General features: G+C 46.2%; 3 protein-coding genes across 5 annotated transcripts; all 3 read left to right on the plus strand.

Annotated features, from left to right (window-relative positions):
* Positions 1-16,574: 16,574 nt before the first annotated feature.
* Positions 16,575-20,745, plus strand: LOC146206283 (mite allergen Lep d 7-like). The gene is made up of 3 exons (XM_084590897.1): positions 16,575-16,782; positions 19,253-19,297; positions 19,927-20,745. Exons 1-3 carry the CDS (start codon positions 16,725-16,727, stop codon positions 20,541-20,543), a joined length of 720 nt encoding a protein of 239 aa, XP_084447023.1. The 5' UTR covers positions 16,575-16,724; the 3' UTR covers positions 20,544-20,745.
* Positions 20,746-42,313: 21,568 nt separating this feature from the next.
* LOC146206284 (uncharacterized) lies at positions 42,314-51,924 on the plus strand. 3 transcript variants are annotated; one of them, XM_084587010.1, is made up of 3 exons: positions 42,314-42,410; positions 42,501-42,564; positions 50,898-51,924. In XM_084587010.1, exons 2-3 carry the CDS (start codon positions 42,531-42,533, stop codon positions 51,488-51,490), a joined length of 627 nt encoding a protein of 208 aa, XP_084443136.1. In that variant the 5' UTR covers positions 42,314-42,410; positions 42,501-42,530; the 3' UTR covers positions 51,491-51,924. The 3 variants fall into 3 exon arrangements, with proteins under 3 accessions (XP_084443136.1, XP_084443137.1, XP_084443138.1); XM_084587011.1 differs by having other exon boundaries at positions 42,328-42,415; XM_084587012.1 differs by having other exon boundaries at positions 42,332-42,419.
* Positions 51,925-65,451: 13,527 nt separating this feature from the next.
* LOC146206285 (uncharacterized) lies at positions 65,452-68,112 on the plus strand. The gene is made up of 3 exons (XM_084587013.1): positions 65,452-65,464; positions 65,708-65,753; positions 67,261-68,112. The coding sequence occupies exons 2-3, from the start codon at positions 65,720-65,722 to the stop codon at positions 67,845-67,847; spliced, it is 621 nt and encodes a 206-aa protein (XP_084443139.1). The 5' UTR covers positions 65,452-65,464; positions 65,708-65,719; the 3' UTR covers positions 67,848-68,112.
* Positions 68,113-71,892: the final 3,780 nt, after the last annotated feature.

Consider the following 71,892-nt stretch of genomic DNA (forward strand, 5'->3'; position numbering starts at 1 on the left):
TTTTGGAATTAGAGATATGGCGTCAAAATCAGACATCAGGGCACAACGGGCGTAAAATGCGAAAAGGCGGCTTTGGTTACCACAAGTCACAATAAAGTGAATGAAAATATATTTAACTTTGCAATGTCGAGGACTCATAAAGCAATTTATTTACATTTGGGCGGATATTCCTGTAGCACTTGTTGCAAACGCATTGTTTCCGCTCGCTCATGTCGACAGGCGATTGTCATAGCCCATAATATTAAACACAACAACAGGCTTGTCCAGACTTGCATGTCTTTTCTGGAAGGTTATAGTGACAATGTCTTTCATAACTGCATAGTGTCCTTTTCTTGTATCAGCTTCAAAAAGCGTGTTAACGATGCTTAGCGTGGAGCGTAATACATCGAAGTGTCCATATACGGCACGAAGTACAATGCACCTGTCTGACACCTCTTTTCAAAACGAATGTTCGCACAGAAATAGTTACTAAGGGAAAAAATAGTCTGCAGTTCGTTATTTTGACGAAATTATCTCTTAGATCTATACACAGGCGGTAACGAATTCAGTTTTGTCCATAGCCCAATGCAACTCTGCTGTCGGCTGCCAAAAAAAAAAAAAAAGCATTTCCGAGCGCATTGTATTTACGTTATGAAGAAAAAGTAGCAAAACATGCTGTATTGTTCCCAGGATCCTTGGTCAGTGCCCCACTATGGGTGTGTTCCACGTGTACAGAGGCGAGAAGAAGAATCGTGGACGCGCCATGCTTGCTGCTGTCCGCGCGCCAAACGTGCTTCCTGGCGCTCCCTAACGGTGTCCAGAGCAAAAGAAGAGCGGACAAAAATAAAAGCTGAAGTTCAGGGTGAATTTATTCTCATTGTTATTTTCTCCGGTTGCTTTTCGCCAACATTATCACTGCATGGCAAGATTGCAACATTTGTGTTTTGTGCTAGGAGGAACTTCAATTTTTCATTCCTTCCAAAAGCTAGTATATAATTTTCTCCAAATGTCGCAAGCATTAATTGAAGCCAGCACTTCAACAGCCTGATTATTATAGGTACATCTGCAAAACATCAAGTGGAAGCCTATGGAATGCATATTGCAACCACGCGTAGCGACAGGGACGAAGAGAAGAAGGCACAGGACAGGAGGAAGGTCCTGTGCCTTCCTTTCTTGGTCCCTGTCGCTACGAGCGGTTGCAATATGCATTCCATAGTCAACCACCAACTAGCCCGCCTTCGCCTATTGCAAGCGGAAGCCCCTCTAGAAAGATTTCCTAGTGTCACTCAATAGCGCCCACTGACAACCGTCGAGCTGTGGTGTGAAAATCGCACATGTCAAAACGTGGCGCAGCGAGGCCTCTACATTTTCAAGCATATTTGACAGCCGAATGTAAGCTCAGAATGGTATTTAATAAAAGATCTCATAATATCAGCGTAAAAGAAATAATGGTAAACGAGAGAGTAGAACTTTTTTATTTACGCCAGCGGAGAAACTCCAGCCCTCCATCGCTTGGGACGGATGGTGAGGGGCCTCGCTTTAGACCGCAGGCCTGTAGACGTTATTGGCCGGCGGCGCTAGGCCAGTTGGATGGCGGCTAGCTGGAGCCCAGGGTCCCAGCAGTGCAGCATGAGATATCAATTTACCCATTTTCTGCGCTGTTATTTCTTTAGTCATGGGTTCTCCGTCTTTTTCCTCCTCACATCGTACATCTTAGCACAAATGCGAGAATGGTAATACCAATAGAAACGGGGATCCCGAGGGAACTGCTCCGGTAACTATCAGCAGTATTTCTTCCGTTCTTGATGCGGTAACAGAAATTTTGTGTTGCGGTGTTAACTGGGGCCACCGGTGCCGAAAGGGTTAAAGCTTCTCTCGACTCCGTCATTTCAAAGTGAAGCTTACAGGACGGCTGTTTCTGTCACTGTTTTTCGTTCATTTCGTCACGAGGGGTTCTATGGGAGCAGAAAAAGGACACTACCGACAAAATAAAAAAATACATAAAACTAGTTTGGGCCGCAGCAGCCGTAACAGCACTTTATGTAGGTTACAGTATACAAACGCTCGCAGGAAACTAAACATGCACTAGTAAAACAGCAAGAATTAGGTATCCTAATTGAGCTTTGTCTCTGTTGCCAAGAAGAGTTTCAAGCTTTGTTGCAGGTATATGAAGACTGCTCGGGGTGACGTAACGTAGATTCGGGGTAGCTGGTTGGGGGTTTGGAGCAAGGAACAGATGTGGTCAATGCTTCCTCGCTTCTTCGAAACTCGGCAAGTTAGTCGAGGGGTGTTGGCGCAGGTCTTCGCGGGCAGATGTGCGAGCTTGAGCGACGTTATGATGATAAGGGTTGCGCAAGTAGAATAGCAAGAATGACGCAACCGAAATGAGCGCTGTCGGTGCCTACATGTCCTAATGACGTTCCCGTCATGTTGCAATCATGTGCGCACAACTTGCGTAATGTTTTTGTTCACTTTTTAATTCCGCCGCTTCACGTGTGACGTCGAATCTTTTGGACCAATTCGGATTATCTCGACGCGCCGGCTTCGGCGGTAGTTTTACCGCTCTCGATTTAATGCCCCCTTTAAAATGTAAGGCAGTAGAGTTCGAAAATCCCCTTTCGAATATATATGAACCGTTTCGGACAACCAGAATTGTCTGGAAAGGAGAAATTCCGCTCAAATGAGCGACAGAGAAGAGATTATAGGGCTTCATAGTACCCCATACACAATCATCTTCGTTTACCAACGAATTACTGATCCAAGAGAAACACCCCGTTTACCACAGCTACGTCCTCATGAGCGGCAGTACAAGTTAATGATGACGCTGATGCCGGCTACTGTTTAACAAGCGGTGAGATAGAGTAACAGCGACATGCAGGAGGAAACACAGGATTGCTTACATTATGCCTCGCTCGGGATTATGCAATTCGACTGATGTGTTCACCAAGACGTACCGCGTGACGAACTACGGCGCTTAATGCGCTAAACACGCCCTAATAACGAGTTGCTTTGAAGCCACACTACTACCGCTTTAAGGTGTTTATACGACGACATCCTTAGCTTTTGTAAGAAAGCGCTGGGCGCTCACCCATCATTTCATCACTACTACGTAACGAAGCCCCATGAAATAATTATGCTTGTGTAAATTGTTTAGCGCTTTAAATGACCTTCTCAGACAAGGAATAACAGCTGAAACACGTCTGAAGTGACATTTTGAAGTGCTTTAAAATGTTCTATGTGGTCGAAATTCAAGCGCAGGAAATCACGTTGGACCTCAAAACATAGGTGTTTTGGCACGCAGAATATAATGAATTATTAATTGCTCTACATAAATCTTCATGTTTAATTTTTTGAAGTTTCGTGTTCCTGATATTTGGAAGATATGATAGCAAATCGCATGAAGGTGATTTTCATCCCATTGCTACAGATGTCGGTGTTGCTCTCGCATGCTGGTTTAATATTTCCTACCAAAGTGTTCTTGTCTTCCAATCTGTGGGCCTTTTTCGGCTGGCATATTGTCCGACTTCGTAACCTTAATTTTAATCAAGTTCTGCCCATGCGATCACTCTTATTTAGTGCAAGCTTGGTTGTCAAAGGAAAAACATCGCTTTACGTGCGTTTCAGATATGATATTGCCGCACGGTGGCGACAACGCCATTGACGATTGGCGAGCGCCGTGGCACTGATGTTACGCGTTTTCGGGGCAGACTTACTTGGCGCCCATTAAGGAAGGAAGAACCTAGCGGCGACCGCAACACGTATGCTCGGTGGTTATCTCAGGATCACCGCTGCTATCGACAGTGCTCAATTTAAACCTGATGAAAGAACTTTCAAGATAAAGCATGAAAAGCACATCTACCTTACCTTACCCTACCTTACCTAACCCTACCTTACACTACCTCACCCTACCCTACCTTACCTTACATTACCCTACCCTACCTACCTACCTACCCACCCACCCACACACATCTATCTATCTATCTATCTATCTATCTATCTATCTATCTATCTATCTATCTATCTATCTATCTATCTATCTATCTATCTATCTATCTATCTATCTATCTATCTATCTATCTATCTATCTATCTATCTATCTATCTATCTATCTATCTATCTATCTATCTATCTATCTATCTATCTATCTATCTATCTATCTATCTATCTATCTATCTATCTATCTATCTATCTATCTATCTATCTATCTATCTATCTATCTATCTATCTATCTATCTATCTATCTATCTATCTATCTATCTATCTATCTATCTATCTATCTATCTATCTATCTATCTATCTATCTATCTATCTATCTATCTATCTATCTATCTATCTATCTATCTATCTATCTATCTATCTATCTATCTATCTATCTATCTATCTATCTATCTATCTATCTATCTATCTATCTATCTATCTATCTATCTATCTATCTATCTATCTATCTATCTATCTATCTATCTATCTATCTATCTATCTATCTATCTATCTATCTATCTATCTATCTATCTATCTATCTATCTATCTATCTATCTATCTATCTATCTATCTATCTATCTATCTATCTATCTATCTATCTATCTATCTATCTATCTATCTATCTATCTATCTATCTATCTATCTATCTATCTATCTATCTATCTATCTATCTATCTATCTATCTATCTATCTATCTATCTATCTATCTATCTATCTATCTATCTATCTATCTATCTATCTATCTATCTATCTATCTATCTATCTATCTTGTGAAGACGAAGATGGACCACTTCGCTGGACGCTGATGAGGAAGAAGCAGTTGTGGAATTGCCATGGCGCAGATCGTGTTGTTCTTGATCGCCCCGCTTCCTCGCCGATTTCGACGCCGACCTCGCCGCCGTCCTCGACGTCCCTTTTCTACATTTGGTGGAGGTGCGGCATGATATCCTTCCCTCACGCTGGAGCTTCGCACCCGCACGCTCCCGGTAACTTGAATGGCTGAAGACGAACACCCACCGGACGCCCCGATGACCCCGCCGGTTGTCTGCTCTGGCTCCTTACGTCAGCTAGACCCTGCGCTCTTCAGCGGTACCGACGACACAGACTGTGATGACTGGCTTGAGTCGTACGAGCGAGTGAGTTCCTACAATAAGTGGGACGACGCCACAAAGTTAACAAACGTCATATTTTATTTGACCGGTGTTGCCAACTTGTGGTATCGCATCCACGAAACCGATATCACGACATGGGACTCCTTCAAATCTAATCTTACAACCGTGTTTGGTCGTCCTGCTGTACGCAAGCTCCGTGCCGAACAATGCCTGCACGATCGATTGCAGAGGTTTGACGAAACGTTCACAAGTTACTTGAAGGCGTGGTCCATCTGTGCAGTCGCGTCGACGCACAGATGTCCGAGAAAGCAAAGATAAAGCATATCCTGAAGGGCATCGAACATGACGCCTTTCCAATGCTAACGTCCCGGGATTTGACTACTGTTGCCCAAGTGGTCAACCTTTGCCAGAGTTACGATGAGTTGCGCAAGCAGCGCCTAATCCCTCGACCGCCTCCCGGGCCTGTGGAACCACTTTCTGGTCTCTCCTCTACATCTGGGAGCTCCACGCTGCTGCAGCAGCTTAAAGACTTTATCCGGGAGGAAGTTGTTCGCCAGATATCATTACTTCCTAAGAACTACGAGCTGTCTCAAAATTTGGCGCCCCATCGACAGGCCATCGCCGACCGCGTGACGGACGCTCTTCCCTCTCTCGCTCCGCCAGCGCCCATGCCTCAGCTCGCACCAGCCGTTGAGACCCTCGCATACGCCTACGTTCCTGTCGCTTCACCAATGACGCCTGCTCCTGTCGCACCGCTGACGTACGCTGCCGTCGCTGCCCGACCACGGCCACCTAGCTACCTTGTGGTGTACGCTACGCCTCCAGAGCCTGTACAGCAGTTTCTTCAGGCGCCGCAGCCTTTTATTCCACCTCGTCCGCAGCGCCGCAACTCATGGCGAACAAGTGACAACCGTCCCATCTGCTATTCCTGCGGGTTTGCTGGCCATATTGCCCGGTACTGCCGAAATTGCACTCCCGACGATTTTGTGCCGCGCCGAATGCCAGCTTCCTGGCAGCCGCCCCGAAACCAGTACGCAGCTGCCGATCCATCTGCAAGTTCCGTCTCCAATGACCATGCCATCTTTTCTCCTCGCCGCTCAACCTCGCCACGTCGTCGCTCCCTATCTCCTCTGCGTCGGCGTCCCAATCTTGCGCAAGAGGAAAACTGAATGCCGCAGTTCCTGAGGCGAGAACTGCGCAACGAGCGAACTGTCAAAGGTCTCACGTATCTCCCGAAAATCTGCTTGAAGTTTCTGTCGACGGCGTTGTAGTACTGGCTCTGGTCGACACCGGCGCTGCTATTTCTGTCATGGCTGCCAGTCTTTGCCGTTCATTGCACAAAGTGACGCCGCCAATTTAAGGATTATTACTATGCACGGCAAATGCCCAGCCTATAGACCAACACCGTGTTTACAAAGGTGGCCCTCGCGGCGTCGCAGCCGACTGGGCGAAAAATAGGGTTAGCGCCCATAGGAATACATGGAGCCGAAATATTTCTAAGTAGTTTTTTTAATTTCACGAGACACCTGTGATGTCCTTATTAGGTGCAGAGTAACCGCGAACATCTTAGAACAGATCGTGAAAGTATGAAATCTCATGACCGAGGCGAAGTATTTTTAAAACACCGCGAAACGTGTGGGGGTGCAAGTTGGGAGGGCGACCCATAAAAACACAAGTAAAGGCAACTTACCGCAACATTTTTCTCGTTTCGCAGAGCACCAGAAGTGGTGGCCGGTCGTTGAACATTGGCCAGCGCTTTGAAGAAGTATGCTGTGTCATTGCGGAGGCGGTCTACTTTTAAAACTCCCCGAATAATCTATATTGTGAATCCGGACACCCCCAAAATGCTCATGTAACAAAACACGTAGTTTTGTTTACAGTCTGATATGCTGCCGCACGGAGTAAATTAGCTTGATAATGCTGTTCCTCAAGTGATACATCCTAGACAGAATTGCAGTTGTCAAACGCCGTACGACAATACGGACCGAACGAGAGTCGCGCATTACAGCCTTACAGCAGACGACAGCGCAGCTGGCCACCGTGGCCGCCTCCACCTCCGGAACGTCTGCTAGCGACAGCGCCGGTGGTGCATTGCCGTCTGCAACTGTGCGCAGTCAGTTTATCATGCTGTGATTGGTCCCACAAGCCGTCAGACTTGCAGTACTTGCACGGGAATGTAGTGTGCCATGCAACATGATGTCGGGGTGTGATACAAGACGTTCACCAAAATATGAGAAGGGTTCAACGCCGCTGAACCGAGTAAAATGGTACGGTAAGTTGTGTTTACGTGTGGTTCTAAGGGTCGCCCTATCGACTCGCACCCGCATGCGTTTCGCGGCATTTTAAAAATACCTCGCCTCGTTAATGAGATTTCATACTTTCGTGATCTGTTCTAGGATGTTCATGGTTGCTCTGTACTGAATAACGAGATTATAGGTGCGCTGTAAAATTAGAAAATTGCTTCGAAAATTTCCTGGTCCATGTATTCCTATGGGCGTTAAGCCTAGTTTTCACCCCCAACCGGCCCAGCCTGGCGACAGAAGCGCCACCGCATTGCGCTTACGTCACAGATCGGTGTTTAGCTGTGTGCACAGCACGAGTCGTCATTCAGGAAGTTGTGTACGCAATAGAGTTCGTCGTTTTGCCTTCCTGCTCGCATGATCTTATCTTGGGCTGGGATTTTCTATCACGTCATAATGAGGTGATAAACTGTGCTCGTGCCAAACTGGAGATTTTTGCGCTAGACAAACCGTTGCCGAACGTTCCTTATCCCGAAGTCGTCGTTACCGAAGATACTGACCTTAATGCGTGCTCGTGCCCACCGCTTGTGCTTTTTCCCGCAGTACCGATGTACTTTTCACCCCATCACCTACCTTTCTAAACCGCAAAAGTATTCCCCTGCCTTATGCCGTATTTTCTATATCAGCTGGCTTCACCGCGCTCTGGATTTCTAATCCGTTCTCATTTCCCGTATCCCTGCGTCGCGGTGACTGCCTCGGCACCATACAGCTCATTGATTCTATTCTCACCGGTGACACAAAACTCGCTTCGCAGCCCGCTGACTTGGCTGCACTCACACCGCCTGTTCTTGCGCTGGACCAGTCTTGTGCCGACGTTTTTCTCCGCTCCATCGATGCCAGTCTTCCTGGGCGTCAACGCTCTGAACTCCACGCACTGCTTCATCAGTTCCGCTCTTCATTCGACTCTCATCAACCTGCTTTGATCGCACATCAACTGTCGCCTACCACATTGACACCGGCTCCCATGCTCCTCTGCGCCAGCGTCCCTATCGAGTGTCTGCCACCGAGCGCCGAGTTATTGAAGCCCAAGTTTATACTATGCTTCAGAATGGCGTGATTGAGCCGTCTAACAGTCTGTGGTCCTCTCCTGTTGTCCAAGAGAGGAAGAAAAATGGTTTTACACGCTTCTGCGTCGACTACCGTCGCCTGAACAAAGTCGCGAGAAAAGACGTCTACCCCCTTCCGCGTATAGATGATGCATTCGACTGCTTACAAGGGGCTGAACTCTTTTCTTGGCTCGATTTACGATCCGGCTACTGGCAGTTGCCCATGGCTGCGGAGGATCGCCCTAAAACCGCATTTGTCACCTCCGATGGCCTCTTTGAATTTACCGTCATGCCTTACGGTTTTGCCTTTCCTTCATACCTTTGGCGGGTGACACGTCCGAGCACCGATTTGTCGGTGGGTTGCACGAGGGATGTAACGAGACCACGCGACAATGAAATGTTGGGAGGATCATGTCAGCACGAGTTGCTCTTTTGAGGTAGAAGGGGGGGGGGGGGGGGGGATAGGAATCAACCTTTCAGGCCTCTTAATCGGGTGCCGGATGGGGCACGCACCTGCTATAGATCACGCTCGCACGTTGGCATGCCTTGGTTAAAGCGGAACTTTATATCCATGTTGGGGGGTCGCTTACGACTGGTAGCTGCATTTAAAATATTAGAGGCAAAAATAATAGATTGGTAATTAAGCGAGCAGTCGAAACTACATGTACGCGTAGGAGGAGGAACCGCAAGATGAACCATTAACGCTATCGCGTCGTACCCTTAAAGGCGGAGCTTAAGTGTCCCCCAATAATGTTTTTATGCCACAATTAGCGAGAAATTATTGGGTGCAGGGCTGTCTCGTTTCTTGCCGCACAAGACTGTGCTAAAATCACGAACTTGCTTTTTCTGTCCAAAAATATTATTGCGAGCTCAAACCAGTATTCTTAGCTACGAAAGCCGGAGCCCTCCGGATTTTTGTGCCAGCATTAAAACAACTATCTAAAAGCATTTCATAGTCTTGCGTTTTCGAACTCGTTAAAAACTATACGTTCAGATTAACCGTGGGCTTTGAAAACACATTACTTCCAGCCGACGAGCTATACGATTATCTCTACAACGGCTAGAGCTGGGCACAACCGAATTACGTTTATCCTCCTCTGTTCTATAAACCACTTTTTTGGACTCCATCTTTTTTGGACGGCCGCGCGAGATTCAAAAGTTCTTGCCTTCTGCGCGCGATTTGAATCTCCCGCGGCCGCCCCCACACATGGAGCCGAGTCCCACACTTGATTTTTTATTCCTTTAGTGACGTAGGGGAGCCATACAACTACCTAGAGCCGGTGGTATGGCTCGCCCACGTGCTATTGCATCGCGTTCTTTCATATATCATCAACAAGAACGCTCCTATATTAAAAAATGCATATTGATTATGAAGTGAAGGTTTACAAAGTATTCTAATAAATAAACATTTAGTTTATGCGCTTACATTGTACTACTTCAGATGCGCATTATTGTTAATGGAACAGCTTGATTTCTTTGCCTACGATTAAATGAAAGCGATTACGAAGAGCTGCTTCTGGTGCCGCCGGGGTGGCACCTGTTAGGGCGCTCGCTTACTGTGCCCAAGGATGCGGGATCGAATTTGCTGATCATGAGTTCACATCTTGCAATATCGGAGCGTTCTTGTAGAAAATTTATAGAAAAACGCGATGCAGTGAGCACGTGGGAGAGTAATACGACTTGCATTATCTTGTTATATTGCCCATCTCACGTCACTAAATGAGTAAAAAATCAAGGCAGGGACTCTGCGCCATCGTTTTTGGGTGGCCGCGCGAGATTTAAATCGTGCGCAGGAGGCAAGAACTTTTGAATCTCACATGACCGCCCAAAAAGATGGCGCTGAGCCCCTGTTTTGAATTTTTATTCGTTTATTGACGTGGAAGAGCAATATAATTAGATACAGCAAGTGGGATACCAAGAAACAAAAGTATAACCTTTCACAACACTCACATTCTAAGCGTTTCATACGGAGTGGAAATGTCGGTTCCATTTCGCCGTTTTCCAATGGCAAGCTCATATTCAGCTGTCATACGAGGCGCGCGTTTCAGCGACAAAAATATTTGCAAATAGCTAGAAGAGGAAAAAGGTAAAAAAAATCAGCCTGCCATGATATTTGAATTCACGTTACCCCTATGACACGGGCAGGAGCTGCTATCTCGGGCCGCTCCTTTCATTCGGGATGGTGATATCAGAATCAGCCTGCCAGAACCGTTTGCATTCTCGTTGCCCCTACGACACGCAAGCACGCCCATACGGCTTGGTTGAAGCGTGACTTTATATGTGGGCTGGTAGCTTACGATCTCGCGTCGTACCATTAAAGGATGAGCCTAAGTGTCCCCAATAATGTAGCACCTTACACTGATATGGCGTGATAGGGGAATAATGTGGCAGGCAAAAAAGAAGCTTCCTCTGTAGCTTTCGCAATTCAACTAGAGTTATCCAGAGCTAAACCAGAACCAATTTTTTGTTAGACTCTTTCCAGCTAGTAAGGCGATTATTTGCTTTATTAAAATACAGGTCGATTATTCTGGTGCACCTTTTAATCGCGAGGACATTGAAGGGTTTTAATATACATGTGTTATGCTCAGGTTGATGAGAATAGCCTGAGCTCCCGATACATAGCAAAATTTCGCTTCTGGAGTTCGTTATGCGCTCACAACGAATAACTAAGGCTTTCCAAAGGAAATCGATTAGATGAATTTTTTTGCTACACGTATTAAAAATATGCCTTTGCTGAAACGTTTGAGGGAGGCGCTGCGATCACCGCAGGTTGCAGCCGTGTTGCAACTCGGCTCTTCGATGATTTTTTTTAACTTTGTGCAGAAAATTTTTTTCTTCTGTGCGACACAAAGGATAATGTCCCAGTGAGTACCTGCGGTCATGCGGAGTCATTTTCGTACATATGAAGTCATTGTTTTTTTTTTCGGCTTTGACATCGTTTTCTGCGACAGACTGCTAACCCTAACAACGCCCAGACGCAGCTCAGCTGCTGCCCTGGCCGGGCTGTCAGGACGCACCATGCTGAAGCCGGTGTCGGTTCGCTCGCACCCGAGTGGCCCAAGTGCGGGAGCTGTGGGTTTATCAAAACGTGTAGGCTGAAAAAGTGCTGAACTCTTTACTTCGCTCGATTTAGGATCCGGCTACTGGCAAGTGCCCGTGGCTGCGGAGGATCGCCCTAAAACCGCATCATTTGTCACCCCCGATGGCCTCTTTGAATTTACCGTGATTCCTTTCGGTCTCTGTAATGCCCCTGCTACATTCGAGCGTATAATGGATATTATACTGCGTGGCCTGAAGTGGAAGACGTGCCGCTGTTACCTTGACGACATCGTGGTGTTCTCGCGGGACTTTGCGACCCACCTCTCTCGCCTGAAGCAGGTCTTGACATGTATTGCGAACGCCGGCCTGCAGCTCAACTTGAAGAAGTGTCGTTTCGCGTCTCGTGAGCTGACCATTTTAGGCCACGTTGTGCCCAAGGTGGGTATACGTCCTGATCCTGCTAAACCTCGAGCTGTGACCGAGTTTCCGAAGCCTACTACTATCAAGCAATTAAGAAGTTTTTTGGGCCTGTGCTCATACTTTCGGCGTTTTATACGGAAGTTTCGTCGCCTCGTTGACTCAGCTTCTCGGCAATACCTCATATATTTCGCTGTGGTCACAAGCATGCGACGACGCCTACAACACATTGAGCCGCCTCCTCACAGCCCCGCCCATCCTGCGCCATTTTGACCCTGAGGCGCCCACCGAAGTCCATGCAGTGGTGTCGGCATCGGCGCTGTGTTTGCTCCGCGCCCCTCCGGCTTCGGTGAACACGTAGTTGCGTATGCCAGCCGTACTCTAACAAAAGTCGAAGCGAACTACTCTGTAACGGATAAAGAGTGCTTGGCCATCGTGTGGGCCCTCACAAAGCTTCGCTCTTACCTTTACGGCCGTTCGTTTGATGTAGTCACGAACCATCTTACCCTCTGCTGGCTTTCATCGCGTACAACACTGCTACGCAATCCAGCACGGGTTTCTATCCGTTCTTTTTGCTTTACGGTCGGCATCCATCTGCTCCCCTTGATTCTGCCCTTCCCTACAACCCTGACACATCAGAATGTACCACAGTGACCGAAGCTGCACAGCACGCAGAAGAATGCCGCCAGATTGCACGGACATTCTCAACCGACTCTCACTGGCGCCAAAAATATCGCCATAACGCCATTCAGACGAATGCACCACACTTCGAGCCCTGCTCACTCGTGTGGCTAGGGTTCCATCCGGCAGCCCCGGCCTTTCAACAAAGCTGATCTCCAAGTATCATGGGCCCTACCGCGTCGTCGAGCGCACTTCACCAGTGAACTATGTTGTTGAGCCGCTTACGCCATCTTCCGTTTTGCGACTCCGTGGCCGTGAAACTGTTCATGTGCAGCGCCTTAAGCTGTTCTACGACCCCACTGTATCTTCGTCCCCTTAAGTCGCCAGGATGGTTCCTTTTTCCCTGGGGAGGGGGGGGCATTGTGAAGAAGAAGATGGACCACTTCGCTGGACGCTGATGAGAAAGAAGCAGTTGTGGAATTGCCATCGCGCAGATGGTGTTGTTCTTGATCGCCCCGCTTCCTCGCCGACCTCGACGCCGTCCTCGACGTCCCTTTTCTATCTATCTATCTATCTATCTATCTATCTATCTATCTATCTATCTATCTATCTATCTATCTATCTATCTATCTATCTATCTATCTATCTATCTATCTATCTATCTATCTATCTATCTATCTATCTATCTATCTATCTATCTATCTATCTATCTATCTATCTATCTATCTATCTATCTATCTATCTATCTATCTATCTATCTATCTATCTCTCTATCTATCTATCTATCTATCTATCTATCTATCTATCTATCTATCTATCTATCTATCTATCTATCTATCTATCTATCTATCTATCTATCTATCTATCTATCTATCTATCTATCTATCTATCTATCTATCTATCTATCTATCTATCTATCTATCTATCTATCTATCTATCTATCTATCTATCTATCTATCTATCTATCTATCTATCTATCTATCTATCTATCTATCTATCTATCTATCTATCTATCTATCTATCTATCTATCTATCTATCTATCTATCTATCTATCTATCTATCTATCTATCTATCTATCTATCTATCTATCTATCTATCTATCTATCTATCTATCTATCTATCTATCTATTTATCTATCTATCTATTTATCTATCTATCTATCTATTTATCTATCTATCTATCTATCTATCTATCTATCTATCTATCTATCTATCTATCTATCTATCTATCTATCTATCTATCTATCTATCTATCTATCTATCTATCTATCTATCTATCTATCTATCTATCTATCTATCTATCTATCTATCTATCTATCCATCCATCCATCCATCCATCCATCCATCCATCCATCCATCCATCCATCCATCCATCCATCCATCCATCCATCCATCCATCCATCCATCCATCCATCCATCCATCCATCCATCTATCTATCTATCTATCTATCTATCTATCTATCTATCTATCTATCTATCTATCTATCTATCTATCTATCTATCTATCTATCTATCTATCTATCTATCTATCTATCTATCTGTCTGTCTGTCTGTCTGTCTGTCTGTCTGTCTGTCTGTCTGTCTGTCTGTCTGTCTGTCTGTCTGTCTGTCTGTCTGTCTGTCTGTCTCTTGCATGCGAGGCGGATGTTCTACTGCTACGCCACTGCTGCACCCCAAATACATGTTACTAAGTTATACGCACCACAATGCGTCCACTAAGTGTACTTCTAACACGCTTGATACCAATGAGTTCATTGAAAGTGTTTTACTTTTTAGACAGGTGTATCGGGAGCTTAAAACTAATCACATTTGTGGGTGATCATTCTTGATGACTTGGTGAGCCTCGGGAAATTTTAATATAATCATGCACTCTTGTGTGGCGCTAGTGCATTGTACATAGTATCAAGGGGTTTTAGTACATAGTGATCGGTATTTGTGTATATTGTCTAACCAGGTAATACAAAAAAAAAAGAAAAAACCTTCGTGGGCAATGCGCTTGTGGCTCGCCTGAGTTGCTTCTATTTATTTTAAATACCCCCATAGTCAGAGGAATCTCCTCCCCAATCTTGGCTCCATTTGGTCCCTTCCCCAATTCGTTATCTTTATTATTGCGAAAGCATTACTAGGCTATGTCGACAAGGTCGCGTGTACAGAACGTGTGCACACAACGTGTCCGCAGCAGTTTTGTAATTTTTAGAAGAGTTTCGATCAAACGAATAGTTGTTTTGATAGGTGATGATGTAAGGATGCTGTAGAAAAAAGTATGCGAATATGATGATTAGTTAATTAATTCGAGCGAAAAATGTAAAAGTAAAATCAATCATACGTCTACATTAGCCATATGACTAATGTCAATGTCCAGTGGATGTGACAACACGGCAACCGGAAGTGGATGGTTGTCAGAAAAGGAAAGGCGCAGTATCTCACACTTTCTGTGGACGCCTGAACCGCGTCGTAAAGGAAGAGAGGAAGGTAGAAACGAAAGAGGAAAGAGAGAAGGGGATGAAGTAGTGGGGTACTGCGGAATAATTTCGACCACCTAGGGATCTTTAACGTGCACTGACGTCGTACAGCACACAGACGGCTCTTCGTTTCGCCTCCAACGAAACGCAGCTGCTGGCGGTCGGGACAAGGAATGAAAATTTCTACTGTGCGCAACCAGCCCTGGCCTTGCTAGCAAAAGCTATACAAGGGGCGCGCGATGTACTGTGTGCAGTAATAAAGCTCAGACTTTCGCATTTCTCCAGCGCAGATTCTGCAGTGCTTTCGCAATTTTTTTATTGTCAGATGTTTGAAATTCCCGCGTGGGCTCATGTGATTGGGAGCTCATGACTATGTCGACCAATCAGGTTTTTTCGCGACCGCCGTCCATGGCGGTCGAGGCTGCTTTTTGGAAGAACAAGCTTTATACGATATCGTGTCATAATTTCTACTAGTTCACTTCTTAACGACTGCAATTATGCGCCTGGTTGCTGTCAGAGGTTTCTAGCTGGCAGTAATATCCACACCGGCATTTAGAATTAGGAAAAGACATTACATCCTACACTGCAGCTGAATAAATTTTGGCTATTTGACGCGCGTTTCGAAAATTGAGGGCACGTGCGCTTCGACGTTCGCCAATGTGCGTCTCTCTGTGGAGCACATGACCATCATTCTCCAGTCTTCTTTGGAGCAGCAAACAGCGTTGATCCCCTCAGTGGTAGTCGAAACGAGAAGGCCATGACGTCACTGGTGAGCGCTTCTGTGTGCACTAAAGGAGCACGCTTCTGTGAGCACTAAAGGAGTTCAAGGTTAACCAATATCAATTAGCTAACCAGCTTACAAGGTATAGCATTATTCTCCTTTCTTATGTCCGACAGTGCTGGTATTACTATGCTGGAAAACGTGTACTGAATTTTTTTTTTTTCAAATTTTTTTTTAAACAGAAAAGTTTTCAAGGAAGCGTATACCGCACAGAGGACCTTATGTACACCCGCGACCAAAAGTTTATTGAAGGCGACTCTGTTAAAGGAGTTTAATGTTTTCTTTCAAGGCGTATTCGTGGTTTAAAGGGCGCCATGAAGCTCGGTAAATTTATTCCAGGTTGTATGAAAGACGGCAATTAAATTATATTCTTTTGAAAGTATCGCCTTCCAGGGACTGAGTGCGGGTGTATGTAGTACGTTTCTTTGCGCGCATCAGGCAAGCATAACGGAGAAGTGGCATACAGTTGCACGACAGTTCGTTGCACTCTCTTCATGTTTGGTGTGGTAGTTGGAAAGTGCCCGCAGTCTTCGAGACAGAACTCCCTGACAGAATCATGATGCCAAGCATCGCTCACCGTCTAGAGCGGACAGAAGCGACTATCTGGCGACTACACTGTTTCTTGGCTCTGGGTCGGGACTCCATTACTCTTGTGGAGTATGCGGCGAGAAATTCCTCTTTTCTCGCGTTTCTCGGCCGCCTTCTTGGCAGGAATGCCGGCTAACGACGTCGCCCTTAGTGCCGAAAGGCGAGGGGCTGGTGGGGGAACCCCCCGGCAGGGAGCCCACGTACGTGCTTCTGCCCTCTGGACGAATGCCACAGGCTCGTCATGCGGCGCACAATGGGATCCGAGGAATGGACTGGCGGCTCGCGCGGCATACTGACACCGGACGCCGGCGCCCAACCCGAGCCTTCCTGCGGCCGGAAAGCTGTCTTTCCCCGGCCGAGAGCTCTGTCAGACGTGCGTTGCTGCTCGCGAGTCGTGCGCGATGTGCCAGGCAAGCCTCCGTTGGACCCTTCTGGCGTTCTGGGCATCATCCCGGCTGGGTAAGCATTCCTCTTTACTAGCAGTACATTCGCTTATCGCCTTCTAGATAATATCATGCAAGGTTTTCAACAAAAGAAGGAGAATTTTTCTCGCTCGTAGAAAGAGACGCCTAGAGGAACGTTGGCTGCAGAGCCATGTACGTATCGGGGACACAAGGCTCGCAGTATCTTTCTGGTTACTGGTCCAGTGTGCCTATACTATTCAACATGCAAATGCGATCGAAAGCGTGCCTTAATTATTCGAAGAATGCCGGGATTGGCCTCGTGACTTAGTACATGATATGTCGGGCGTCGTGTTCCTTGGCATTCATTCTATACAGGTAGCTGCCGATTCGTGCTGCGGCACTATATAGTTGGGCGACTGATATATGGCGTACGGTGGTTAATTCCTAGTTAACTGGACTGAAGTTTTGACCACAACTAAACAACTGTTTATGTGGTGGTTCACTGCAGCCCTCATTCATCGATTTTGCAGACGTCTGTGTGTCTGAAGACATTCTGAAATTGGGAAGCACTTTAGAGATGGGAATCGAGCCCACCGGAACCCTTTGGACTCGATAAGACACGCTCCCCTACGGCATGCAAACAGGCTTTCGTGCTGGTTAGTTAGGTTAAGTAGGGGCTTCGTATCTATGTTGAATGGTGAGCCGTATCCATCGCAGTAGTAAAACTGTAAATTGGTCTAGAAGAAAGGAAAGGCGCAGTATCTGCTTGTCACGCTTCTGGATGGACATCTAAATCGCGCCGCGAGGGAAGAGAGTAGTGGAAGAAGAAAGATAGAAAGAGCTGCCATAGTGGAGGGCTCCTGAATCATTTCGACCGCCTGGGAATGTTTAACCCGCACTGACATCACATCATCCGCACCCGCATTCAAACCCTACCGCGGCGGCCGCGTTTCGATTGTGAAACGCAAAGGCGTCCGTGTGCTGCGCGATTTCAGTGCACGTTAAAGATCTCCAGGGTGTCGAAATTATTCCACAGCTTTCCAGTACGGCACATCTTCCTCTTTCTTCTTACACTCCCGCCTTCCTCTCTTCCCTTGCGGCGGGGTTCAGGAATCTACCCAGAAATGTGACAGATACGTTCCTTTCTTTTGAATCAATCTACAGTTTTGTGAAGCAAAAGGCGGCGGCCTGCTGAATATAGCGGCCGCTGTCCGCAGTGTGGCTGGTTCAGCAAATCTGGCACCCACTCACACCACTCACTCCTATTTCAGTTGGCACCACCCTAAGAACGACGTTCGTGTGGAGGTTCCCTAGACTACCTTCTCCACTCCTCCACTCCTCCTCTCCGAAGCAGCTGGCGCACGCGCGGCGTACGTGACTAGAAACACCTGTGGCTTTAGAGGTCATGTTGCGGAGCCAGAGATCAGACGCTGTAACTCGCCGGAGGGATCATGACAGGAGTAGAGCTATCGCTCTAAAGAAGCACTGCTTCTTTCGCATTGCCTATGACGTGCTTTTGTCGCTTGTTAATAGCGCCACATTGTGTTGAATTTGTTCAATGAAGTGGTTACCACGGTTCCCATAAATCTCGTCGACTAGGCGTGCGCTCCAGTGCAGTACGAGCCTTGGGTGTCGAAACTTAGGGGGACACTGCTCTACACTAAGCATTTGTGATTGCTGTCTGACGGGTGAAATTTGTGTTAGTGTTCGGTACATCACATTTGCCAGAGCCCCGCCCTCATCGTGCTCGTTGCTCGTGGTTTTCAGCATCCGCCTATATAAAAACCAGCGCAGATAATGATCGCAAAATTATCTGTAAAAATATTTACAACGTTTTCAACCAAACCAAATTTTGAGAGAAAGTTTTACATTGCACAAAAAAAAAAAAAAAATCGGATGCCTAAAATCCAGCGTTGGGTCCCTGTAACCCAAACTGCCTACACATCCACGTGAGGCGTGGATTTAGGAAAAGAAGTACGTCGATTTCCGCTACAGCGAACGCCTCTCAAACGAAATATTTCCATACAACAACGTTGGGATCCAACTGCTCACTAAGTGTGAAAATCGCACCCCGAAGATCATGGTAAACAAAATATGAAAATACGCTGAAGCAGCTGAACGATGCCTTAGAAAAGAAATGATGTTTTGGGCTGTGTAGTCCAAGTTGGACAGCGTTTTTCGGGGCTAATTTTGCCTCAACGAACTTTCAATTCAACGAAATTTCTCGGGTGCCCCGTCGGTTTCGTTGTAGCGGGTTCAACTGTAGTTACTTAGTCTACATCTCTGTAAGGTCTTTTTTCTCTTTGACATCAGGCATAAATATCATTAGGAATTAACGCATTAACGCAATAACTAACCATGTGCGATGTACACGAGGTGTTTCACGTGTTTTGTTGGACGCTACGTGACGTGCTCATAATTACCGTTTTGTATTCCGGTAGCGTTTAAACACAGCAGGAAACAAGCTTAACCTGAACTCATGGAAGTTGCAACTAAATCTGTTCTGCGTGTCTTTTCTCTTTCAGTGTTAGCACAACTGACCGGGAACCCGTCAATGCCAGCGAATCAAAGTATGCCACCTTCATTCATATTGGTCTCTATATACACTAAGGTTATGTACTTGCTTTATTTCAGTTTCATCACGGCGCTGCAGTAAAGGGAGCATTAGGTTTTCAACTGTTCTGGATGTGACTGCCCATTGCTTCGTTGAAGTTCTTTTTTTTTAATTCTTGACGGTAACTGATAAGTGGGAATATTCTGTGGTCATGAACTGCACGTTCATAGATGCATAATTATATCCAGGGGTTTTTACATGTTTTCCCCGTGGAAATACCTGCTACATGAATTATGTTACGCAGAATCACATTTTCAGAACCATGGGTAAGCAGCAATTGAGCAAAAGTTCCCCAATATAGATCACATATATAATTAACGTCATTTAGGGCCTCTTATGACGAAACTATTGCTACAAAAATGTTCGCTGGTCTTTTATTAACTACATCTTATAATTTTTTTACTTTATTGTTTTTTCTTGCATTATTCCTAACTCCTGCATTATTTTCTGCAAATAACAATACTTTAGCTTTCATTCCTCATTACGGCAGTCGTTTAATTACTTGTATATTGACTACGTTATAGCACACGACGAGAGCTCAAGTCGCGCCCATTATATCACTGAGCTCTTCGTTTCAACTCGCAGATGTGTACGTGCGGAACCCGAAGGAATCCAACTTCTACATGGATCGCATCCTGCTGACGGACATGATAGCTCAGGTGCGCTTCCTGGACCTGGACCCCTTTCACCTGCCGCCGTTCGAGACAGACTTCAAAGACACCATCTTGGGCATCCCCGTCAACGGTCACGCAAAGTTCGTGAATGGCACGCTCCGTGGTCTTTCGCGCGTCAACCGCTTCGGCGACTGCTCGGCGCCCGGCTGGCGCAACGGCAACATCACTGTAACCTGTAACCTGCTGATTGACGACCTGGACATCATGTACGACGCACGCGTTAAGTACGGTCTGGCTCCCGAAGTGCGCGTGCATGTCGAGTCGCGGGTCGGCACCTGTTACGCGCACATGGAGGCCACTGCTGCTCCGGGCAAGCCGGCCGTGCTGCGCTCCTTCCAGATAACGGGCCTCGGAGAACTGGACACGAAGTGGTCGGGACTCGGACCGCTCAACCCCTACCTGCGCAGCATCAACGACGGCTACCGCGCCAACATAGCTGGCGTCGTCTACAGCACCTTCTACACCAGCTACAAGGTGGCTCTGGACAGATCGCTTGCTCGCGAGCCCATCCCCAAGCCTTCAGCTTGAAGCCTTAAGCCGCCCTCTGGAAGCGACGAGCACGATGCGCACAGCATGGTCGCCATCGTCTCGCTTAGTGCAGCTCAGTACCAAGAAACCCAAATGTAATCTCAGTCCCGCTGACGGTATGCAGACGTTGCACGTAGAAATGGGTATCACATTCACGGCACCATGGTTTCATCTGCATGCAGGAGAAATAAAGACAATGTTGGTGCAAATTGGTCTCTTTCAACTTTCTTTTTTAGTTGTCGATATGCCTAGAAGAAATGTCTCAACATTCACCTTGAATGGAGGCCAGGCTGTGTTATACTAGTCAGCGCGGTATCACGCTGTCGATGTTGGGCTGAGGTTTCAGTCAGAGGTGTATAAGGAATGTAGTGGTTCGAACGGCAGCAGTATACATTTATGAAATCGCATACCGATAGCAGATGCCCGGACCATGTTTTGTGACGCACTTGCATTTTCTCATGCCACTATTTGTGGTTCGTCCACGGAAGCACAACCTGCCTGGAAGAGCACCCGTGCTAAATGCTGTGCTCTTTCAGCTAGGTTGGGCTTCCGTGGACGAAGCCTTGCATGCCACTTTGTATTCCGCACGGAGAGGTTAATTTAAGGCTTGGAACGTAGTTAGAGTGCGGCGCGGCGAACTTTCGCAAAATTGACTGACACGTGGGCTTATTCGAACAACGATAGTGAGCCACAGGGTGAGGACAAAATCATCAGGCAGGCGGCTGTACGTTTCATAGTTTCTGCGCACACAGCACCTCAACTTTGTGAAAGTCTGTACGTGCACTACCGATAGTCAGCTGCCCTATACTTATCTTACCATAATGGAGTGCCTGCCGTGAACGTCATTCGAACATTAGTGTGAAAGCACTCATACGCTCGCTACCACCGACCAAGAATCTTGTCCGACCGCTCTTGTTTGTGGCATTGCTTGCACTGTTAAACAATTATTGGAGACGCTTAAGCGTAGGCTACCAGCCCACAAATTAAGCCCCGCTTTAACGAAGCCACATGAACGTGCCTGCGTGGCCTATTAGGGTATACTGTGAATGCAAGGGTTCTGGAAGGCTGACTCTTATATCGCCCTCCCACATGAAAGGAGAGCCCCAGCTCCTGCCGAACGTAATGTTAGCCAACCCTGCGTCCACTCAGTGCGCGGCCATGTCAGCTGCCAGCTACCGCCTGTCAGCGCCATGCTCGCAGTCGCGATTAAAAAAAAAAAAAAAAAAAAAAAAAAAAAAAAACTATCGGAGGGATTCGAACCGGTTGAGTTCCAGCTCAGGTATTCAGGTTCAGTTGCCGCGCGCCTGAACCACTGAACCAGCGCGACGGTCGTTTTCGTTCATTATAGCCAGGTAAAAGTATAATTAAAGCATGGCCTCCGAGATCACCTCTGATCTCGGAGGCCATAGTAAAGTTTTGTTGTTTGATGCGGCGGCTTCCAGAGAGAGCTACAAGTAAGACTAAACCTAAGTAAGACTAGGACTAAAATTTAATAAATAGAATGATGGTTTAGTTAACCATTCTAAATCAATAATTAAGATATAGGGAGAAAAATGAGCATGATAGCTACTGCTACCACCCCGTTTCAAAGGGGACGCTCCTATATTCCATCCATCCATCCATCTATCCATCCATCCATCCATCCATCCATCCATCCATCCATCCATCCATCCATCCATCCATCCATCCATCCATCCATCCATCCATCCATCCATCCATTCATCCATCCATCCATCCATCCATCCATCCATCCATCCATCCATCCATCCATCCATCCAACCCATGGTCTCCGCGATCAAGCCTGCCGCTACCGTTGCACCGGAGCTGATCACGGAGACCAAGGTTAAGCCTCTTTGACGCAGCAGATCCCAGATGGCGTCACATGCACAGTTCAAACTGCAGCGCATTAGGCCCATAGCCACAGAAAACTTATCTGCGTATGGTAAAAACAATTGCAAGGTTACGTGGCGTCATTGCAGCCTATAGACCTCCTTCACTATGGCTAAGTCACGAAGATGCGGTGGCGCTGTCGTTGTCAGTGACTTTAGCGTGGTTGGCAAAACCAACGTTGGCAAAACAACATTTCAGTCGCTTTTGACTACCGTGACTGAGGGGCGATTCGCTAATAGACCTCTCCTCGGGTACGTCACGCGATGCGAGTGACGTCACGGTGGTGACGTTTCCGGTTTGCGCCGCAGACGCCGATGGGCAAAACAGTCGCCTGAATGCATGCGCTCGCATAGAGATTCGCTGCGCGAGCAACAATAATCTTCATTGCGGGCATTGGGACCTTTGCCTCGACCCTGAATCGTAATGCCTACGAGCTGCTGTGCAGTGGGATGCACCAACCGCGCCAAGAAAGGCTCTGGTATACGCTTTTTTTCGTTTTCCACGGGACGAAAATCTGAAAGTGTGTGTGCACGCACTGCGCCGAGATAAATGGAAGCCCACAGACCGGATCTGCGGAACTTGCCCATGCTGATTTGTTCTAGAGTTCAGCTAGTTTATCATTCACTGGACTTATTACACTATCTGGTGATTTACATAAAACTGTTTGACTGCAGGTTGTTTTGTACCCATAGAAGTAGGGGCTTTGAGAAGGCAAGCCGTACCTCATTATTTACCTTCTTCGTTAACATTTTTTCATGTTTCCTCAAAAAGGGTGCTCAACTCAACCTCTGTTGAGCTCATATATATGCAGCTCATCTCAATGGTAAGTAGCAACTATTAAGGTATGTTGTCAGAGAGTTTAAGCTAAAACTAAGGTAATAAAGATCAAGTAGATAGAGGGAATAAAAAAATTGTTACGTACACTTTCAAGGAACTGGTTGTTCCACTCACAAAGCTGTGAACTAGTGGACTGAATGAGTCCAGATGAAACGAGCATTTCCACTTTGAAGAGTAAGTAAGCTACATGCGTGGCTAAACTAAAAGATAAATGTTTATTACTGTTAAATGTCAAGCATTACAAGAGCGCGCACACTTTGAAACGTGTAGATTACCATTCGAGCTATTGCAGCAACTAAAGTGCCAGAACCCCTAGAAAACGTTCAGCGTGCACAGGGATGGTAGAAGGTAATAAACATTTTAATTTTAGCAAACTGGTAGCATAGTACGACTTACAAGTGCAAAGGCTAGACTTGCAAGCGTAAAGGCTAGATAGGCAGGGTCTGAAGTGCTCAGGCGGCACATGGGTTGTGAGGCACGTCGCATAACACGGATCCGAAGCATTTTGGCCACCTAAGACCTGACACTGCACGACACAAGAGCACGCTTTCAACTTTGGCCCCATCGATAAGTTGCCGCCGCTGCAACCGCGGCCGGGATCGAACCAGCGACGTCGAAAACCTTATAACACGATCAAAAAATACGAGATCCTATGCTCTGCGTATCGCCGGCTGATTTCAGGCGTGAAGGATATATTCTGGCGGGACGATTTGCGTGTACTGCACGTCCAATCTGCCGCATCCATTCATATTCCTGCCTATCAAAGTAACCTGTTAAAACGCTATTGCTCGACGTCACACCGAACACAGCTTACCCGGCCATGCATGTGCAGTGAGCTGCCTGTACGATTCCGTCCTTGTGCAAAAGCGTCCAGGCTTCATATAGCTTGCCGGTGGTCCTCTGCGACGGCGCCACTTTAGCTTTTAAAAAGCGGCACTTTAAGACAGCGTCGGCAATGAAAACTTGGCGCACATGCCCTTCCGCTGCAAGAACGTAAGCATTCAACGAGCGATAGGACTTCAAGCTATCCGTGGCGTACGCTAGGGCCGGGCGTCTGAGCAAGATACACGCATATGTCACCAAAACGAACATTCGGCCACAATTTGGGGTCATTTTTCCAGTCCTTCAAAAGGAAGCGGTCGGGGTATTGGTCCCCGTCAACTACTAACTTTTCAACATACCGCCGGTGAGCGATTTCAGGCAATAACGTCGCGTACTCAGGCAGCTCCATCGGTTTGGAATACACAGGAACGCATTGGAGGCTAGTCGAGACAAGGAATGGGCCTTGGTCGAGACCACGGCGTAAGAAATAATCGAGACACAAGCGCGCGCCGCTGCATTCAGTACGGCCGCAGCCGAGAAAAACGATGGATTTTGCCCATCGCCGCTGCACCGAAGAGCGCTGCAGTCGCCGCACGTGCGTTCCGTGACGTCACGTTGTTTACTCGAGGGAGAGGTCTATTCGCTGCTGCTGAAAAAACAAAAACAAAAAACAAAAACAAAGCACCATGCCGACTAGTTGCGTCGCCGTGACATGTGCCGAGCTATGGCCGAGCATAGAAAGGGGAGTTAAGTCAGCTTGCACAAGTTTCTTGCCGACGAAGGTCGTCGTAAACAGTGGGCCGCCGCGGTGAAGCGCGAAGGCTGGATACCGACGCTGGCTCATAGAATATGCAGCAAACACTTTATCAGAGCTAAGCTAGAGCTTATTCACCTTTACGCTGGTCTATGTGCTTAAAGACCGCGAATAACTCCAGTTTGGCCTTCTTTACGTCACGTAATGGAATCTTTGTTTTGGTGCGAGCACGTCTGCGCATGTAACATATGTAGACGAGGCGGCCAGTGTATGTAATGCCTAGGCCTGTTTCTTTGTTCGAGCGTGCGTGGAGGTGTTTACCTATGTAAACAATTCCTCAAACACGTTCTTTTTTTTTTTTTTTTTCACTTTGATAATTGTACGCATGCGTAGTGAGCTGCTGCACGAGCGATCTGTGTTGAACTCCTCCGTGGTTATGTTGGATGGCTAATCTTCGCCGTGTTCACCTGAAATTATTTTAATCTATTTCGGGGTGAGAGTTGCCACTGCGCGTTGACAGCCGCTGGTTTGCTCGATTGGAGCGGCATTTTTATATATCCCGAGCGATTTTAGTTGTATTCCCCGCGGCTAATTGTGAATGCGAGTCATGGGGTTCAGCATCGCCGATCGACATATGAACTCGTGATTCAGACTCTCTGAGGACCTTTACAGCAGCTATATACGTACTGCATGGCACACTGTCGCATTTTGAGTTTTCTTACATTGAAACGCGGCCACGGTGGCCGGGACTGAATTGGGTCGCCCTAACTACGGAACCACCGCGACAGCTGCAGATTGTAATTGTAACGCAAGCTAAAAGCGAAAATACCCGTGATGAAAATGCGAACTTTAACGCCAACAGCCGCCCACAAACAGAGCAGATACAACAAAGGCGCAGCGTGGTGATTTCAACGAACAACTCAAGGATAATCAAATCCGTGCGGTGTCAATTAAGACGCAATGTCCTTGCTACTATGCTTACCTAAAAGCCGCTCGTCAGGAGCGAGGGGCTTCGTGCTTACCAACGACGCTCATTTGCCGTTCGGTGTGAAGAGTAACCTTGAAGTTAAATTATGTTTCCAGGGGATTACAATTCATACCGGATTTGCACGCGCTGTTTGCGAGCGAGAAAAATCACTGTTTTCTTACTCGACTGACAGTAGTTGTAAGCATCCGAAGTTTTACAGTTCTCGACACGTTTCGCGGTTAATTTGCTCGGCGAAAACAGCAAATAGATAACAACGTTGCTCCTTTCCCTTGCCGGGCAGCAACGCTTCGCTTGTGCGCTTGAAACACTCTCCGTCTGCATGGTCAGGCATGGTACGGCGTCCGGGATCGGACGCTTCCATCCGGGTACGGCGTCCGGAATCGGACCCCTTGTACTCACGCCTTGTGCACATGAACTCCAAAGAATGCGGGTCGAGTCGAATATTCGAGAGAAAGAGCGAGTTTTGAATGGGAAACGCGTACCTGGTGTTTTGAGGTTTTGATCTTTTCTTCTGCGTTTTGCCCTTTTTCTCTAAAAGGGGAACCGACTTGACTTTTGTCGGCTTCATGTAAACCCCCTGAGCACATGGTAATTTCTTCTGCAAAAAGGCTCCTGCGCATCACAATAATACGCTATTCATAAGCTTGGTCCCACTGGCGCTCCTGTGCTTTTAACCTACTGTGCTATCGCAGGCGACTGCAGCGCCACCTCGATCGCCTTGTTTGTAAACATGGAGGAGGTCTATATAAGCAGCTGCAGCTGCAAAAGAAAAGCCCGTGCTTTGGATTTATGCTCGGTTTAATAGAGATAACCACTGCCAAATTTTTTTTTTTGCGGGGACACGATACTTGTCTACCGTAAGTTAACGCAACCACTTCGCATTTACCGCCACCCTTGCGCAATTTATTCGTCGAATGAAAATGCTCGTATTGAAAACGCCGACCACTTAACGAACTTGCGAACTTGCATGTTACTGCCTCGGCGAGTACGGGTTTGCCGTGGCTGGCAGTGTTATTTTGTTTGCACGACCTGTGAAGACCACTGAGCCACCGAGGCGGGTGGTGTCACTTTCTACTCACGCACGTAAGGCTTTCGCCTTACCACCACTCACTTCAACCTGTTTCTAGTTGAATGCTTCAGTGTAGCTGGGCTTCTTAACAAATGTTTGTCGCAATGCGAGTTCATTAAGTAGATTCATATCTGCTACTCACACGATGGACTTGAGGACTACCTGCTGGAGGGGCGTGAGCCAAAGCAGGCAGCGTGACAGTAATCGCCTCGGACGTGGCAATCTATACACGCTGCAAGAGCAGCAGCAAGTGTGGCGATTTCCGCTCTTCTGTCATGCTGCCTGAGCAGGACTCGCTACGTTTTGAGCAACATAAAAAAAGTCGTTTCCCGTCATCCCCATTTGAAATCTGTTTTGAGCGATGCATTTTTTTCCCCCGTATGTTAGCCAAGATCAAACTGAAGCGTCGTCCGGCCATTCGCTAGCTTTCGTCCCGATATCGAATTCTAAGATGTTCCGTATAATGCATCAGAATCTGCGCCAGAACTTAGAGCCATCGAAAGAAGACCATGGACTGGAGCTTAAAACGTTACCTCGAAGCACTTACATTTGAAATCAAATTAAGCCAAGTCGTTTTTATTTACATCAAAACGATGTACATTCTATCACTCCGCTGCTTAAACCAGTCTGCGTAAGCTAAAGGAAAATTATGTATGGTTTGAAGGAATAAGCCAAACAGGGATGGACCTCTCGGCCTCTTCCCAATATCATCAACGGCTAAGAAGTGGATCATCGTGGCGACAGATTACAAGGCTCGTTACGCCGAAGCAAAAGCGATGATGCGGCAGCAGAAGTCGAAAATGTTTTCGCCAAACGCATCCTCCTGCGACACGGCGTTCCTAAGGTGCTCATCACTGACAGGAAAACCGCATTTACGGCGGAGCTCATGCAATCCATTTTGAATTCCAGCCAGACCGACCATCGTAAAACAACTGCACACCATCCGCAGACCAACAGACGTACAGAACATCTGAACAAGACTATCGCAGACATGCTTGTCATGTACATCGATGCCGAACACAAGACATGGGACTTTATTCTGCCCCACGTGATCATCGCCTATCACATCGCTGTCCAGGAGACAACCAGGGTGACTCCGCTCCAACTTGTGTATGGCAGGGAGCCCACACGTATGCTGAAGATTATGGGGTGTTGAAAGGTAGCATATGTACTACATACCTTACATTAGTCCCATCCAGCAATACCGGAGTTAACATTTTCTTCTCATGTGTGTCCTAACTATAAAATTATTCTATATTTCTGCGCGAGCGGTGGAGTACATTTTGAATAAATCAAAGTAACAAGATTTTCTTCAAGACAGATCGAACAATGTGAGCTTATCTAGAGCCATTCGCAGCGCACCAGCGCGTGTCCGCTATGATGTGATGCCGGTGTATTGTGTGCCATATCTGGCTCTTAATACTGCTCAGTCAGCAGCCCAAATGGTTTCGCTCATTCAGACCACCGGCTGGCGGCAGTTACCAGTGTTCTTTGTAAAGCCGATGACCGCTAGCCTTTACCTCAAGATGGCGAGCAAGCCGCCTACAACGTTTCGGTCTATGACGCTGCTGTCTATGAGGGGCTTGTGTAAAGAATGACGCCGATGCGACAGTCTTCACCACAGGTCTTGATAATGACTGCGGTCAAAACTTCGGTGGGCGTAGCTATACCAAGGGGCTGAAAAGGAAAGCGCCTTGGTTGTATTAGTTGACGCGTTCTGCGTGACCATCGATCTCCATATCCAGAGCTCATGAGTGATTCAGATGACTGTCTTGTTTTGTGGCCTGTGTCTCCAGCAGCACTCTTGCCAAGACTCATTGTTCGCGTGGTAAGCTCCTCCACACCAAGGCCTCATGTCGACTCGTCCTGCTGACACGACCGCCACACGGCAAGTACGCATCGAAAGGAAGTCAGAGTCACCTGCACGCAACTATCTGAAGATGGTCGACAATGCACTTTGGAAACTATGGTTGCAAAGGAATGCAGGGCATTTGTCCTTGTTACGGATACTTGGCGCATTTTCGAGTTAAGTGCACAGATCTGCTTTACGCCCACCGTTGCGCACTCTGGGACCCTGGCTTCGTGTTACCATGCCGGCCTTATCGTGGTCTTCTCTCTCAATGGTGGATTCTCCCTACAAACCGTCCTACCATAAGGCGGCGTGAAAGCCTGTTCTAACAAAAGGAATAAGGCATGGACGCCCGGACGCCAGCGCTCGTCATGTCTTTCCGCTCATATCTCAACATAACATAAATAACAAATTAAATTGCCCATCGCATCCATCAAGCAGTTCTCTATTTTCTCTTTATATGTTTATCACATTTAGCTCCCAATCGTGCTTCTATGCCTATGTACTATATTCTCTTGTTTCTGTTTTCATGTGTTAAGCATGATACGTCTTGTACATATAATGTTTCATGCAGTAGCGTCATTATTTATGTTAAGTATTCAAATAAACTTTTTTCTGAACGCGTGTTACCGACCATATCCAACCTACTACGCATTCATTTCATGTGGTTTTGTGCTCATCACTGCTAACCTGAAATGCTTTTAATTGTGAGGCATTGTAAGCAAAACTATAACATGTAAGGTGTACTGTTCTGTGAAAATATTGGTGAAAATAGTTTATCCTTCGATGCATAGCAAAATCTGGCTGTTAAACTGTCCTGAATTAGCACCGAGTAGTAGGCTGGGGCAGTGCTTAGGGGCCCCCACTACTGAGCCAGGAGAATACGTCAGTCGATCGGTTGAACAGGCAGCCATCTCGCGTGTTTGCTTCTCCATCTTGGTACATGGCCCGGCTCACTCAACAACAAATGTGGTCGTTCTGCCTCCAGCGGCACTGCGTGCCACATAACTGGTGACCGGAATACTGGAATACTGTGGCTGTATGGGCGGAATGACCACAACCGTAGACGGGACAGGTCGTTTAGCGCAGTCGGCAACGTAACGCAGGCCTCCTGTTCTCGTCATGGACCAGCTGCATGGTGAGTGGTAACCGACTGCGCTAAACGACCTGTCCCGTCTACGGTTGTGGTCATTCCGCCCATACAGCCACAGTATAACGCGACAGTGTTAATGGCTCCAATTTGTGAGTCCTCGTGCCGATGTCTACATGCGCTTTGCTTTAAACACTAATCCCTTAGCTTGTGTCTTGACTATCTCACGCATATCCAATAGCATACAGTCACAAGCCTGCTCGTTGTGTGATAGACCATCAGACGTAGATATATAACCCCGCTGCTTGAGCTCTGCGAAAGTATCTGCATGGTGAAGGGGCAATGTGTATGACTCAGGGCCTAAGGGTCGTGGAGGGCTCGATTTTCAACTTACCCTCGCATCTCAAAGGAGCTACTCATCTTGGTAGCACCAGTCAGTCGTAGCACAACATGACGACCAATCAGTTCCTGGCCCTGTCAACTGCCACTTGTCAGCACGATTCAATAACGATGCCGACGCCGGATTTTCTAGATAAAAGGGCCTTAAGGCTGCCGCGGTCCTATCTCCGGATCTGAGCTCGCTCAAATTCAGCTACGTCTACCGAATGAGCTGCATGTCAACTGTGGCGGTCCCAGGTCCCTAAGATGAGCCACGAGTAGGCACCAAAAGGCTGAGGCGTATGATGGTAGGTAGAAAAGGGGGCTTTAACGCGTTCACCCTAAGCAAAGACGGAGTCCAACCCACTGGAGTGCGCGCGCCCGCGCTTCTCTGCCAAAGCTATCCCTCTTCTTCGATGGTGTGGTAATACGGTCGGCTCAAGATATTTAGCATTCGCGGCTGCAAAATATGGAGCGTTATGCGCCAAGGGCACAAGTTTCTGCACTGCTCTTGTAGTGACCGCAGGAGCTGAGCAAGAGCAGAACTCCTGTCTCTACGACTCGAGCTAGCTTCCGCAAGTGCCGTGGAGAGAGAGAGAGCAACTTAAATGGGAAGCAAGTCTTGGGAGTTGGTCGACGGTCAGGTGGGTGCGGTACAATTCTAGAACTCCAGTGGCTCAATCCACTTCATGAATCTGATCAATGAGCTTTAACAGATATTGATGGGACACGCAATTGAATTGAGCCTTCCACTTCTTGTAAGATGCATGGCTTGCTTTTTAAGGTTCAGAATTCTCAGCGTGAGCCCCCATGAAATGTGGGAACTGAATATGAAAGCTGTGTCACATACCAGGGCCAGGTGCCAACTTATTGAAGGGGTATAGTACCAACAATTTCTACTGCTATTTTTGGGTGGTCTGCCAGTCTATAACCACGTCAGGCTTGCGTTGAGTGTGTGAAAACGTGGGCCGTTTTACAAGGTCTGTCCTGACGTTTAATGGCCCCGGCCAAAGCTGTGGTTTCAGCTGTGGCGGGTCTTTATCTGCCCTAACGGTGGTCGTTACTAGTGGTTTGTATCTCTGGCCTACCGCAGCTATCCCAAATACGTCCTCTTCCGGATATTTCGTAACACTCAAGCATGCTGTACAAATATCATTCTGAAATTTTTATCGCAAGTGTCTCCACCGAGCCTTTTGTCTTCTCACGGGAAGTTCATGGTGCCTGTGTTTAGGTATTGGTGCAACGATCAAGTAATGCCCAATGTGGTACAGTAGTGCTTACTTGGCTTCCACAACTCCATTGCTCCAGTAGTCCTGTGATGGATGGCTCTGCCTGCTCCCGTAGGTTGGAGTCTTGTTTTCTGAAAAACAAGGATAGCACCTCTGAGTTTTTGATAAATATTGTGAGCGCCGAGGACTATAGGCTCTGTTTTGAAGTGGTAGTAGGGAGACTTAGCTCTGTTTTGAGGGTTGATATGTAAATTTGGGCTTCTTCGATTTGATTGAGAGTATGATGCAGAAGGCATTAGGTGACGTTTTTCAATTATGCTTGGCACCATTCTAAGAGTATCATCTTCGCTCATGCCTTGGTGGTGTCGCCTCGTGTGCCAGACTATGCGAACGATCTGGGTGGTAATTGATTTTACAGTTTTAATTATGTGGAAGACTTCATATATTGCTCTATATCCAGAGCCCTAGCGATCGGCCGTTGTCCGGTTCCGTGATCTTCTGACCATCGATGTAGAGGTAAATAGGGCCGGGTGACTTGCAGCAACGTCTGTAGGATCTCATTACTTTGATTTTTTCAGGTGCACATTGCAGTGCACCTCGTGTCGCGAAGATTTCTATCGCCGCAGCGGCTGCTTGAAAGAATTCTTTCCTTTGTGCTAATGAGCTGCACAGAAAGTATAGCCGATATCCGGTTGTTTTTGCAAGTCTTCGGCAAGACTTAGCATTGAAGTGCTAAAGAAGAGCGCGGACATAACATACCTTCGGGAAGTAGCTGTTCTGTTTGTACGTTATTCTTGTCAGAACGGGTCTTACCAGCTGCAACTGTAGGTTTTCGCTCCGACCTAAATGCATTTACATAATTAAACGTGCACAACCCTGAGTTCAGAGCATTTATTGTTGAAGGATTACCTGACGAGAGACGTTGTCAAATGGGTCCCTGAAATCGAGCTCGAGGATGTAGTGTTCTTCTGTTGTGACATTCTTGTTAACACTTTATTAAGGACTATAGGAAGGCATCCTCAGATGAAAAACCAGGTTCGAAGTCAATCATAGCGTGGGGAAACAGAGCGTTATCCTCAAGACACTTTTTTAGACGAGTCTAGATTGTTCTCCCGTAGAAAGTTTGCAAGCAACACATGAGGGAGATGGGGCTCTGGAGTGTGAGGTAGGCGTGCTGTCCTGCTATGGTGAAAAGGATGAGCTCCACTTGTCGTTATCCTCCGGCTCCTTAGCTCTTTTCAGATAACCGGTGGAATCATGAATGTGCAGAAGTATTTAGTTGCGAATCACAGCGTCGATGATTCAGTTAGCTCCGGCGATGTGTTCATTGTGATGATGCTCTTGCAGCCGCAAATATCTCTTCAGAGATTATAGGGGCGTCCAAACCTGCGTTCAGTTCTTCTTAGTACTGTAGAGTACCTTAGAAAATATATGACTATCATCAATGTATTTGGTATAGAAGGCTTTCTTAAGTAGTGGTTAAGATGCCCGACTACTGTGCCGGAGTACCCGGATTCAAACCCGACCGCCGGAGCCTGCGTTTCGGGGGAGGCGAAACGGAGAGGCATCCGTATGCTGTGCGATGTCAAAATATTCTCAGGTGGTCAAAATTCCTCCGCAGCCCTCCACGGCGGCACCTCTTTCTCTTTCCCCTTTCTCTCCCACCTTCCTCCCTTCCCTAACGATGCAGTGCAGCTGTCCGCAGAAAAAAAATGGAACAAATACAGTGTCTTTCCTTTCCTGTAAATTAATTGAAAAAAAAAAAAATATATCAGTGCACATCCTGAACACACGTAAGTCGTACGTCCCACGACGCGTTCGCCAGATGCCCCTATAATAAGCTTGGTATCAGCGACCATTCGTTGCCTGTGGCAATATATTACATTTAAACTCCTTATAAAAGGCAGCACTTAATCTGTCAGGACCCGGTGAATTTCCGGGGTTCAGTTCGTCAATGGCTTTTTCAACCTCACCGACTGTGATATCTCTTTCAAGCGCTGTCGTAACCTCGGGGTCCAGCTATGGCATGACGGACCAAAAATCTTCCCGAATCTCGGGCTTCTCCGGTAGTCGACGCCCAAACAGCTCCGTATAGCGATTTTAAAAAGCGTTCTTGATACCTGACTGGTCGTGTGATGTTACCCCGTAATACTTTATTTTCAAGATCTCTTTGCCTCCAGCGTAAGATCTCTCGTCCGATAAAGCGCGTTTATTAGTCTCCTCACCTGCCAGCAGCTCCTCTCCAGGTGCTCGAATCACTGTACCCCTGTACTTATCCTCATCGAGCTTCTTCAATTTTAGTTTGATTTCTCTGATTTCATGAAGAAATCCCCCAGGAATTGCTATCTGTAGTTTAACTAGGGCTTGCAGCCCCTCCCTGAGGTTTATTTAGGGATGAGATCAGAATGGCGTACAAAATTGCACCACCAACCTCGTTGTAAACAGGGAGCTATCGCGGCTCATAGATGTACTTTCTTCTGCACGTCAAGGCTGTCCTTTGTCACCATTGCTGTTCGCGATATTCCTTGAACCCCTGTGTCGGAAAATTCTGCACAGCGATGCAATACGCGGGTTTAGGTTCCACACTTGGGAGGTTCGTGTGCTTGCCTACGCAGATGATGTTGCCTTTAATTTATTGCGACAACAATACTACTCCAGGTTTCGGGCCTTCAGCGTAGCGCGGCGGTAGCCACGTACGTCTTACCCACGTGACGCTGTGACGTCACACCCCAAGTGACACTACAGGGTGAGAGCTGGGCTACCAACTCAAACGGCCGGCGTAGCGCGGCACTAGCCACGTCTTACCCACGTGACGCTAGTGATGTCACACCCCACGTGACACAAAAGCGAGACATGGGCTCTCAACTCAAGCGGTCGGCGTGGCGCGGTCGGAGCCGCGGCTCAGTTGGCAGGAGCTGCCAACTTCGGTCTCTCGTTTCACATCGGACGGTTATCTCAGAATCAGCCTGCTAGGACCCTGGCATTCACGTTACCACTATAGGCCACTAAGGCACGTTCATATGGATTGGCTAAAGCGGGGCTTTATATGTGGGTTGAGGAAGAAGGAAAAGAGAAGAAGAAGAACGCTCGGTCACCCGTAGCTAATGCTTTCGCTCAATATTTGATTCAGCAGCATTGAACTCTTGTAATTTATTTTGTATCTGATACCGAAAGCGTGAACACTGACCTGGAAATAACCCAGGAATTTTGTGCTCAGAGTGGAAGTTTATTAAACTTGGACAAAAGTGTTGGTTTGTGGCATTGCTTGAGACACAGCAGGTCTGCTGTTTTCCAGAATGTACACTGGTCCACCTTTGGTGTGCCACCTTGGTGTGGACCTTGGTGTGCTACTCGGCAATTATCGTGAAAGCCGGTCGGTTTGGAACAGAAAGGTGGATGAAATGAGAGAACTAACCACCCGATGGGGTGGAGGTGACCTGTCTATATTCGCGCGTGCTACAATCTGCAATGTGTTTCTGGCTGCCAAAGTGATATATATATATATATTGCAGGCCCTGTACTGTACACAAGCGAATATACATAACTACCACCGTGTTTTTGCGACATTCATTTTGGGCTCCAGTTGGGAGAGGACTTCTCGGACAAATCTCTTTCGACGAGTCGGTGAAGGGGGCCTCGCCCTGTCTCACCTATTTCTGCGTCAAGTGGTGCTATGGCTCATGTTTCTCCGTGACCAAAGATACCCTTTTGTCCAATGTTTTGTCCAGTTTATGTTGTCTAATGCATTGCCGGACTTTGTTGTGCCATCTGCCAAAGGTGGACGTTACGGAACATGGCGTGGCCTCCGCGAGGCGGTTGCGTCTTATCGCTTCCTTGTCACGCGTTTCTCGAGAGAGTATCTGTCATCAGTCAAGAGAAAAAACCTGATGAAAGCTTTAGTTGACACAGTTTTCCCCGTCCCCTTTAATCGGTCATCTTTCACGACCGCATCCGGGAGAAACGTGTTAAAGCGAGGGAAAAAGACATGGGCCACGCCTGCAACGAAAACTGTTTTCTATCACCTCAACACAGGTACCCCGCCAGTAAAAACCTGGCTCAACGAAAAGGGCATTTATAGATCTTGGGGCACGCAGTGTTTCCTCTGCAAAAAAGAGGAGAACGTAGAACACGTCTCTATTCACTGCAATAATGCCGTGTTCTTCTGTGATGTACTGCAATGCACACTGAAAAAAGGTATCCCGCTCACAGCACACGGGATTAGGTATTTACCTGTGACGGACGCAGAAATATAACACCACACAATTTTCCTGCTAGGTTTTGCACGCAGTGCAGCGAAGTGTAATGGCTTTCCGGCACTGCGACTCTGGGACTCGGTCTGTACATGAATCTTTCGTGGAGAGCGTTACGAAAATCCGTGAAGTCCTGATTGGCAGAGACTGCAGCGAAGAAACTTCGGTCCTGTTTGAAAAACTCGAGCAAATAAAAAAGTTACATTATGCACTGCCAGTTATGAGTGCTATAGCTGTGTGAAAGCATGGTATGTATTTATTGCAATTCATTATACATGTATTGTATTGCATTGTATAGTATTGTATTGTAGTGATTTCTTATATTGTACCCTACAGCCTTAAAGACAATAAAGATAAAAAAAGACCATTTGTCGCCTATGCGTAGCGTGCTCGTCTGGTATGCAGATCAAGTCGCGAAAAGATATTTCATTGAATTACTTCTAATTTCTCAAATACCTAAATTAGAGGAACCTTCTCGCCAATGTTCGCTTCATTTGGACCCTTCCGCAAAGCGCTATATAGCTTTATTTTAAATGGGGGTATTTGAAATTTTGTACGCGGTCATGTGGTCGTGACGTCAAAACCCTGTCGACCAATCAGGATTTTTTCGCTCGAATATTTCCGACGCGCTGGTACCGACTACTACTACTACTACTACTACTACTACTACTGCTGCTGCTGCTGCTGCTGCTACTGCTGCTACTACTATTCCCCGCCGGGTGCGGGATCGAATCCCGGCCTCGGCGGGCGGCCGCTTTTCGATGGAGGCGAAAAGCAACTCGCCCGTGTGCTGTGAGATGTCAGTGCACGTTAAAGAACCCCGGGTGGTCGAAATTTCTGGAGTCCTCCACTACGGCGTCTCCCATGGCCAGAGTTGCTTTGGAACGTTAAACCCCACAAACCAAACTACTACTACTACTACTGCTACTACTACTACTACTACTACTACTACTACTACTACTACTACTACTACTACTACTACTACTACTACTACTACTACTACTACTACTACGCCGAATTGTTTTCGACCGAACGAGCTGTATACGTTTCGCGTAATACTTTAAATATATAACGAGCAGAAATCTGGGACAGACATCGAGAGGGGTAACAAAGTCTTGTCGAAATGTTGCCTAACGTACTGAAGCTTACCTCCCGCCTCAGGGTCATCGCGCTCTCTCCACGGTGGATAGCATATAAGACATTGTTAATAAGCCATGAAAGAATGTCAATTTTAGAGAAACCACATAAAGTCAATATGACCAAACAAAACTGTCGTTGATGCTATTCAATTGAAGTGAACAAGAATCTTAGCATAAAAATAGCAATTTCTCATCCTGTCCACAGTCGCCGAATTTCTTGGTCCAGGTGAAATAACAGCCCAGCAAATAATACTTGCGAGCAAAGGAAACGCTGCGCCTAGTTGGCTTAACACGCTAACGTGCATGTGCAGGAACAAGCATGTAAGCCTAAATCATTTCGGTTCAAAAATCTATTTCACTTGTTGAAAGCAAAGGAAGAAATCAGCGACGTTTTTTTTTCTTTTAGCCTAATTTGCTCATTTATAGGTTGTTTAGTGCGTGGATAATAAGCGGTATAACTTTCTGCGAAGCCTCTTTTCCAGACTATTCTTTAAAGCTTCTACCGCAATCTAGACAAACGTTTAAGCAAACGCCGACACTCGAGCACATTGCCATAACGAAATTCATAAAAATGTGAAACTGAGGGGCCGAATTGGTGTATGTGCAAAACAGCGAAATCCGGAAATAACAAAAGAATGAAAGCTGCCCTCTAATACCATCGTCTTGTGGTGTCTGTTGTGCTTTGAACATTGCGCCTATAATTCTCATATGGGTAAAAACTTAATGTTAGCGTTTCTTGTTACTGCCATCATTTTATCGCTTGGTTGGTTGGTTTGTGGGGCTTAACGTCCCAAAGCGACTCAGGGTATGAGAGACGCCGTAGTGGACTCCGGAAACTTCGACCACCCGGGGTTCTTTAACGTGCACTGACATCGCACAGCAGACGAGCACCTTGCTTTTCGCCTCCATGGAAAAGCGGCCGCAGAGGCCGGGATTCGATCCCGTGTCTTTGGGAACAGTAGCCGAGCGCCGTAACCACTGCGCCACCCCAGCTTTTTTTCTTTATTTCCTGACCGAGGACGTACACAAAAAAAGACACATGTGACATCAATAACATGACAAAATAAAAGATCAGGCATTGACTTAAAGCTTCGGTCTTCCTTAGCTGAAGTTGTCGGATTAAAAATCCCTCATATGTGACAACCCTTCAAAACTAACCAACCATTCTGACTCTAGTTTTAACGCTTTCTGTTCATCCACATATGCCTGTATGCTCTCTCTAAAGAGCTGTCTCGCTGAACGTGCATCGACGTCACCATGCTCTACAGCCATTCTGCTTTTCCATATGCTGTGGAGAGCCAGTAGCTTTAAAAGATCCAACGGTGTATCATTGTTCGCTTCTACTGGCAAGAATCGAATACCATGTGGGCTTATGGGTAGTTCCTTTTTAAGCGTCCTCTGGAGCACGTCCCATAAAAATACGGCGTCCCAGCATTCGAGAAACACGTGTTCAATCGTCTCCTCTTTCCTGCATATTATGCAGTGGACACCCCAGGGTACAAAAAGCCCTTTCTGTTCCTTCCATTTCTTTACCTCCAATGTTCCAGTGTGCAGCTTAAAAAAGAACGTTTTCATCCCTGCCGGCACCATCATCCTCTTCACTCTTTTAAGAACATTTTTGCCCCCGGTAGACGAGTACACAGCTCTGTACAACGGTTCTGGAAGCACCACATCGCACAAGTCTTTATACAGTTTTTTCCGGTTTACATTCCACAAATAGTCTAAAGTAAACCGCACCATCAAGAACCTGTACGCCAAGACCACTTCCCTTAGATACCCGTGGACACCTCCTGACATGCGGTCAGAAGAAACGACAATTCCCGGGAGAGCTTGACCCAGGCGTAACTGACAGACCGTACGAAGAAATGGATTTTTCACATTCCTCAAAAACATGAAACGATTGACTAACTGGCGCAGAAACAGATGTGCCAAACCAAGCCCGCCGTCCTTCACCCGGCGGAAGAGATTTGTCCGACTTGTCCGTTCCCACGAAGACCCCCACACAAAGACGGCAAAGATACGATGCATCTTTTGGACATTAGCTCTTGAACAATATAACACTTGAAGCACGTACCAAACTTTTGTCACTAAAAACAAATTACAAATCGTGGCCTTCGCAAACACCGACCACTGCCATCCATTCCATTTGTCCACTCTATCTTTCAATTTACCGACTTGGTTTTTCCAGTATGGGTCACTGTCCCGATACGATTCAAGAGGGGCACCAAGGTAGCTGACAGGGTTGGTAACAAATTTCATGTTAGCAAAAATGCCTGGGGTCGCTGGCCAGTCACCGTGCCAGAAGCCCAGGCACTTGCCTCAGTTAACAGCACTGCCGCTTACAGCGCAAAAATCTTTTACAGTTTTCACAACTTCCACGATGCTTTCGTAGTCTACACAAAACATCGCGACATCATCGGCATAAGCCAAAAGCTTCACTTCTGCTTGATGCAGCTTGAAGCCCCGCATTTTCTCATGCTTGATAATGCTTAAACATAAGGGTTCAAGATAGATACAAAAGAGAAGAGGTGAAAGGGGGCAACCTTGACGAACTGAGCGTTGGACAGCAATACTGTCACCGACAGATTTGTTCACAATTAGTCTAGTTGTACAAGCACTGTAAGCCATAGCCACTCCTTCTCTGATGACGCATCCGACCTTGACATAGTCTAATATACACAAAAGCAAGTCGTGGGGCACTCCATCAAAAGCCTTTTCAAGATCTATTTGGAGCATTGCTACTCCAAGTTCACCAGCATCGCAACATTCAAGAATGGCCCTCGCGATGTGAATGTTCGTAAAAATGGACCTGTCTTTAATACCGCATGTTTGGTGGTCTCCAACAATATCTTTAATAACTGTTTGCAGTCTTTTAGCTAGTATTTTCATAAAAATTTTATAGTCGACATTGGTTAAACTAATCGGCCGGTAAGAGGTAACACTGTGTAATTGACCTCGGTCCTCCGTTTTGGGAATTAGCACAGTATGAGAAGATGCAAAGGACGGCGGCAGCACATTAAGGTCATATGCTTCATTATACACTTTTTCCAGCACCGGCGAGAGAAAATCCTGGAAAGCTTTATAAAATGCGGCGCTAAGTCCATCAGGGCCAGGCGATTTGCCGCGGTTCAAATTCCCAATAGCGCATTTCACTTCGTCCTCCGTGATGGGGGTCTCTAGCACACGTGTCGTCTTTTCGTCGAGTTGTGGCATTAAAGGCAAATAAACTCTCTTGAAACTCTCGATATCAACTGCACATCGTGCGAACTGCTGACGATAATGCTCGAAGAAAGCTTGCTGGATTTCTTTCTTTTCATTGGTAATGGTCCCTTGGTATTCAATTTCATCTATCTGATTCCTTCGAGCGTGCCACTTTTCTGTGCCTAACGCCCTGGACGAGGCGGATGCGGAAGAAGCAGCTAAGGAGTCAGGCACCAGCTCAGCAGAAACAACGGTCACTCTTCCCTCCCCAAACGCGGACGAGGTCAAGGAACAGGGTGTCAAGAATTTGCAAGCGTGTTCCGTCGGCGTCGCGGACGCTAAGGTGGCCAGCAGCAGCAACTCAACTGGGGACACGGAGGTCAGTCACAGCACAGTATTCATTCATGAGACAGACAGCATGGTCGAATCTGAGGCAGCGAACTCGGCAGCGGTAGCGAAGCGGACACACGACGACACGGAGGACCGAACACCAGGTCACGAGAATGCAGACGTCGAAGGACCGCCGACAAAGACTTCCACGGCGGTACGGCGGGCGTCCTATCGGACTAGGTCGAACTTGTTAGAGAAAAGAGGGGGGGCTGCATCGCTCCCACCTCAGACTTAACACCTGACACCATGGAGGGGTGCTCGGCCACAGACATCACTAAAGGTATGACCATGCTCCCGGGTATTCGTTCATCACCAATGATTTGTCTAGACAAAGCCATTAGATTCGCGACTATTAATGTTCGAGGGCTCGCAGCAAGGCGCAAGCAAAATCAACTGTTTCGTTTGGTTAGCGAGCTGGAGCTAGACGTCATCGCGATTCAGGAAACTAAAGTTGATGGTGAAGAAGAAACCGGGAGAATGGTTAGCCTTTTTACTTCAAGATACAATGCCGTTGTAAGTCATGCAGTTGGAGCAGCGGCTGGTTGTGTGCTGTTTGTGCGTCAGTGCCTTGGTGTCACAATTCAAGCTGTCACGACTTGTGCGTATGGCCGCTTCGTTGTTTGCGATCTCGTGCTGTATTCATACGAATGGCGCATCATTTGTGTTTATGCACCGAACAGCGTGGCCGAAAGGCGCGATTTCTTTGAAGGTATTCGTCAGTATTGCAACTCTGAAAGGCTAACTGTGATAATGGGAGACTTCAATTGTGTACTCTCCGCATCAGATAAAACGAGTAGAAGGCCGCATAGTGATGCCAGCACCTGTGTTCTCGCAGAATTGGTAAATGAGTTTAACCTTGTTGATGTGGCTGGGTGTCTGGAGGGTGGACGAGCGGCACAGTTCACTCATTTCCAGGCTTCTAGCCACGCTCGACTCGATAGGATGTACATATCTCTTGATCTGGTGCCTGTATGCCACGAATACCACGTTAAGCCAGTATAGTTCAGCGATCACTGCTTGGTCACCGTCACTATCGCTGGGAACAAAACTAAAAGTCAAGGATTTGACTGGCAAATGTGGAAGTTAAATTCAAAATTATTATCTGATGACAGTTTCCAAGCCGACGTTGAAAGGCATATAGCAAATATGAATGACAAAGGCGTAACAAAGTTAGGGGCTAAATGGGAGGTTTTTAAACAGAATGTCAAAATGACAGCATTGGAAAGATCGAGCGCTATAGCCAGACAAGAAAGGGCCGAAGAAAGGTCCCTTCGCGTGAATCTACAGCGTCTAATCGATGTGGAAAGCAATAACCCCGGTTTGTTCATAGACGACATACGAGCCCTTAAGGGCAAGCTTGAACTACTCGACGCTGACCGATATCGCGGTGCCCTTGTCAGAGCTAGAGCCGGACGGCTGATAAGGGGGGAAGGTCCGACAAAAAGGGCACTGCGCCACCCCAGCGGGGCTCATTTTTATCGCCAAAGGAATTTTATTTACGGTTAATAGATATGCATGCTACTAGAAACAGCCCATTGTGGACGTGGGGAGCTCAATGCTATCGTAATGTTTTCGAAGCTGCGACTGGCTCTTTTGACAAGATTGCTGGATGATTGACACTGCCCTTTTCAATGTGCACGCTATCAGTCGAGGAGAAGCAATGAAAAGTCGGTGTGGAATCGAGGCACGTTCGATAAACTGCGCAGGACTCTTGTGCGATGTCGAAAGGGAAATTTTATTATTTTTTTTTTCAGAGGAGTTAATCAAATCAACAGTGACGCACTCGCTAGCTGATAATGAACTCACAGGGCGCCATTCTCGTGCTATCACGCGCCAGTTTATCGCGGCATTCATTCGATGATAAGCGATCAAGCCTTGCGGCTGCAATGAAGAACCGTTGCCATTGAATAGCAAGACAAAAGAGTCGCATGTGAGCGTATAGTACCAAGCTTACTGCCCCGCTGCCCAGTCCTTTCCGCTGGTTAGGCAGGTCGTTTCTCACACTCTATCGCACCCTTTTGTGCTGCGCTATTCGTGCGCAGGCCTTAATTTTTTTTTTTTTTTTTTGCAGGAATCGTTTCCTGGTTTTGCAGATTTGACGATGCGGCTCGCTGTTTTTGCTGCGCTCTGCATCGGTACGTGGTTTCGCTCTTCCTCCTTTACAATGCCACACGAGTCAATCAACACCTTGGTGACACATGTTGGCCTCTATGTTCTCCAAAACTTATGCGGTACATGAGTTAGCTTGTACTGACCCGTTGTGATACTCAGTCGCCAAAATTAAAAAAAAGAAAAAACAGTAAGAGGTCTTATGTCTCCTTCCAAGCGCTAAAGGCTGCTTCAGAGTTTCATGCTAAACTCATGCCAGAATTCTTTGTGCAGTGACAGTTAAGGATATACCTTTCTCGGACTAATTATGTTTAATTGGAGAAAATTTCAGATTTCCTGATTTCTCTCAGGATCATATTTCGTAAGAGGTTGATCATAGCGATGCAGCTTATTGATAATGCTCACGATCTTTTAAAAACATTACCGAGAACAAGTTGGCATAACCTTTTTTAACATTTTCCCAAGGAGTTTGATTGAGCATATCTCATTCTAAACTTGTGGTAAAAAAAAGCAATTAAATATTTGAAAGTGCTAATATTGCCAAATGGTTCGCTTCCCACCTCATGAGCAGTATGTCGAAATCCATGAATGTGAATCTATTTCAAGCCGATTTTGTCAAGAGTACCTCCAAGCAGTGCATTGGGGCCTCTAAATGTACTTCTCATATTTATCAATGATTTGTCAACTGATAACACCGTTCCTCTAAGATTGCTTGCAGATGATTGCGTCAAATTATTAAGATTAAATCTTTCAGTGACCAGTTAGATCTTAACACTAATTTTGAAAAGAAATGTCCAATGGTGTGATAATGACAACTGGCGCCAAACCCAGTAAAATTGGTTTGTATCATTAGGTAAAAAAACGAAGGCGATCCTGATGTATAAATGCTCAGTCGGTGCACATTAATTAAAGACAGTAACTTAATAACGTTCCTTCCGGAATCCTGTGCACTGCTACTATTGAAATGAAAAGCCTGGTTTAGCCTGGTTTGCTATCACTCCGTTGAAAAGTGTCTCTTATCGCATTGTTTTCTAAGCTCTACCATATCCCCCCGTATTGCGCGATCACCTTATCTCTCAGTCGTTGTATGTATCCTATTGTACTGACCATCCCAACAAAGTCGGTTTCGATTCGCGTACCAAATATTTTTTCCGTCATTCTTGCCGCGTGCCTCACGCGACTCGAATCACCATCCAGCAGATATTGCCGGAATTAACGATTACGAGATATTTCGCGAAGCTATAGCTAGCATTACTCCGATGTTATTTACAGTTGTGTATCTGCTGCATGTTTCTAATTTTATTTTGTTTTTTTTCCACTCCCCGTTTGTAATGCCTCTGGCCCTGAGGGGTAAAAGAAAATTAAATATCACTAAGAACAATTATTACACATACAAAAATTATGGGACCTGCACACAGTAACTAATAGTCATAAATTGCACGAAGTTCAAAGACTGGCTTCTATAAATATCAGCTCGTCTACTCTCCGACTGAACTATGCAGGTGCTCAAACCTTATCCCTTTCGAACTGCGAACGTTTGGCCGATTAACCTTTTTTAATGTCCAACTACTCATCACCAGATTAAAATCAGTTTATTTGACTTCTATGTAATATCAGTAGATCAGTGTTACAGAATATGCCATTTGCACATAAATCCACAAAGTAGACTCAACGGTGCGTGCGAATACAGCTTTCTTTCGACAGTAACTAAGGAATGGGATTAATTAGCAGATTCAGTTGTCTTCTTTCGTAAGCGCTTTTGTCGCATTTTTAGAAACTCTTATCCACTCTGATAATCCAGGTTCTTGATATGTATTTTTTTCTTGTGAAGCGCATGAAACGAGTGTTCTCTCTTCAGCGCGTGTCATATTTTATTCCTAATAATGTCATTCTACTGTTTTGTCGTTTTAATGTTTTTTGTATCTGTTTGTGTTTTGTTCACGAACACCTGTGATGGTCCTCCCATCATCTAGTCATGTGAAAAGCAAACAAAACGACGATCGCACAGAAAAAGGCCTCAGCAATTTTAGTCAGACCCTGGAATGTCTGGATAGTTACTCAGCAATGCTATTTATTTCCGTTAGATAATATTATCTGAAAAAAAAAAAAAAAAATATATATATATATATATATATATATATATATATATATATATATATATATATATATATATATATATATATATATATATATTGAAATGTGGATTTAATAGATGGCCTGAACGTCTAGCGCTGGCAGTAACTCGGGCACAGAGGGATCGGAATACCAGCAGCAGGGAACAGCTTCAGCGCGAGAGAGATGGGCGCCGGAGACCAGCGATGGTGGCGATCGTGATGCCGCAGGGTTGTTTCTTCTTCGTCTTCTTTACATTGCGGCAGAGTTTTTGGCTGATAACTGATACAGCGGCACCGGTGTCGACGAGCGCAAGAGTATAAACACCTTCAACGATGACAGCAGTAACATTCGCGGGATTAAGACGAGGACTTTGAAATTCTGTCGAATACGCAGTTCGTGCCTCGCGAACTGCGGCGGTTAGTTTTCCGGCTGAGTAGCGGGTCGTCGGCGCATTGGCGAAACGGAGCGGCGACGTGGTGATGGCGAACGACGAGGTAGGAAGTCCGGAGGATCGGGGGATGCTGTTGGAGGACCCGATGGAACGGGGAACTGAGGGGCCAAATAAGGTGGCGCAGGCCGCGCAGCAAAGGCCATATTTATTCGGCGCCGGCAGTAGCGTGTAGTGTGTCCAGGGATGCCGCAGTGGTAGCAAATAGGCCTGTTGTCTGAAGTGCGCCATGGAGATCGTGTCTGAAGCAAGGGGGGAGCGAAAGCTGTTGGTGCCGACCGCATGGGGGGTGAAGCATAGGCATATGCTGGCTCAGGGGGTGAACTTGAAGTGACTTCGGCATACGTGCGACGCAATACTTGAGGAGGAGCCGGCGCGAATGCTGGAGCGTAGCTCAGTGGCGCAACGCCGGACGATGACATTGTGGGCGTGGGGAACGGCATTGAGGGTGCGACCGGAGCTGATTGAGGGACAGGATTAGGGACGACTTCAGACACATGCTGCTGGATTGCACGGCGAAGCTCCGGAACAAGGCCAGTTGGTGTCGACTCCTTAATATATGGCTGCAGAGACAGTTGTCGCGCGACCTCCTGACGTACAAAAGCCTTGATGTCTTCAGAGAGGCTAGATGACTCCCTCTCCGCGGCAAGTTCAGCAAGTGATGCTTGAGACTGGCGAATCAAAACACGCTCCTTGCGAAGTTCGTCGTAGCTTTGACAGAGGTCGTATATTTCCTTGACCGTAGTGGGGCTTTTGGCGACGAGCATGTTGAAAGCGCCGTCATTAACTCCTGTGAGGACATGACGTATTTTAACGGCCTCGGTCATGGTCGGGTCAACGCGGCGACACAAATCAACAATGTCCTCAATGTAACTGGTGAACGATTCACCGGGCAGCTGTAGTCGCGATCGAAGACGCTGTTCCGCGCGGAGTTTTCGGACGGTGGGGCGGCCGAAGACATCAGAAAATTTGGTCTTGAAATGCGCCCAGGTGGTAAAGTCGGACTCGTGGTTTCGAAACCACAGATTAGCGACGTCGCTCAAGTAAAAAATGACATTATTAAGCTTACGATTGTCGTCCCAGTTATTGTGGCGGCTGACCCGTTCGTAAGTGGACAGCCAATCGTCGACGTCGTCATCACTGCTTCCACTGAAGGTAGCGGGGTCCCGTTGGCGAAGGGAACCTGTGCAGGTGACTGGCGGATGTAGGTGCGATGAAGTAGGCTCCGTCATTGGGGTAGTCAACGTTCTGCTTCGAAGTTCCAGGGCGAGATGGGTACAGGGAACCTCAGCTTGACCTCCACCAAGTGAAATGTGGATTTAATAGATGGCCTGAACGTCTAGCGCTGGCAGTAACTCGGGCACAGAGGGATCGGAATACCAGCAGCAGGGAACAGCTTCAGCGCGAGAGAGATGGGCGCCGGAGACCAGCGATGGTGGCGATCGTGATGCCGCAGGGTTGTTTCTTCTTCGTCTTCTTTACAATATATATATATATATATATATATATATATATATATATATATATATTATACATTTTAAAGCTCCCTACAGACTAGAGACATTGATCAGCCGTGCCAGGTATATTGTAAAACGCAGAAGTGTTGCTCTTAAAGACAATTTTCTAGTGTTCATTCCGCGTGTCTGACTTCAGGTGTTTCTCTGATGATTATGTTTCGATTAAAGTCCATTTTTCTATTGCGGAAACACGTTTGTGAACATTTCACTTATTTCATATAGGATTCGTGATAGTTGAGGTGACGTGTACAAAGCGGGCGCAGTTCCTGAAGGCGAGGTATGTGACATTCGTGATTTAGGAAAGCACAAGCTGGCGGAGCACGCTAATGTCCCCTCTCAAGAGCCAAGGCGGTGGTGCAAGCACTGCACCAAGTTCCATGCAAGTTCCTGTCCTTGGAAGTTATCAGTATTGTTATTTATTTTACTCTTCGCTGCTGGAAACAAATTAATATCTTCAGTCACGGCCCTGTAAGAAAGACGCACCGATGCAACTAGTATGTCGCTAATCTTTGAGCGTTCTCTTTTTTTTGCAAGGATAGAAAAGATTGAAATGAATCGAACCATCGTGAACGCCTGATCGTTATCAGGACAGCTCCTACGAAGCGCCACTAAGGCCTGTAGCCGATGGCGCTTCAATAGAAAAAGACTCGTTTTTTTGTTGTAATCGAGATAACGGACTGGGCTTTTCATCAAGATTCAGGTTCTGTGCGACTTCCCGCACATCTCAACGTCAGCGGGGACTCAGTGCCTAAACCTAGCGTTTGTTCTAGAACGATTATAATTTTAATAAATGCCGAAGGGAAACAATCAAATTTGAGAGCCCTCTGTGGTAATAAAAGCATAATGTTAGAAGAATATATTCTCTTCTTTTTTTTTTCTTTTTTTTTTTTTGGTGGCTTCAAATAGAAGAGAGACTGGCCTTTTTCATTATTTAATGCTCGTTTTGTCGAAAAAAAAAAACTGAAAAATTGTTGACAACTATATTTTCAGAACATACAGCCATACCGCCTTTCGCTACGCCAATGCGTCCGCACCCTCATATACGACGCGCTGCAGCCGAGTAGACTAAAACTTACCTGTACAGACAATGATTCTCATATCAAAACTTTGTTCGTGCCTTTTAATTTGGCTGGGTGGAAATGCCGGTGTTGTTTCCTTTTGTCATAGTCCGCACGGTGGAATAGCAGTGAACTGAACGGTTGTACTGAATTCCTCGTGACGACAACCTTTATGCCTCACGCGACGCCCGTCACTTCCCATTGAATGGGCTGCATTGCGAAACGTCACCCTTATCGGCGCGTGAGCGAAGGCTCGCAGCTGTTATGTCCCCTCCGCGATAAATTCATTCTCAATACGAAAGGAATACGAACTGCACTAATAGTGCCAAAGAAGAAACCTTGACATTGTATATTTTCTCTTTCTCCAGTTGATTCCAAACTTCTCCGTTGAAAACTTACATAAGGTGACAAAAAGAAGAATGAATTCTCAGTTTATGTTCAATTTATTTGCTGATATTCCGCCTGCAACGGCATGCCATTTCGATCGATGCCGGACACATTGTGACAGCTTTATTTAAAGCCCGTTCACTTGCGTCGAGCACTGTGTCATTTGCGTAAGCGGTACATACTGCAGCTGCTCGCTCGCCCAGGTCAACGTTGCATTAGAGGCACCTGCAGCAAACAAAAAGCGAGCCAGTGAAATTATCAATTATTAGTTTATTGTCATGCAGGGCTTCATTGTCTCGTTTTCGGGCTGACTAAACCTTTTGATACCCCAGCTTCCGAGGCAGACGCAATGGGTTAATACAGTAAATATCGGAGGAAACCAGAGTGGGTGATTATTCGTTGTTTCCCGCGCCCATTTGGCAGTCGTTAGCTACAGTTTTATGTGATTAACGCAATATATGGAGTTTTTTCGCTGCTAAACCTAGTTATCGAAGCGTAAGTTCTGTTAAGGATGGCTACACATCAGCCTGGCGTCTGCCCCGAAGCGTTGGCGCACTCGGACCGGCACGCACCTCATACATGGAGAGACTGAGCCAACAAGCACCGGTGAGGCAGTTGTTAAACCCCCCGAATAGTTACGAGGGAAGTGCACGTTAAAGAAACGCAGGTGGTCAAAATGTTCGGAGCCCTCCACTACGACGTGTCTCGGCTCAAGGTGAAACGCAAAGTGAATGACCTTGAACCCAGGCGGTTGGAAATTCCGGAGCCCTCTACTACGGCTTCTCTCCACTCAAAGTCAAATTTGCGGGGCCACATGACCTTGTAAGTTGTACTGCGAAGAGCAGAGCGCACGCTCTATAATAATAGGGGTTTAATGCACTTAAACCGATTACGACGCGCCAAGCTTTACGCATAAATGGAACTTAATGAAGACGTTCAATGCATCGCGCGAGAGTGCGTTGCAGTTTAACAGGCGGGATAATTGACTGCAGCGATTGCTACGGCGTTCCGTACTCATTTCCCGCAAGGAACTCTTGGGTTCCAGTACGCTCCGCTCCGAGGGTGTTCTTCATCTCTGAGCTCTGCATATGCAACCCACAACATTCTTGGTTGAGTTTGATCGCGTGAAATAGTGCTTTCGCACTAAGGTTATCCGGGGTTTAACCTAGTTTTATTGATAATATCGTGTGCAAGCACTGTTTGAATTACCTGTACCAGGACACGTGGATTAGTTTATCACGATCTGGCAGGCCAGTCAGGAGTCAGACGCAAGCAAGATTGTTGCGGCTTTGACGATTGTATGAGTGCTTTCGCACTAACAACACTGCAGAGAAAGGAGACATTAAAAAAGCTCTGAGTAACGCTTCACTGCCTCAGATCAGTCTTACCATCAACTGGAGGGAGAAAAATGTAACAGCGCGGAAAGCAAAAAAAAAAAAATAAAAAATAAAAAGGGCGAAAATATAACCTGGCACCCACTTTCGTCCTTTGGGCAAGGATTCACCTTGACAGCACGAACCCCTAGGCACACATCTTTACGTGCCCATATCTCCCTTACCTCAGACACCAGCCGAACGTGCACCCATGACGCTGTGTTTTGCACTCAACTAGGGCATGTTCAGAAAACTTCTCGCTACAAACAGCGCTCTTCTTCTCTTGCCCCGTTTACTGACGTCCTGTTGTGTCAAAACGACAAGCATCATTTTGCACGAAATGCTCAGCACCAACTCAGCACAAACCTCCTCTTCCCTGCACACACACCTCTTAGCTGCCTTGCAGAGTGCTGAGCTGTTACGTCACGGCACCCGGGAGGCTCTGACTAGGGAACGCCGGGAAGACATCATAGGTGAAGGTCATCGAATGGACGGAATACTTGCACCAAGTCGTAATTAAATGACAAGAAAGCACTTGGCTCAGTGTCACAAAAATTGGCTGTGGTTTAGCTCTGGTTAAACCTGGTAAATTGCGTTAGCAATATCTACATGGCTACGCTTGTTGTTCAGCCTGTGATGTTGCTCATGGTGTGGCCTAATGTTTACGACTATTCTCTTTCGCTTTGATTAATCCCAGTGAACACACTACGGTGATCCGTAAAGTAAGGCATCTTGAGCACGGCGTTTTGCAAGACGCGCTTCACGTTACTCTAACGGCTCTTAAGCGCGTTGTCTCTTTGCTGCTTCATCCTGTCGGCGCTGTCTCTCACTTAGCAGTCTCCATAGCAGTATTTTCACAGACGCGAAGCGCGAGTATATATATATATATATATATATATATATATATATATATATATATATATATATATATATATACACTATGCGAAACATCACTCTCAATCTGTTCCTCCATCTGGCGAGAGCGCGACTACGCGCTCTCGCCACTAGGTTGCTAGGCAACGGTGCGCCATCTGCTCTGCGCAGCTGCGGCTCAAGGTCAAGGTCAAGATGCCTGCGGCCGCGGCTACGCGACGGGCTGAAACCTGGCGTAGTATTGCTAACACAATAATAAAGCCAGGTCATTTGCGGTTCATGCTTACTAAAAACCTTCCAACGGCTTACATCCTTAAATGTGTGTCATGCAATGTGCGGGTCATACAAATGCTATCGTGTTCCTTGACAGACGTGCGTCAAACACCTCCGGACGCCACTCTCTTCTCGGAAGTGGCCAATGCAACAGGTCCTACCCCTAAATGGTCCCGAAACAAATTCTTAGAAGACATATTTGAATGCAGCGAAAGATAAAAAATAAACGAGGATGACATGAAAGCTTTTTCCTTCATTCATTTTGTAATACTGGACATAGAAACCGGGCTTAACAAGCTGTGTTTTCTTCCGCAGGTGCCTTCGGTGCCACTGTGCAAGATGTGAATGAATTTCTTGACACCGTACTGGGAGAGAAACTACAGACTTTCCCCAACCTGGACCCAATGAATGCTCCTGGGCGCTATGTAAAACTTGGCAACGTCATTCGCAGTGACTGGACAGCAAACATCAAAGACGTTCAAGTGACTGGATTGAGCAAGGTGCGCCGGCAGGGCGACTGTGCTGAGGCCAAGGCACTGCCGTCTGGTCGCGTGGTGCTCCGTTGCAGCCTCAGCCTAGACTCCCTGGTGGTCCAGTTCACTTCGGCGCAATCCTATCTAGGCGGCCGGCCCGACGTTTTTGGCGTGACGGCCACATTTCCCCCGCACCTTGTCTCGCTCCATGCCGAGGTCGGGGCTCGCCGCTACCCTGACGTGAAACTGACTCTGCGCAGCAAGCTCGAGCCGACACTGTCGTACACCAATCTCGGCGAACTAACCGAGAACAGGGCCATGAAGAATGGTTACAGCTACGTCGCCTCTGACACGCTCCAAAGGCAGCTGCAGAAGGAATACGCTGACTACCTGGCACAGGCTATGATGAGTGTTCCGTTGTCTTACGGAAGGTAGCTAGCGAGAGTGCCTTGCTAAAAGCGGAGATTAATAAAAAAAAAAAAAACCTTGGTCTTGCTTCTCAGCTCGCCAGACGTTAAAGAAATTTCCCAGTACGCCTATTCTAATGCCTCACTTAGGAATTGCCGTGCTTTGCTTATACCCAGAATAGCAGCTTAGGCTTGTTGGTTAAGCATCTTGAGGTAACGGCGCAAAACCTGGACGGGAGCACAAGATGACGATGTGCAAGTCACCTGCACATGATATGTGTGGCGTAAGGGTATAAGAAGTTGCCTGTCTTTTTTCAAAATAAACGTTGTTGAAAGTCAGCGCTTGTTGTGTCGTCTTCTAATATTGTGCCCCCGTCCACGTTTTGCGCTGTTACCTCAAAATTTGCTTATACGTTGGAAAACGGATAATTGAAAACTGAGTAATAAATAAACTTGATGCAATGGTCGCATTAGTAGGAAAAGCAGCCATCATTTTTTGCTTGTTGTATGGAGTATGCCGGTTAGCAGCAATGCTACTAAGCTAAATACGTAAGGCGTGGTTTCTATTGGTTACGAGCCTTCAGCGTAGCGCGGTGGTAGCCAGGTCTTACCCACGTGATACTGTGACATCGCACCCCACGTGACACAGAAGCTCCCAACTCAAGCGGTCGGCGTGGTGCGGTCGGAGCCGCGGCTCAATTGGCAGGAACTGCCAACTTGGGTCTCTCGTTTCACATGGGATGGTTATATCAGAGTCAGCCTGCTAGGACCCTGGAATTCACGTTACCCCTACAGGCCACTAAGGCACGCACCTACAACTTTTATACCCACCTGCCCCTCTCCCCCAGTGCAGGGTAGCAAACCAGTTTCTTTACCGGTTAACCTCCTTGCCTTTCCTCTTTATCTTCCTCCTCCTCCTTCATACGGCTTGGTTAAAGCGGGGCTTTGTATGTGGGCCGAGGAAGAAGAAAACGTGAAGAAGACGAACGCTCGGTCACTCGCAGCTAATGCTTTCGCTCAGTATTTGATTCAGCAGCGTTAACCTCTTAATTTTTTTGTTTGAGAAAGCGGTAGGGGTCATGGTAACTGTTGAGAAGTTTGCATTAGAGGCCGGGGCTAGAAGACAGCACCTATGGCCAAAACAAAAAGCACGGAAGATGCCTGGAAGTAGTACGAATTTATCGTGGTTGTGTTTCTGGCGCTGCTAGATGTGAGACGTGCAGGAACGGGTGAGCATGGCAGCAGTCTCCGGTAAAAGGGGTACTTGAGAAACAGTCGTAAACTCGTATGTGTCAGGACGGTAGGAGAGAATGGCGTCTATAATGCTCACGACCGTATACAGAAAAAGTGTGGAGCCCGTGGTGGCTCGCGTACCAGAGTTGTAAGCGTAGGTGGCGAACGAAAGAACTCGGTCCCAATTTGAGTGATTAGCAGCATTGTACTTGGCCATCCTACTGCCGAGGATGCAGTGAGAGCGCCAAATCATGCTATTTGTTTGCTGATGGTATACGCTTAGGTGCTGCTGTGAACGATGTTGCAGTCTTGAAGGAGAGCCTCTGCCCCCACGTGGGAAATAAATATGCTACCTATGCTAGTTAGCAACTCCTTGACAGTACCATGGCAAATAATGAGGTGATGACGAATAAAAGAGGCAACTTTAAGGACTGGGGCGACTGGTAAGGACACTGTTTCGGCTTACAGCGTGAGATGGTCGATGGTAACGACACTCCAGCGGTTTCCGGGGGGGAGGGGGGGGGGATAGGATGCTGGGAAGAGCGCCGTGCAGGGAAATGCCAATAAGCTCAAACGACCAGGCTGGCAGCGGCTGCACGGGAGCAGATGGAAAGCGAGAGGGTTTTTCTGGCACTGACATTCGGGGCATGATTGGGTGTATTGGTGGGCATAGCAGTACATTTTACGCCACTAGCAGTATCAAAGGTGGAGTGGTCCCATTGGAGAGCATCATCAAAGTAGGAGCAAATGACGGGAACGTTAGAAGGCGTCAGCACCTGTATGTTTACGACCAGACCGGTAGACAACGCGAATGTCGTACTCTTGGAGTCACAGTGCTCAACGCGTGCCAGTCGCCAAGATTAGTATTTTAAATACAATAACCAGAAGAAGAGTGCGTGGTGGTCGGTGAAAACGTCGAAGGCGCCCATAGAGGTAAGGGCTAAATTTCTCGATGTCCTAAACAACACCTAGTCACTCATTTTTGGTGATGGAATATTTGACTTCAGCTTTGGTCAGCGTCCGTCTGGCGTAAGCGACAACGCACACGGCAAAGCCAGGCCTGCGCTATGCGAGAACCGCACCGAGGCCGACACCGCGAGCATCGGTGTGTAATTCTGTGGGATAACGAGAGGCGAAGCGACGCAGGATGGGCGGAATTGTACGAAGGTGGTGTAGCGTCGTCTAGGCTACATCATATTCTAGGGACGAGGCCGAAAGGTCGTGGCTGGAGAGAAGACTAGTCATGGGGCGACAATAGTTGCGAAAGTGCGGATGAAGCAGCGCGATTATGAGCAGATGTCAATTTAGCTGCGAACCACCAAAAAACATGGCTGTCGCGAACTTCCCGCAATGCACTGCGCGCGCATGCGCAGAGTGCCACCATGAAAAAGGTCCATTAATCCGGCAAAAACAAAAGTAATTATTTTTCGGCCGAGAAATAAAGTAGTAAGCTTGGCGACCACTCTTCACTGTGATGGAGAAGAAATTTCAGTTGTAAGAGAACATAAGATTCTAGGAGTGACGTTTTCCGATTCATTAACATGGGACTCGCACATCACTAATATCTGCGCAAAACTCAGTAAAACAACCGGGGCCTTATCTCGCTGCCGCTCATTACTAAACTTCAAATATATCAGGCGCTGTTCTTCTCATACATTGACTATTGCAATTTGGTGTGGTTGACAACGACTAAAGGCAACATTAAGAAGGTTTACATGTTGCAAAAGAAGATTGTGCGCATTATAGCTAACAGTGACTATACTTATCTTCAGCTGAATAGTATTTTCCTCAATACAATATAGTCCCGATACAAAACATTTATGAATTTCGTACGCTGCGCTCATTTTATTTATCATCACCCGCTTTCAGGCAGTTCATTACGTCTATCGCATCCTTACAACATTATCAAAGTAATGCCTCTACACGCAGCACTGATGTGTGGCTGATTCCACGCTTCCGCACCAATTACAAACTACAGTCTTTGAAACATAATCTTCCACAAATTCTCAATAAGTATGATGAATTTAGCAGCCCCAACCTCAACCGATTACGGCAGTATTTTTTATCCCATTAGATTTTAGTGGGTGATATTTCCTGCTATCCTGATTTTCAGAAGCTGTCAATATGAAAATGTATGTGTTTCCTGTACGTTTCCCCTTAGAAGTACTATTTGTATTGCATTTTTAGATTTTTTTTTCTTTCTCGCATCTATTCTTTGAATGACGTCATTGCTGTTTTGTTGCAAACATGTATCCATATTGTCCTATCATAGTTGATTTTTTCACATGTACAAATCTGTACCATGAATTTTGTGTATTTTATTTTTCATTGTACTGTCCTATGCATGGTAGGCCACCATGCCCTGCCTTGCACATCGGGCACCTGGGCCTTGTCAAGCTGACATGACAGCTTTTAGCCCAGGTGACCCTTGAGAAGCTTTCTGAAAAATAAATTGAATTGAATTGAATTGAACTGCAAAAATATGATTGATGACCTAGACAGGAAAAGTAGAAAGGTAGGCTTGAAATCCATTATGCAGAAGACTAAGGTAATGTTCATTAGCCTAGGGAAGGAACAGCAGCTTACATTAGGCGAAGCATTGAAAGTAGTAGGCGAATATGTCTACTTAGGACAGGTAGTAACCGCAGATCCGGACCATGAAAAGGAAATAATAAGAATAACATTGGGATTGGAGCGCATTTGGCAAGCACTCGCTGGTTATGACTAGCAGCTCACCGGTATCGCTCAAGAGAAAAGCATACAATAGTTGCATTTTACCTGTACTCACCTATGGGGCTAAAACGTGGAGGCTAACCAAGAGGGTTCTACTTAAGTTGAGGACAACGCACAGGGCTATGGAGTGCAAAATGGTAGAAGTAACGTTAAAGGGCAACTCCGGGGGTTTATTGACATTCGAATATTCTAATAAAAAGTTTACTGTAGATTCTCCTCTGCGTCCTGACGCATTCTATAAAATTTGGGCGCCATACCATAATCCGTTCGCGCGCAACACGATTTTAAAATATGTTGTTTTCATGGCTTAAGTTGAGACTATTTCTGCCGGCAACACTGAGTTTCTGACGTCACAAACTGTATACCGGCATTACTGTCTACTTCCCGCATGATTATGAAATTGTGAGGCTTATATTGAACTACCTCAGACATTTTATGCAATGCTTCATGATTTCCACACTTTATTTTCACCATCCAACGCACGTACGAGTGTTTCTCTAATACTGAGTGTAACGTCACCATTTCGTCACCTGGGACGTCGTTTCTGGCCGTGAAAGCAGTTTCGGTTTCGATTTGCTGTTTTTTCTTTTTAAAAATACTTCTTATTGGAATTTCGAAAAACGGTTTTTTGCGTTCGAATCAGGACATGCCGAGGAATGTAATTCAACCAAAAACACAGAATGATGGAAAAACCACCGGAGTTGACCTTTAAGAGATAGGAAGCGTGCAGAGTGGGTCAGAGAAATAACTCAAGTTACTGATATTCTAGTGGAAATCAAGAAGAAATGGGCATGGGCAGGGGCATATAGTGCGAAGAGAGATTAACCGATGGTCGCTTAGGGTAACAAACTGGATTCCAAGGGAAGGAAAGCGTAGCAGGGGGCGGCAGAAAATTAGGTGGGAAGATGAGGTTAAAACGTTCGCAGGAATCAAGTGGATGCAGCTGGCATAGGACTGGGTAAGTTGGAGGAAAGCTGTCAAAACAAGTCCTGAAGCTGTTTTGACAGCTTTTTTCCTGGTAAACTTTTGTTTGAGGAATAAAATTAGAAAATTTGAAATATGGGAGAGGCCTTCATTCTGCAGTGGGTATAGTCAGGCTGCTGATGATGATGATGACGATGATGATGATGATAATAATAATAATATAGAGATAAGTCTCTGTGGTCTACGCAGGCAGGTTTTACAGCAAGGCGGAGATTATATACACGGTAGATCTGATGACTAGACGTCAAATAACTAAAATAATTTACTTTGTAATGCGCAATAATAAACTGCAAAATTGAAGGCAGTCAGCATCAAATGTGAATTCCATTTTTTTATTTTCTCAACTGACACCGAATTAAATACCGAATGTAGAAAACGTGTGCTTGAAAGCTTGTTCAGTTGTCCAAAACCATGCTAACATCTTCTGCGTCATCTATTACACAAACGGTGAATGTATATTTATTACATAAGAAATGCGATAGATCCAATTTTCTAAATATGCAATGCCGGAAAGCCGACTCAAGAAGTTTTCATATGCGTATTTTTTATTTTCGTTATTTCGAACCACAGTGCCGATTAAGCCACTTCAAAACGGGGTTCACCTTTGACGTTGACGACCCTCAATTTCTCAATTTATTATAATACCTTAAAATAAAAAATAAATAGTTGATTACTTCATTTTTCGTTAATTAACAGATAGTACGCAGGCATCTCATTGTTTTTTTTTTAAATACATGTTTGTAAATGTTTAAAATATTCACTCTGTATACGTTCCTGAAAGCGCCTGGTATACTTAGACGCAACGTCCACGAATATCAAAATAAAATCATATAAACGTTTCTAATCATATTATTTTCTCTACAAGGACACCCTGGCATGAATGAAGAAGAGGTGGTCGGAAATCAGATGTACCAAAAATTGCTATTTCTGTGCTTTTAAGTTGCCGACATTTCTAGGCTGCACTTTATGGTGAGGATGACCATGGTGAGTAATGCCGTAATGCCGCGAGCCATTCAAACCTGTTGCTTTCCCGCAGCCGCCGGCATGCGGCCTTGTTACCGTGATTGAGGCGCACGGACCGAACTCTTCGTTTGCTCATGCTCTGTATCGTGAAACGCGCCTTTATCGCTTTCTTGGTAGCGCGAGATGCGCCGAGATAAGGCTTGCTGCAGTAATGTTCCAGGGTTTTGCAGCGTCTCTTGGCTGATTTATCTAGATGTTTCTGCGGCGACATTAAATTCAGCACTGCCGATTGCAACGCCCTTACAATAATGGATATTGAATTTCTGTTACCCAAGTAATGTGTTTTTGATGAGTCATCAACCACTCAAAGGAGATTCAAGATTAGATGTGTTTTAACATCATATCCGCGGCAGACTTTCCTTTGAGATCACACATGAAGTTTTGTGCTTGGAAAACGCAACAGTATTTTTGGGTAGGATCTAATGTGGAAATACATTGACTTTCTCAAATGAGGAAATGTATACATCACTAAGTGAATATATATTATTTCTTTGTTAACTGCACACTTTCAGAGCCCTATGTTTTCATTTCTGATTAGCATATGTAGGATGTTGCCTAAGAAACAATTTTTATGTGTTTTAACATGAGATCCGCAACAGACTTTCATTTGAGATTACGCAAGAAGTTTTGTACTTGGAAAACACAACAGTATTTTTGTATAGGAGCTAATGTAGAAATGCATTGACTTTCTCAAATGAGGGAAATTATACATCACTAAGCGAATGTATATTTTTTACTATGTTTTCATTTCTGTTTAGCATGCACTGTAAAAACAAAAACAACTTTTTGGACATTTGTTTTATTCAAAACACGCTTACACCCGGCCTCTTGGGTGTTTGTGCCATTGCAAATCACTTCTTGCCAAGCGAATGGGTGCTGTGGTTGGACAATATGCTTGAGGGTGTTACGGGCAAGGATATTGTTGTGTACGCGAACCGACGCACTGCCACACCGCCTCCAAGCAAACGGACGCAAGGCCGCTCCATTTCCAATGCCTCCTCGCACCTGCGAGCAGGCCGTTTTGGAGAGGCCTGCGCCGACGACGACGCGCGGACGTAACCCGAGCCGTTCGTTGACTCGGAACTGGACCGTCCTGGGAGCATGTGCGCGACCAGGGCACGAGAAGCAATGCCTTCTTTATAATGCATGATATCTTGCGTGTTTCTTAAGCTTTCGAGCTCCTTCTTGCTCTGCGTATAGATTAGCCGAGCCCTCAGTCATCGCATCGCTTCCCGAAATGTTTAGATACAAATAAGGTTTAGTTACCAGTAAAATAGTGTTGGCGCTGCTGCGCTTGCCGGTATTGAAGCTTGGTCGCACTTTTTTTCCTTAAAGGTTCGTGCTACAGCTCCGTGTTCAGCGAAAATTACGCCCAAGGTAGCAACCACCGAAGAGCCAGCGCTGATAAATTTGCCAGCGATGCCAAACTCGACATGTTAAAATGACTCCAGTGGACAAAATAGTACGCATAGGTATCCAGAACATTAGATGCAAGTTCTAATGGTCAAGAAGCTGCAATTGTTAGAGCAGCCGCAATGGCCTGTACACTTCGAAACATGCTTCGAAACATTAAGTCCCAATCTTATGAATGCAGTCCAGACATAAGAAGCAAATACGGTACCAACGTCACCAGTTCCCGAGTGGCCGAGTGGTTAGCGTAGAAAGCTACGGATTAAGAGGTACCAAGTTCGAATCGCGCCAAAGGTGCAGTTTTTTTTTTTCGCTTAGTTTTCATTTTTTTTTTATTTTTTAGCTTTTTTTAATGTAGTTGAGGGGCTTCGCTATGTTTTAGCTTTTACTTTTTATCCAAAAGTGAAAGCCATGAGGCGCTCATTGGTCAACACACAAGAAATGCACACATTAGGTACCAACCAGAAGCACGGTGGCCAACTTTCTTGTGAAACTCATTAAATATGCATCAAGAAAATGTATAGAAATGTTAATGTGCATGATGAGAAATGTAATTAACATTTAATCAGAAACTCAGTAAGCTTTTTTGTAAGGGCGGGCTGCAATCGGCAAGCCTAGCCCGTTTGTTGCTATCACCGCCCCCGATTGCTTAGCTCTTTTGCGGTCGCAAGTCAGCCCAATAAAGAGTTGATTTCAGTGCTATATTACGCCTGTCCTCTTTTGCGCCTATGGTTTTGTCACTACTACGTAACAATAGCATATCAATCTAGGTAAAACGAAAAAGAAAATAAAAAAGCTGTTGCAAGAACACGCGGTATCGCGCCTGAAAGTTACTCTTTTAATCCTGTAGCCTAAAGCTTATTCGCCTCTTGCAGCTTTTGCGTCGGTTTTCTCTGGGATAAGAAATCCATTTCAGATATGGCTAAACCAGTATTTCAGGCATGATAGGATTTAATTCCAATACCTAATTCTTTATCTGGCGAACCATAATAATTGGGAATTGTTATTCAGTGGCTCTTTCGGTTAGTCAGAGGGAAAAATGTAAGCCAGATGCATTGTTCGGTTAAATCTTTATAATTCCGTTTCCTTGCTGGCGGGTGCGCAATGTCTTTTTGTCATATAAAAAAAAAAAAAAATGAAACTCCTAAGTGTTTGTCAGCGCTACAAAGTACAGCCCTTGATTATGATGAAGCTTGAGAGCTACTTATCGGTGTACAAGCGTTTCTTTCTACCTTGCACCTCTTACTCATTTTAGAAAAAAAAATGGCAATGATTTCACGCATCTTTTCAACGCAGCCTCCTCAGAGTCCAACAGACTTGATGTCTATCCTCGGGTACTTCGACTGCCTCTTGGAAGAAAACGTCTCAAACTTCTGAAAATGCGCTTTCCGGTTTTCTCGGTGAGAGACCGAGACCAGAGAACTGAAAGGAGGAACCCGGCGACTTAAGACGGTCTGGCGCTATACCACGCGAATCGTATATCTAAAGGTGAAACTACAGTCTAACATGAAAACACGCACAAGGGAGACAACAGGACACGTGTTTTGTGCGTGTTTTCATGTTAGGCTGTTGTTCCACTTTTAATGTGCACCACCCAGCTAAGCTTCAGATCATCCTGTGTCATATATAATGTAGCTTGTTCGACAGAAAGGTGACGCAGTCCCCCAGGAAAAAAGAAAAAAAAAAGATGGGATTAAGAAGTAGGAGCGTAATTTCCTATAAAAGTTGTCACGCACTCGTTCTTTGTGCAGCATTCAGGATGGAGTCCTAGGACTCCTAGCATTTCACTTTCCATTTAGCATCCGTCAAGTTGGAGGCTAGTTTGGGATACGGAGTCGAATCAACGACATATGCGCCTCAGATAAGTTCAGGTGTCCGTCGTCCACCGAGGAGTGAGACAGATAGAAGAGAGTGGGACAGAACTCCAAGACTAATTAGTGCCCGACCATTTCATCCGCCAGTTACCACTTGGCACAGACATATATGCTCCTAATTTTTAGCTTCAAATGGCGACTGCGTCGAGTTGTTTGTAGAGCGGCATTAACGATATCACGATAATCACTTGGGAAACTGGCAGCATTTGTATGGAACATGTTAATTTGTACAATGAGCTTCCCTTTACTGCCTGCATAAAAGTAAATAATTCGAGCCCATTCTGTTAAGTTCCCATCGAAGTTCTATTCACCTTGCACTACATCAACTTCTCTGGAATGAATCTTCGGCCCGCCTGGTAGTAAAAAGAGCCGGATACGGCAAGGACTTAGCTCCTAAACCGTCGAGCGGTATTCGAAAGTCGAATTTGCCGAACACTTGATGAATTTTGAGCGATGGTATACCGCCGCAGGGCGCTGCTTTGGCATTCCGGTTTGTTGACTTCGCTCGAGATTACTTCGGGTGCCTATCACAGTACCCTAGGGCGACAACGTATCACCGTCCCCTTCGAGAGGCAAATTTATTCTAGAACTCACTGCACAAAAAAACAGGCAAAGATTTAGCGATATATGCTAGATCAAAAAAACCCTTCCTTAATAAAGCCTCGCGCTCACACTGAAACTCCGCACAGAGAAGGAGTTCAGTCACCGGAATAATTTGTGAATGCATTCGCACTCAGTCTATACTTCCTCGTGTCAGTGGCGACACCAAGCAAACTCTTCAATTCACTTGTTAACAAAACGCTGGCGCCATCCATTGGTGTTGCGGGGGATAGACATTAACCAGGCGGCGACAGCAATCTTTCGCAGCGCTCTGATCTATAGCCTTTGATAGGAAGATCATGCGCACTGGCAGCTTCTGTGACACATTTCTGTTGGTCTCCGCCATGGTGCTGCAGTGGTTAGGGCGCTCGTCAGCTGTGCCCAAGGATGCGGGATCCGGCCGCGGCGGCCATTTTTCGACGGAGCCGAAAAGCTAGGCGCCCGTGTGCTGTGCGATGTCAGTGCACGTTAAAGAATTCCAGGTGGTCGAAATCTCAGGGGCCATCCACTACGGCATCTCTCATAGCCTGAGCCGCTTTGAGACATTGAACCCCAATAAACCAAACCAAACCAAACCTTTGTGATACAGCATCGCGCGTGCTCCATAGCACCGCTTCCTTATCGTCGTCGTGCGCGCCTTACGCCGACTGCTTTTCACTGTATGCTACACGGTTAGAATGCAAGTTATCGCACACCTTGGCGTCCTAGATAACAACCATCTTCAGCAGACGCTTCCTGCACATTCGACAATGGTGCTCAATGCATTTGCGATGGTATGCGTAGCGCCTCTTAAGTTTACACGGTCTAGAGTATTGGCATTGTTAGGTTTGGGTCGCGTGCCTTTGGGTAGCGTGCCGGTGCCACCAGTTATTAGGTTTGTGGCTCGTGTGCTCAGCCCACCGCTGACGCAAGTTGTTACATGCAGCTCGCGGCCCCTCGGTAGCGTTTGCCTGGCGGCTCCGTGGACGGCGGACGGCATCAACAGTGTCAGCAAAGACGAGGCGTCTTCTAACGAAACAACCTTTACTAAAACATCATGAAGAAACGGGCAGAGAAGCTAACTCGGAGAGAATACAGACACTCACACAGCTGGTGTCCAGCGTCGTGTCAACGGCGCGTCAAAGTAGTCTCTCTCTCAGCGGAGTCGGCCGCTGCTTTTTATAGGTTTTCCAGTTCACAGAGAAAGGGAAAACCCTCACAGGAAATGGAGAGCCCGATAAGTCTGGGCACGAAGGGTTGACTCAATAGCAGGTGGTCCGACCGCATCTCCTCCACCTCCTGCAGACTGGCGAGGGCGGCGCACTCTCTCACGAGCTCCAGGCTTGGCCGGCGTTTGCACACACACACGCACGCACACACATTTGGCGCGTAGCAAGATCACGTCGAGACTTGCCCGCGGGAGGAAGCGTTGCGCGGCCGATGAACGGCGCCGAAATGGCCGATCCGCTCGCGGTTCTGCCTGTTGCTATGCGGTAGCCGCGTCAGCTGTCCCACTTGTCGGTGGAGAAACGTAACAGCATCCAGGAACCTGGCTTTGCTGAAGCCGGCAAGCTCAGTGGGCGTGGCCAAACCGTAGCATGTACGTGCATATTCATACGCCACGCCTGGGGCGTGAGTTATAGTTTTGACTCTCAGGCGAACTCGGGCGAAATCGGGAATTCTGAATGCTCTCGAGTTCAACTCGGGAGAGCCAGAACGAGGGCAGCACCAACATGGACCAATAATTCGAGCTGCGTCAAACGGCAGTTTGACCGACGTAGAGATCCAGCGTCATTTTTACCTCTCGAAAATGCTGTCACATTAGCTGTGCGACGAGCTAGACGACGGCTAACGTCTGCGGAGACTAAGTGGAGGACCTCATATGCTCATAGTAGAAGACTCAGTCCCCTGATTTCCCGAGTTCTATAGAACAGGTATTTGTTGGAAAGCTTTTACGCATCCATGTGGATTGGACTTCACCAGCCCGCTGGGATCCGTAGTATGAGTGACGTTTCTGACGCTCTTATTGATGATGCTTTGCAGAAGCAGTGGCTCGCTCGGTTTACAAGCTACCCGCCGAGAATGCTTGTACTAAGTAAAATTCCTCCTTCTCAGATGCAGCCTCACGGGCTTTGTGGAATGTGCCGACGGCACATACACTGAAATGAAGATTTCTTCGAACTGAAAAACTGACACGGTCAAAGGAGTAGCAGTACCAGTGCGAGCTAAAGGAACACAATTAGAACAGGAGCAAACACGTACGTTAAATCGCTTAGCTTTGATCTAGACGTGCATGGGCAGGCAAGTATATTCACCGCTTCTACGCCACCGCTGCACATGGTGGGCAGAACTCATTGCGCATGAGTCCGCAAAGTTAACTTTCAGAGCCATCGTTCCATTCAAATCGCACGTGGAGTCTGTCAGGAAACGTCTCAAAGGGAGGCGTCGTTTCCCATGGAATATTTTGCGTGAAATAAAAGCCACGGCAGCTGTTCATGCGGTCGCAGCGTTCCCTCGTGGTCAAATCTTACAAGTTGAGCTAAAGCGCACTCTGTGCACACCTTCCACACTATAAAATGCTTGCAAAGTACCGTAAAGAGCGTAATAAAAGCGCCCTAGAAATATTTTGTCTGCACCTTACTTGCGCAAGTAATGCATTCGGTGGAACGATAAACAAGCGAAAAAATGCACCAAAGGTGTGACCACTTGAGTCGTACTTTGTCCACTGCCCACGAAGCCCATGAAACGACACCCAGCTGCATTGTGATGATCCCACAGTTACGCTATATAACGAATGAAACTGGAAGGCGCTTCCGAGAGTTGGATTTCATGTCCTGACAGCGTTAGTCATTATATGAAGGCGTCGCCAGAGCTCGGGCAAATCCCGAGTTTAGCCACAACTCGGCGCATACTGCAAAGGGCGTTCGGAGAGGGCGAGCTTCGCCTGCTTAATTCTATTTTTTATCATTCAGTGCGCACTGCCGTTAATTTTAAGATATCCAATTTTTAAAGCGACAGCCTTCAATGGCTCATGCTCGCGGATCGTGTCCGTCCATCTGTCCATCCGTAACTCTTTCGTTACGTGGGAGGCGGTAGCTGGCAGCTGAATATGGCCGAGCACTCAGTGGGCGGGTAGTAGGGTTGCCTGACATTACGTTTGGCAGGAGCTGCCAACTCGGGTCTCTCCTTTCATATGGGAGGGTGATGTCAGAATCAGCCTGCCTAGACCACGCAGGCACGTTCACGCGGCTCGGTTAAAGCAGAGCTTCATATATGTGCTCTAGCTTCATCGAGAAGGTGGGAGTGAAAAAAAGAGAGTAGAAGGTGGTGTAGTGGAAGGCTTCGGACCACCGCGTGATAGAGGCTTTCGCCTCATCGCAGTTTAGTGGTCCAAAGTGCCCTCTACAATTTTTTTCTTCATCCTGTCTGCTATAATCAGCCAGTGGTTTCTCAGCATGAAGCGGATCCCAGGTTTATATATATATATATATATATATATATATATATATATATATATATATATATGTTACTGCTCTGCTGACCGAGTTCGACGTGTCTCTGTTTCGTTAAGCTCAGTACGAGTTTCTTCCGCGGTTAGGTTTTCGACGCCATTGCTTTTTACACATTACACATATAAAGCATTCGTTTGGAGTCAACGACATATTATTGTTTCTTTTCTTTTTCTTAAACATTCCATTCCATTCAGGAGCCTTACCACGCATGTTTTTCTTAGGTGCTTTATTTTTTATCTTCCTCAAATTTCGATAATCACCGTATCGGCATCTGCAGTTTGGTGACGCACAATACATAGATCTCCGAAACCTGTGCTACACAAAATCAAAATTTTAGAGGTGTAATCGCATGAGAGGTCGAGCGCATAAATAATTCCTCGCCAAAGCCGCTAAAATATAGGTTTTAGAAACACTTCATTTTCAACAACGACATTCGTTTAAGAGCGGTGTGCGGTAGCCAACAACAAGGATACGACGCCCGATAATTTCCCGATTGCCTTCTCCGCCAATAACACCTCCCTATTGTTTTCGCAATCTTTTTCTTTTGAAATATCCGAAAAAGCTCACACGTCCATCTTATCTCATGTTCACGCCTGTATATAAACGGACATCCTGACAACACTAGCTCAATAAGCCCACATCCTGGCTACCAAAGTAAGCGCATTTCCATTCTTTTAGGAATTTTACTCCGCATTCGCTGTGCTTCATATCGCCGTATTTTATAGTTCTCGCAAAAATATCTATAAAAGCACTTTGGCTGTGTCTGGTTCTTGAATAACCCTAAAAAGATCCTGAACGTAAAGAATACTACTCAACTGAAGTCGTGGCACTAAAAGCTCTCGTTTCATGCTGGTATTAAATGCTTATTTTGACATATCACTTTTTTCCTGTTTCCAGGGACCTGCGGAAATGATTGTGGCTATCCTTTTCACCCTTTTTATAGGTGAGTTCATCCACAAAGGTCTAAATTGTTTTTTCGATATCCCATGAACCTCATAGGAAGCCGAGTACGCCGTGCTCGGACTGTTTGAGTAAACTGGCCTTAAAGAGCACTTTTCGAGAATTTCGCGATATTCAAGGATTCATATCTACTTTGGTTGTAGGTAATGCATGCAACGTGCTTTTGCGCTAGCATTCAAACTGATGGAGTAATCGACGATTAAACCTCGAACTTCTCTTCACAGTTCTGAAGTTCTGCTGAGAAGCTCGGTGATGACGTCACGGACGGTACTATCTCTGATGTTCGTTGCCTTCGCCCACGTCCTGCTGCGTCTTTTCTGGCAGTACTAATCAACATTTCTAGGGTTTTGATTTCAGTAGCCTTGTTTCTATTTCTTCAAATCAAGCGTGACTGTGCAGAAGACGTACCGGTACCGTCAATGACGTCATCATGCGCCCCCCAACCGTCGTTATGCACTGAGGTGAAGGCTGATAGCCGTCGCGGTTTTAATCGCTAATTGTGCCATTGTTTCAAATGCTAGCGCCAAGATATTTCGCATGCTTTAGGTGGAACCTATAATCATTCAACCGCTCGTCACATATCGAAATCTAAAACCGGTGCAGCTTCCCTTTAAGCTTAAAGTGCTGAATGAAGGTGCTTGCACATTTTATTGTCAGACATTTGAACGACCTAGTGCGTTGTACACTCGTCTTGGAACGACGACCGCTTAAAGAATTTGCAAAGCAGAACAATATCCAACGCTGACTTAAAATCGAATCTAGGTTTGGACAAAAGCCAAATGTACTAGATAATATTTGATACACATGTATACATGTCAAGGCTATTTACTGAGTAATGTCAGTGCGGTCGGTCGGTCGGTCGGTCCGAAGCTCTTTTGCATGACTTGTGAAAATCCTATAATTAACTGCTGCCAACTGAATCCTCTCTCGTAACACATGAAATATTTTTGTAGCCTATATTTTTTAACGTGCATATAGAACAATGGGCGTGTGCATATCTATCAAGGTTTGAGAAATTTTTACAATGCTTCCCATTAAGCGAGAATTCCTCGCATCTACACCACTTCCATTCTCCCAACTGCAGACTTTGCAGTGGACACGCTTCCCTATCCCGCGTGTGGGCCTGGTCTAATATACTACCCCCTTTCCCTCCTAATTATTAATGAGGAGCCCGCTGCGCAGCTAAGAGCCGGTATTCTGGTTTGTTTTTTTTTTTTTTTTGCGCAAAAACCACGACACAAACGGAACGAGGTAGACAGGTCACATGACAAGCGCTTTCCTGTCTACCTGGTTACTTTTGTGTCGCAAAAAAAAGAACAACAACCTTATGATTAGGCACCAACTAGCCTGCAAAAGTGTACTCGCAAGAGCCGGTACTTCAAGCTCGGTTCGCCCACGGGCTGGCTGGGTCCAAGAGGCGCATAAGCTCTTGGGCGCCCAGTGAGTCGACCTGCTGCATAAGGGCTTAATAAAGTTTTTTTGTTCCGCAGGAGCCTCCAGTGTCATCGTCCATGACGCCAACCTTTTTATGGACTCTGTGCTGGGCCACACAATGCCCGAGTTTATACGTCGCAACCGTCTGGACCCGCTAGTGGTTGAGCCCTACAACACAACTCTGGACGAACACTGGCTGCTGCGCGTCCAAATGCAAGCGGTCAACGTCACCGGACTTGGAAAGATATGGCGGCATGGCAGCTGCTCTCTAGAGGGTGTACCGAAGCCGAATTATTTCAGTGTTAAATGCAAAATGGTTCTTGAAGGCATTTGCATCCGTGCTACGACCAACCTGACCTACAACGGCCAATCACACCGCATCAGGATTTGGGCAGACATCCTCACCAATTACGGAGAGGTCGAAGTAACGTCAGCCCTTCGTCAGCCCCTCACTGTCAAGTTCCGGCTCCTCCAGGAACCGGATGCACGCGTCACCATTAGCGGGTACTCTCCTGTAGCCCTCCACACCACGATAGAAGGATACAAACAAGAGGTGTACCGCATCTTCCAGAGACAGCTTTATGGGCCTTACCTCAAAAACTTTAAAGCGGCAGTTAACGAAACGCTTTTGTTATCATTATAACTTAACATTACTTCCTTTTCCTCTATGCTTCCAAATAAATAGCGCCGAATATTAGCTAACTTCGTGAACGTAGTTTCCAAACGTTGTCCGACCAAAGCCAGCAGGCGTTCTGACCGCCTCTGTTCGTACAGCTTACCCCACTCACTTTTCTTACTCCTACTCCCCATCTTCACCGCTGTTTCGAACATCGACGAAAGTCCGACGGTGACCACTCCCCTTGTTCTGAGACAGTCGTTGCAACAGCGGGAGTGGTTAAACCGGTTTCACATTTCACACGGAATAAGAGATTAAGAGGCGGTTTAAGTTGGCCAAGCACGGAAAGATTATGGACACAATACTTAGCATCCACTGATCTTTCCTACATCTTGCCATTTAAACTGTTTGAAGGGTGTTTTAGGCCTTTATTGCAATGAAGGAGGCCCAGTTAATGTCTTCAGTGCAACTGCTCAGAGGAGATGAAGACGACGACAAACGAAGCGCAGCGTGAAAAACTGGCAAGGAACCGGCTAATCTTCACCGACGGGTCTCCTATGACTCATTTCGTCCTTTACAGCATTTCGATTGTTCGGGTTCTTATTGTTTCTTTTGTTTGTTTGAACCGTCCCAGAATGATTTGAACCGTCTTGAATATCGTTTTATCTCGGAATTTTCTCGGTTCAAACGTCAACCTTCTATTCACCTTCCCCGTATTATCTCTTCTCCACTTTCATAGCCAATATTTATGCGCTGTCGGCGGGATACAACCCATTTATATTCTACGATACGCCTTACCACTTGTTATCATTGTTTACGTTTATTCTTTTTTGTCCTTTCTGATCATTTCCGCTTCTAGATTGATACAGGTGTATTGTCCCGTTCATTTTAAGTTATTTTCACTCGAGTAACTAATGTACAAACCCGAATTATAATTGTATTGTCCTCCCGAGGTTACTTTCACTTGTGTAATTAAAAACACGCAAGAATGTTAGATTTTTAGATTCTGCTCTTTCCTTTTATCACTGTATCGTGTTTATTGTGTAAATGAACGTGTTTTTATTACAAATAAAAGGAAACGAGATAGCGCAGTGCTCTAACATAATACCCAATAGCCAGGGAAGCAGGACATTTTTGCCGCAACTGGGTTCGAAGACTAATGGTGGCGAGTTTCTTTCTTTCTTTCTTTCTTTCTTTCTTTCTTTCTTTCTTTCTTTCTTTCTTTCTTTCTTTCTTTCTTTCTTTCTTTCTTTCTTTCTTTCTTTCTTTCTTTCTTTCTTTCTTTCTTTCTTTCTTTCTTTCTTTCTTTCTTTCTTTCTTTCTTTCTTTCTTTCTTTCTTTCTTTCTTTCTTTCTTTCTTTCTTTCTTTCTTTCTTTGTCGGAGCCATTGTTCGAAGAAGGCTCTACAGCCAGCCCGGGGAAATCGAAGAATGCGGGTACTAATGACCTGCATTAAAGACTTCGCCGAAGTGGGCTTCGAATGATCGATTCTTTCATGTACTATATTAGTCTTTCAGGCTGGGCTTCGGATATCATCTTTATCTCCTCTGACGAACTTACTGTCAAAGTACACAATACGTTTGAAGGACTGAAAGAAGCACAGCGGACAGTGCAAACTCACAGGCTATGCACTGCATCCCGCATGAAAAGCCATCCTACACAGATTGGGCATCGAAGGGGAACCGATGATGGACTCACCAGGGCCAGTACCAGCAAACGTACGAAAACGGGTCATGATCAAGCCACTACCAAAAACATGAACCCACGAACACAAGGCAGACGGGAAGCAAGAGCCAAGAGCTTGCATAGAACTTGGCAAAAACTCAAAGACGTCTAACATGTAGACGCTGCCTGTAACCAACATGGCCCGCATAGGTTAACTATTTACGGGATCACACAACCCAAGATAAGAAGACCGGAAAGACTAACAATGTCGGAAACCTTCACGACCTGCACCTCCCTTGACGCAGAAGCTACCATCACAGCGGTTATGGTTTACACTCGGTCACCACCATTGTGAGCGACATGCTGTATACAACTGTATGTCACAAGAAGAATCTCTAGCGTCACACTCCGCAACTTTGACCCAACTAAACAAGTGAGAGAGATTGATGTGATTTGAGTGCCAACACACGCGGGGAACCCAGGCTACGAGGCAGCCCACACATACGCTCTAGTAGAAGCCGGCCGAGCTGTGGACATCGCCTTGGACCTGGAGCCCTTCGGAGAGCCCCTCACCTCATACTACGCTTACATCACACACTACAGAATAGGGAGAAGAACATATCCACCACCGCACACCTCACTATGCAGAGAGCAACATGTGGTGTAGGAAAACTTCAAACCGATGCATTCCCTAACTCATACATTATTTCATAATTCTTTAATTCAGAAATTAGCCCAAATTGTGGCTTCTGCGGTAAAATACCCTAATTCAATCGTTTTATTTGGGAGTGTGAGCTCCTCTATCTCTAAGAGAACTCATCTAAAGGCCAGCGACAACCCGGATATCCAAACCGGAGCAGTGGCATGAGCCTGTGTCACCCGGTGTCTTCATGGTTCTCGAAGGCACGAGTTGAGCACCTTCCCCACTCCCATTTCCTTTCCACTATCAGCTGCACTTCACTTCAGTAAAGGAGGGAATGGGTCGTATTCATCTTGAATGTGGCTGCATTTTTACAGCTGCCATCCACGTGGCGCAGGAAGAGGACGACGTTGACATATCACGCGCTAATTCGCTCTGTGAACGCCTGGTTTTCCTGCCCTATTGATAGCTGTATTGGGCAAACCCGCGTCATAGCGCAGCCTATACGTCTCTGAACATGATGTGCCTGCTTTTTCTGCGGCTAGCACAAGAGTTAACTCGAGCTCGTTCGGATTATTTGACGCAGAGTATAGCTGTGCTCGACTACGACCAGACAAATCGATCCATCAACTAAAAACGGCCGTGCACCACCATCTTCGACCCAAAGAGCCCACAAGCTCGTGCGAAGCTCTAGATTCCGTGCTTTGCAATTTTAAACAATCTGTCAATTTTTTTTTTTCGCTGACAGAGTGTTCATTTAATTGTCTCCAAACTGGACAGGCTGAACATTCCGGTTGCTCGCTTATATCTCTCGCCCAGTGTACATTCAGCGCAAAGGATATTTTGTTCTCTCAGGCATATCTCGCGACGCTGAAGTGATAACGCTGTAACATAGAAGCCTGTCTTTTAATTGTGCTATTTATCGTTTAATTCTGATAAAAAGAGTACATTATGTTGCTCTGCAACATACCAAGAAAGCACGGTCCACGGAACCATGCTAAAAGGTACAAGTCTGGTGAAGATGCCACATACATCAGGAAAGGCGCTCTTTCTTCATCGTTACAAGTCTTTACCGCACGTACTTGCGTTATTTGCTCTTGTTCGTAGTGGACTTACTGGGCGCTTCAAGGAACAGCCCGGAAACAAGCTGCTATTGCTCTGAAAGAAATGATTTCACGATTGAGATAGTGTTCTGCACTCGATTAAAAAATGTGGCACGATAGTGAAATTATTGAAAGTATATAGGCAGAATTCTCTACACTATTGGTCATACATTATCGATCTATATGTGTACGGAATAAAAAAAAATGCGAAATTCTAACGAGAGGAATTAAAATTCCTCAGTCAGTCAAAATTACCGTAGTTATAATCTGCTACTTGCGCTTAAGATTATTGAATGATCAGAACTCTGATCTCTGGATGTTCCTGCAGCTTTGTCGCGCAACTCAGAAACCAGCTTTCTTGTTAGTAGCCTTCTATATTTTTTTTAATGCGCTCCCGCCAGGTGTGAAAATCATGCAAATCAAATTTACAGTCGTCTCCGCAAAGCTATTAGAGCTATGCGCACAGTGATGGACGGATAAAAAGAAACAAAACCGGTTTGCACCAGGGCGCGGACAGGGCAGTGTCCCTTCTTTCCCCGTATGTAGAATGTTATGTGCGCTTATGTGCAACCTAAATGTCGCAGAAAAAATTTCATTGGTCAGTCATCATAATGAATTAGTGACGTACTTCCTTAGCGTTTGGTCGTCAGCGCTCTACAAACGC

The sequence above is a fragment of the Amblyomma maculatum genome, chromosome 1 (assembly GCF_055883805.1).
Source record: "Amblyomma maculatum isolate TAMU_Amacu chromosome 1, ASM5588380v1, whole genome shotgun sequence".
NCBI lineage: Eukaryota > Metazoa > Arthropoda > Arachnida > Ixodida > Ixodidae > Amblyomma > Amblyomma maculatum.

Bases quoted from the DNA above. Each gene is read 5' to 3' on its own strand.
- LOC146206283 (XM_084590897.1), top strand. From the start codon at position 16,725: ATGTGCCAGGCAAGCCTCCGTTGGACCCTTCTGGCGTTCTGGGCATCA. The intron at 16,783-19,252 runs GTAAGCATTCCT...TTTCTCTTTCAG, and splicing joins CTGGGCATCATCCCGGCTGG to TGTTAGCACAACTGACCGGG. The intron at 19,298-19,926 runs GTATGCCACCTT...TTCAACTCGCAG, and splicing joins GTCAATGCCAGCGAATCAAA to ATGTGTACGTGCGGAACCCG.
- LOC146206284 (XM_084587010.1), top strand. From the start codon at position 42,531: ATGCGGCTCGCTGTTTTTGCTGCGCTCTGCATCG. The intron at 42,565-50,897 runs GTACGTGGTTTC...TTTCTTCCGCAG, and splicing joins TTTTGCTGCGCTCTGCATCG to GTGCCTTCGGTGCCACTGTG.
- LOC146206285 (XM_084587013.1), top strand. From the start codon at position 65,720: ATGATTGTGGCTATCCTTTTCACCCTTTTTATAG. The intron at 65,754-67,260 runs GTGAGTTCATCC...TTTGTTCCGCAG, and splicing joins CCTTTTCACCCTTTTTATAG to GAGCCTCCAGTGTCATCGTC.